Consider the following 72,089-nt stretch of genomic DNA (forward strand, 5'->3'; position numbering starts at 1 on the left):
TATCACAGGTTATAAAAAAATATTAAGCAGCACAACGGTTTCCAACATTGATAATACCTGATTATCAAATCATGATATTAGAATGATTTCTGAAGGATCATGTGACACTGAAGACTGGAGTAAGGATGCTAAAAATTCAGCTTTGATCAAAGAAATAAATTATATTTTAAAGTATATTAAAATAGAAAATCATTATTTTAAATTGTAATAATATTTCACAATATTACTGTTGTTTCTGTATTTTTGATCAAATAAATGCAGCCTTCTTCCAAAATTATTAAAAATGGTAATGTGTCCAAACGTTTGACCGGTACTATATGTTTATATATGTACGGTAGCACTGTGGTCTTGTGAGGCACAACATTTAGTTCCTCCACATAGAGGAATTACAATAAAAACAGATTAAAAAACAAAACCTTTGAATGTCTTCTCATTCTCAGATTCTCCTTTCTGCCTCACAGCACCGTGATGGGGCATTAGCCATTGATGGGGCATTAGCCATTGATGGGGGCATTAGCCATTGATGGGGCATTAGCCATTGATGGGGCATTAGCCGTTGATGGGGGCATTAGCCATTGATGGGGGAGTGTCTATTGTCTCCCCTCATTCATATTCATGGCCATCAACACCCCTACGCATAAAGCAGTACTGGCACAAAAACTGACTTGCAAAGTTTAAATCATTATATTGTTGTTTTGTGAAAGAGTGATCAGAATGATTTTCACATCATTTTGTAGTAAACATTCTAGCCTACAAGAATGGTAACTCAAAAGTCTTGCGCCAAGCTATTCAGTATGAGTTATATGGGCTCATTGCAGTGACAATTTTTTTCCCAAAACTTACTAACCACGCATAATATTTTTTTTCTATAAAATGCAAACATGTAACTTCCATTTTGCTCACATATTATTGTAGCAGAGTTTGTGCAGAATACAGCAGAATTATGTGTTGGCCAAAGGTATGTTGTAAGTAGCTGAAATAAGCACAAATGTCAGGGCATGTCAAAACATCTCAAGGGCCCCAAAAACCCCTCAGACCCCAGAGGGTTAAGTTAGTTAGGGACAGAGAGACGTGTTTTCGTTTCGTAATAAAATTCCAAACGTTAATTTTATACCAGTTAGTCAAGACCGGTTAGGTGGTACATCTGATGCAGAGCAATTTTGCCGTTATTGCCAGGGGAAAGGTCATTGGAAAGGAAACTGTCCAGTGCTGAAGTCAAAGGCCAAAGCTCGTTTTTCGTTTGTGAAACCTGCTGCTTTGGCTGTGTCGCCTGTTAATTCAGATGTTGTACTTAACAAACTGAAGCCTAATTACTTTCCATTTATTCCGGATGGATTTGTTTCACTAATTGGTAATGAAGAGAAGTTTCCTGTAAAAATATTGCGTGATACAGAAGCATCAGAGTCCTTTATTTTAGAGTAGAGCCCTGCACGGGCCTCAAATCTAGGCCCTAGCCCGGCACGTGTCCGACAGCTCATCATAATTATCAGCCCGAGTTTTTTTTATACACAGCTGTAGCCTGGCCTAGGGCAAACTAGCTATTTGCAGCCATTAAACTAGGTTTGTTTTGTTAGTTATGTTTCTTTTCATTTCTTTATTAAGTTAATTTAGACAAATGTTCGGTTTCTTTTTGTTTTTTTATTGACGACCAAGCAGCCGACAGCGAGGTAAACATGTTTGATCCATTTAGCCTTTCAAATCAACACTTTACTTGGCTACAATAAAATCCATAAAACACCTTAAGCATATCACACATAGACAGTTATAGTTTAAACGTTTATTATCATTTTTAAAAAGCTGAGGCAAACTGCTGCTCACAGTCGCAACAGCGCTCGCAAACTAAATGAGCTATAGCCTACAATCTAAACAAATCAAATAAATTGCATTAAATTAAAAACAAACATGCAGATTATCTTACCTCAAAAATCAAGTCTTCAATACAGAACATGGCCATTCTTATGTCCAATAGTTTCCAACAGACTAATGAAAATAAAGTCGTTTTCAAACGAAAGCCAACAAGACAGCCCCCTAACATGGCTAAGAACAGTTTCTTACAGAGCATCGTGAAGAAAAATCACAGCATCCACAGTGGAAGGTTTTAATCCAGTCGTACTTTTTTCTTGAACTATTCCAGCTGCGCTGAATCACGCTCGCTATACTTCTGCTGCTGGCGGGGACACTAAAAACCAGAGGTGGACAGTAACAAAGTACATTTACTTGAGTACTGTACTTAAGTACACTTTTTGAGTATCTGTACTTTACTTAAGTATTATTTTTTCTGGAAACTTTTACTTTAACTTCACTACATTTGAAAGACAAATATCGTACTTTTTACTCCACTACATTTATGTCAAGGTCCTCGAGTAGAAAGTAGTAACGTCAGGGAGGATTTTGGTTGCATTTTGGTTGGAAATGAAAGTCTGGTTGACGTCAGAACTCGACTGATGTTGGTTTCTGACGTCAACCGATTTTCAACCACAATACAATGTCTGTCCAACGTTGGAGATTAACGTCACTGACATTGGATTCTGACATCAACATGATTTTAATTTTCAACTTGGGTTTGGTCTTCTAAATGTGAATTTTGTCATTGTTTTGGAACACACTAGCTTATAGATAACAAGGCTAACATATTCACACTAAAAGCCAAAAAACTGGATACAGCCATTTGGGTGTCCGAAACCATTGTGGACGTTATTAAGTACACTTATTCAATCCCACTACTGGAACTGTGCTCTAGAAATACAGTAAATGTGATATTGATATGAGGGTAGGCAGGCATAGATTCAGAGGCATAAGGTACTGTAAATTGGCTATTACATGCAACAATGCAACAATAATAAAAAAATGCATTGACATTTACTTTTATACTTAAGTACTTTTATAAATGAGTACTTCTGTACTTTTACTTAAGTAAAAATTGGTCTTTACAACTTTTACTTGTAACGGAGTAATATTTGACCAGTAGTATCTGTACTTTTACTCAAGTAAGGAAGTTGTGTACTTTGTCCACCCCTGCTAAAAACAGAGCGAGCCGGTCGCGCGAATCTTGGGTCGTGTTGCCGGGAATCGTGTGTGTGTGCGCGAGCGCGAGCAGACTGTCATGTCAGTCATATGTCAGTGTGATAGGTTTAAAACGTCTTTCTATGTTTGTTTTTCCATCGTCAACTTCTCATATTTAATTTTAATACATGTCTGAAATAGGCTATAAAAAGAAGGATAAGCCTAAAACAGGCCCGAGGCCCGGCCCGCGTGTGAACTATGACGTGAAACTTGGCCCGAAGCCCGGCCCTAGGGGCGTAAATAAGTCGGGCCCGTCGGGCTCGGGCTGAAATGCAGGGCTCTATTTTAGAGTCCATTTTGCCGTTTTCTTCTTCCTCAAGGTCCGGGAGGTCACTTTTGGTGAGAGGTATTGATCTTACTACTTTAGAAGTCCCTTTACACAAGGTTGTGCTCTACTCTGAATTGGTAGAGGGGGAGGTTGAGTTGGGGGTACGCCCTGCCCTCCCTGTTGATGGGGTGTCTGTTATATTAGGGAATAATCTTGACTCTTTCTCAAGAGGAATTAGTTAAGGAACAGCATGCAGATCAATCTTTGTCTTCGTTGTTTGAGCGAGCTGTTCCTGCTGAGTGTTTTGAGAGTGTGGCTCATGGTTATTCTGTTCTAAGTGGTTTGCTGGTGAGAAAATGGACACCCTCAACTAACATTTCACTGGGGGAACCATGGTTGCAGGTTGTTGTTCCTACCACCATTCGACAGCTGGTACTGAAGACTGCTCACGACATGTTGGGGCATTTGGGGGTGAGAAAGACATATCATCGCATTATGCGTCATTTCTATTGGCCTACATTAAAGAAAGATGTTGTGGCCTATGTTAAAACCTGCCATATATGCCAGATGACTGGAAAGCCCAATCAGATTATAAAGCCTGCACCTTTGCGTCCAATACCTGTTGTGGCTGGTCCTTTTAAACAATTACAGTTGGACTGTGTAGGGCCATTAGTTGGTGCTAAAGGTGGGTCTAAGTATTTGCTGACCGTAATGTGTCAGGTAACCCGTTATCCTGCTGCCTACCCAGTACGCTCTATTACTACTAGGTCAATTGTAAGGGCTCTATCTCAGTTTTTTTCTATATTTGGCATACCAAAGGTGGTCCAGACTGACCAAGGCTCAAATTTTATGTCCTGTGTCTTTGCTCAGGTTTTACGCCAGCTTCACATTAAACACAACAAAGCCTCTGCTTACCACCCTCAGAGCCAGGGTATCCTTGAACGTTTCCACCAGACACTGAAGTCCCTTCTCCGTGCTTACTGTATGGAGTTGGGACGTGACTGGGAGGAAGGTTTGCCATAGCTGTTGCTTGCCTCTAGTGAGGTGGTTCAGGAAAGTACAGGGTTCAGTCCTAAAGATTTGGTCTTTGGTCACTGTGCGTGGACCTTTGGCTGTCCTAAAGGATGGTTTGGACCTTAAGGAGCCACCAAAAGCCTTGTGTGATTATGTAAATGGTTTTAGGAGACGTCTTTATGAGGCGGGAAGGATGGCCCGTGAGAAGTTAACAAGCACTCAGTCTAAAATGAAGGCGGGGTTATGATAAGCGAACTCAGCGTCATGTTTTGGCAGTGGGTGATAAAGTGCTGGCTCTTCTGCCAGTTTTGTCATCTCCTTTCCAGGCAAAGTTTTCTGGCCCATACACTGTTGTCAGGAAGGTTTCAGATGTTAATTATGTATTTGCCACTCCAGACAGGAGGAAAAGTACCCAGTTGTGTCACCTTAACCTGCTTAAACCATATCACGAACGTTCAGATGCATTCAAGTGTAAAACTGCTGCACAGCCTGTAGCTCTAAGGGACGCTAGTCTGTCTCCTGGTTTTTCTGTTGTTTTCTCCGGTGGCAGCGCAGGAGCAATACTCAAATACTCCGACTCAGACCCATCTCTTAGAACATGATATAGATGTTGGTGATGTTTCCCCAATCAGGCAGCGGTTTTATCGTGTTTCTCAAGAGAAGCAGAAGCACATCGACACAGAGGTAGAGTACCTTCTCGACAATGGTCTGGCTGAACCTTCTGCATCAGCCTGGGCATCACCATGCCGTTTAGTTAACAAGCCAGATGGTAGATTTAGGATTTGCACCGACTATCGGAAACTTTATGCGGTTACAAAACCAGATAGTTTTCCGCTACCTCGTGTATAGGATTGTGTAGATCAGGTGGGTACCGCGACATTTGTTCGCAAATTCAATCTCAAGTGCCTTTGACTGACCGTGCAAGAGAGGTGTCCACTTTTATCACTTCACAGGGGTTGTTCTCCTATAAGGTAATGAGTTTTGGGTTACGAAACGCTCCTGCCACGTTCCAGCGACTGATGAACACCGTGGTCGCTGGTCTAGAGGGTTGTGCAGTGTATTTAGACGATGTGTTGGTCTTTAGTAATACTTGGGGTGGACACTTGGACTCTATTAGAGCTCTGTTTAAGCGCCTTGCCCAGGCTCAGTTAACTGTCAACCTCGCAAAGTGTAAGTTTGCGAAGATGACGGTGACCTACCTGGGAAAGGTGGTAGGCCAAGGACAAGTGTGTCCTATACGGGCTAAGACTTTGGCCGTAGACCAGTATTCGTCACCCCGAAATAAAAAGGAATTGATGAGGTTCTTAGGTGTGGTGGGTTTTTATCGTGTTACATCCAGCAATGTATGTATTTCTCCTGTTCTGTATTTCCGTGTCTTGTTGCTAGTCCTGCAGGTTCTGTGCTTAATTGATGGGATGTGCCAGCGCGCGAGGCGTGTCCCAGCCTGACGGCATAAAGAGGGTTTGAGCGGTGTGCGAGGAGAGCGGCGTGCGGGAGAGAGCGGTTTTGCTTTGTTGCTTTAAGTTGAATATCGGTTGTGTAACCTTTTGTGATCACTATATAAACGAAGATGACTTGACTTGAGGTGGTTTTTCAGGCAATTCAAAGAAGAAATATTTCGCAAAACTGCAAAGGCATCAGTTTTTGCGCATTTACAGTCACCTGACTTAGAAGGTGCGGTGTGTTCGGACAGAATACCAGACAGAGTTGTTTATTAAATTCATAAAAGACAAAATAATTACAGGAATACTGGATTCTAAACCTCAAAGAAATGCCACAATCAAGACCTCGGAGCAGAAATGAGTGAGAAACTCATATGTGCCGCTCACAGTATAAGGGTCTTTCCTTGCCATTAATGCTTGGTTAACACGCCTACGTCTCCTACCATTAATAATAATAATATCTAGTGCGGTGGCTGTGATATATAAACCAATCAACGTCCGTTGCCATGATTTTTTAAATGACTTATCGCGAGAGGAAAAAATTATGTTTATGTTTTAAAAAATTATTATTATGTTTTAGTCGCATAACATCGGTTAATGGAAACGGCATCATTAGTTTTGTATCAATATTTAGAGAAAAAAATGCAAAAGTTTTGCGCAAATCTGTAATGGAAACGCAGCTACTGAAGCAGTGTTAGAGTTAATTAGATATTCAGTGATTAACTGAGTGATGATTGTTTGATTATTGAAGACACCTGATGATAACAAGCAGAATCATTGAAGGAAAGAGAAACACAAGAACTACAACTAACTTCAACCACAGCTTTAGACGAAATCAACTGAAAAGACATTAAATCTCTCTTATTACAAACCAGACTGACTTTATTTCTGTCAATCATCTTCAGTTCTTTTTGAGAATCAACAGAGGTTTAGATGTTGATGTTTTATTGAAAATGTTTAAAGGTGTGTTTGTTAGCTTATTAGCTATCTAAATCTTTCTAGTTCTCAACATAGAAATATGAAGTCCATACCTTGCAGATATAGCATGCTGTCCATATTGTTCCTTAAACATCACTCTTTACCAATTAACCATAATAAAACACGCATTAGCCCGATCCTGTATCTTCCGGCACGGTTTGCAGTCAAAAACTTTCCTATTACCAATACACACATGTGGTCTCGTTGTTACCCAGGTGCCCTTAATATACAATATCAGAACGCCACCCAATGGACAAATATATAATTGCATGAAACTGGCTCCTACATCTACATTTTAAAGATGCATAACAGACAGTCTTAAAGTTGCAACCTTTAATTTTCTATTTTGTGAGTATGTGAGTTTATTTCACCAAAATCGTGTATTGTTCAGTCATTTCATGGTAACTTATAGGTATTGGGAGAGTTATTTGTTGTGTAAGTGTGTCCTCTATTGGAAAGAGGCTAGAGTGGTGGTCTTATACTGAATTTTGGCATTCCTTTCTCAGTCTGCATTCTACTTAACTGAGAGAGGTACTTGTTCTAGGGATGGGGAAATGAAGCCTCATAAATCACTGAGGCTTTCCCCTGACTGTTCCGGGAAAAGATTCAAAGCTTTGAGAGTGTCGAGAACAGCGCCATCTGGTGCTTATTTAAAATAAATAAGCCTCTATTAGAAGCTCTGGCAGATGAAGCAACCACAACACACTCCAAAGTTGCAATGTTATGTCTACAAATAAAAGCCTTACATGTTTGTGTTTGTTCATTTGTGTATTAAATAAATGCATTTTCTCTCCTCACAAACCCATCAACCAGACTGAGCTAACAATGACTCGTTAAATAAGATCTGGGGTTCGAGCCTTCTGACACCCAAATCGAAACACGCAAGTGATTGGACAGAAAGTGAGGCTTCATTTGTCGTCGATCACGTGACTCTAGTAAACCAATACACACCCCGATACGGGGCTTCACTAGAAATTGTGTCGCATGTGCGTATCGCACATCGAAGCTTCAGTGTCATACGTAACATCACTAACGTGTTCACATCAGTGCAATGTAAGCTTGAAAAATACCTGTTGTAACTTTAGTTTTAGTGCACATGGTAACTTGTACGTGTATTGTATGATGAGTGCACATACATCTAGTCAAGAACTTTGCTTTTTCGAGAGCTTAAGAAATTGCTAACATAGCTAACCTCGTGGTTTGTTTTGCTGTATGCTAGCGCTCCCCATTCTGTCTTCTTGTGATGCAGCCCACATGTTTCAGTTTTCCTTTTCCTTATGTTAGGCTGATTTTGATTGAAGATAGCATCCTGAACTTTTGCTCTCTTTGACATTGTACAGATATGTACTTCCAATACCAGGTTTAGAATATAATGTGTTAATTTAAAAGTTTTCTTGTATTGATTGATGTTGAAGATATAATCCTGAACTTTTGCTCTCTTTGAAATTGTACAGAATAAAGTGCCTTAAAGGGGTCATGACATGAGAAACCAAATTTGCCTTGATCTTTTGGTATATAAGAGGTCTTTGTACCATTAAAACGTCCTGCAAGTTTCATAGCTTAAGACTTCCTCCCCATTATAAACGAATCATTTATTTAATCAAGCTCTAAATACAGCTCGTTCTGGATCCATGGTAAGAAGTGACGTCACGGTACGAAGTGACGTACCCGCGTTTGCATATGACTGCCTCCGGCAAAAGACAACTACGCTTAAAGCGCAAGACAACTACGCTCATTTCGTATCGTTGTCGTGCCCGCGCGCCTCACAAGTGTTCAGTCGACGGACAGCGAGTGGGTCTGTGTACAGGGAAATGACGATGCCGCAGATGTGCTGTTCCTGGCTGTGGACAAACAACATCTTTGAATACGCTGCAAAAGATCCAGTCGTCAGGGAAAAATGGATGAACTTTATTTGTTTGCCGACGTCCCAGTCCATTTGAAGGATGACTGTATTGAGAACAAATCCCAAAATGATGCTGGCTTTGCCAGAAAACTGTTGCTCAAAGATAAGTCCGTGCCGACTATTCTGGGCTCAACAACGACGACGCAAACTGTAAGTAATGTATTTAAAACTTTAAACTACTTTTTAAATACGCTGATCCGCAAATGTTCTGGCTGGGGGCGTTAATAATTGATGCATAGGCACTGACGTTAGCCAATCATAACAGTGGGCGTTAACACTGAACTCTTAAAGGGGAAACACCCCCAAAACAGACTGTGTGAATCAGAGGATGAGAAACAGGGTGGGAAAAGGTCATAAATCACTACATTTTAAAAGTTTTTTGTAAAAAAAACTATAGTAATACTATAATTGCACCTAAGGGAACATAATAATAAAATAAAAAAAAACATGTCATGACCCCTTTAAGGAAAGGGATACTTCACCAAATAGCATTAAGCTTTGTATCAGTAGAAAACCCGGTAGTATTTTCGAATGACCGTGCTTTCCTCCCTCATGTCCTCCTGAGACGAGAGATGTATGTATTTTTTGCCTGGAAAACCCGCGTGCAGTGAAGTCTCAGGGGAGCGAGAGCAGCATCCATGCACCTCGTAATGGGCAAGGTGCTAGGGATACGTTGAATGGTAGAACTTTGTATTGATGAGCCTGCCCCTCGAAGGTGAATCTCAAGAATGGCCTGTGGCGAGGTGCTATATGGATGTGAAAAATAAGCATCTTTCAGATCCACTGAGAAAAACCAATCCCCTGGCCGAATTTGCGCGAAGATGTTTAGTTGTCAACATCCTGAACGAGCGCGTATAAGCATAAGCTTTGTTCAGATGCCTGAGATCTAGAATGGGTCTGAGACCACCATCTTTTTTGGGGACGAGGAAGTAGCGGCTGTAAAAGCCTGACTCGCTCATTGTCAAGGGAACAGTTTCTATACCCTTCAATAACAGTTTCCAAACTTCGGCGCGAAGCACGTGACTCATTCTGCTTTTCACCGATGTCTCGACCACGGCGCGAAAGCGTGGGGGTCTGCGGACAAACTGTAGCGAGTAACCTCGTTTTATTATGTTCAACACCCAATCTGAAATACCGGGGATGGCCTGCCAGGCCTCGGCCCGCATCGCGAGGGGTTGAATTATATCTGTGGTCGGGTCGCTTTGTGATTGGGACCTGGTTGCCCAGTTGTTTTGTGCTTGTGACACTGTAGGGACAGCGCTTTTAATAATAATAATAATTTGTTACATTTATATAGCGCTTTTTCTGAGACCTCAATGCTCTTTACATAGAAGGGGGAATCTACTCAACCACCACCAATGTGCAGCATCCACTTGGATGATGCGACGGCAGCCATATTGCGCCAGAACGCCCACCACACACCAGCTTACTGGTGGAGAGGAGACAGTGATTAAGCCAATCAGTGTATGGGGATGATTAGGAGACCATGATGGACAGAGGCCGAGGGGCAATTTTGGTCAGGATGCCGGGGTTACACCCCTACTCTTTTACGAAGGACATCCTGGGATCTTTAATGACCACAGAGAGTCAGGACCTCGGTTTAACGTCTCATCCGAAGGACGGCGCTCTTTGGCAGTATAGTGTCCCCGTCACTACACTGGGGCGTTAGGACCCACACAGACCACAGGGTGAGCGCCCTCTGCTGGCCTCACTAACACCTCTACCAGCAGCAACCTGGTTTTACCAGGAGTCTCCCATCCAAGTACTAACCAGGCTCAGCCCCGCTTAGCTTCAGTGGGCAACCAGTCTTGGGCTACAGGGTGATATGGCTGCTTATGTGTGGCGATGCGCACTGAATAGTGGGCGCGCGCTCTACATTCAGAGCACGCTCGACATGAGCCGGGGAGCGGGCTAATAGGGGAAAATCAGAACGATTTTGCGACGCTGTGTGAACTGTGCTTATGTGCAGGGGTGCAAACTGTGTGGTGGGCACACTGCCTACATTGGGGCGCTTGGGGATGAAATGGCGCATGGCTTGTGATGCCTTCTGTGCTTCAGTGTAGCGCTCTGCAAACTTTTCCAATGGTGGAAAAGAGTAGTAGTGTAAAAAACACACTACAATACGTAGATTCCAATTTCTCATTATTAAAATATTTAGCTCTGCTTAAAAAATTCAATACGGCCACTGACAAGTATGCATTAAAACAAAGAAAACGGCCAGCTAGTTGTAGAAACAGTGGAGTCGCAGCACCTGCCAAGATGCGATACCCCGTCGTCGCCGCCATTTTTTTCATGGGTTATGTTCTAAATCGTGGTTTTATTAAAGGTGCATAGATGTGTGGTTAGTGTGATGCATGCACACGCAAATTGATAAAAACTCCTCAGATTTGGGCTAATACCCTATATTCCACTCTACAAACTATCTCTAGTTCTATATGAACTAAACAATTGTGACAGCCCAGGCATATAGGCCTACTTGATCTGTAGTGCACAAGCACATAGTGGTGAGGTACGCTTAATAATATTTTTAAATAACTGTGCAGAAGACAGGAATTGAAGAGGCAACTAAGCATATATTATTATTTCTGTCAGGACCACTATCGTCAAATACGATTGACTATTAGTGTGACAATCAGCGTCTGGAGTGCCCGCGTGAGAAGGAAGGCACTCCTTCTTTAGTTTTCATTCCTCTTTATGTTTTACCCTGGACTGATTATGGTTGATTTTATGCACCTGTGTTTTATTATATTGTTTAGCGCACCTGTCTTAAGCCTGAGTGGCCCTTTGTACCAGTGCTCAGTATTGTATGTGTCTGACTACATTATCTAGCCTTGTTCCAGTTTCCTAGTATTCTAGTGTTTCGGTTCCCTGTTTATCTGCCTGTTCCCGGTTTCCCGTTTGCCTTATCCCTGCATGGATTTGATGTTTGTTTGGACTGCTTACCTGGTTTTGACTTCTGCCTGTTATCTCGTACCTGTTTCTGGATCTTCCTCTCAATGGCCTGCATTTGGATCACCACTGTCTGTTCCACGTGCAGTTTCGTGACAATTAGCATACAGTTTGGATTGGCATTATGGCTCCGTTCTGGGCGAGAACTCCCTGCGCATCCATGAAGCCTAGCATGGATAAGAGCAGGGAGAGCAGCAATAACCCCCCTTTGGGGTAAACAGAACAGAACCAACATGAATGTATGCAAATATATTTAATTCAAGATTTTAAAGTACAACATAATTTGAGGATTTATTCTGATTCAAGGGGAATGTGGATCAGCTGAGAGTCACTAACGTGACCTGCCAGATCTAACGCTACACTATCATTATAGTGTATGAATACTGTGATTTTAACTGTGATGAGTCGAGTGGCACCTAGCCGGGTTGGGTCGAATGGCGAGTCTCACTGGCAGCTGCCCCTGCCACGGAAAGATCTGACCCCTCTTAAGACTTTAGCAGTGTCACATTTGTGTCAAAAGAAGTCTGTTTCAGAAGTGTCGAGAAATAAAGAAAATGTCCCATAATAAATAAAGTGAGAGGAACATGTTATAAGACAACAAACCTGATTAAACAGCGAATCACACGAGAGGTTTGAAGCCTATATGAAAAGCGTGCGTAACCAGCGGCAGCATCTCAAGTCTCCATCAGTAATAAACTTCAAACACCGCTGAATAAACAGCGGCTCATGCGCTGTTCTCCGTCCATTCACGTGAGATCCTGTTCACCTCCTTACAGCTCCAACAACATACAATGGCCAGGAATGTAATTTAAATAATAAAACAATTCAATGTACAATATATAGGTATTGCAATAAAAATAGTGAAAGTGAATACATAGAAAATTGTCATTGATTTCAATTATACTTGTGGGTTGTGTGAATGTAAATTTTACATTTATTTACTTATTTTCATTACATTTATTACAATCTCTGTTTGTTGACAATACACAAGATGTTTTATAGTTCTTAGATATGTTAATAACAGTAACAGAGAAGCAAGCAGAAGTCCTTTAAGAGTCTTTATATTGTAAACACATAATTATGAAGAAATATCCGCCAATGTATTTAGAATCAGATTCATTGTCTTCAATGAATGTGAATTTAGTGAATTGAAGAAAGTGTTGATTTCCAGAGTGTTAATTTCCTTTACCACAACGACCTGTATATAAAACATTTGCTTATTACATCTCTTACCAATTTAATAATCAGTCCTATTTGTGCAGATTATTTTATAAGTTATTATAAGACTCACGTTTAGCATCGTTCACCTTCTGGATCACCGGTTCAGGAGTTTGAGACCATCGCAGTGTCACATTTGTGAATCCTCTATCAGCGAGAGCAGATCCCAGCTGAAAATAACATTCATACTAAAATTATTAGAACAGTGGCCAGTTGCATAAACCGCTTAGATTAATCTTACAAGTTAGTCATTCATTTTTTTCTTCAAGACTGTTAGCTACATTTGGCCTCAGAATATGAGGATATATGCTCAAATCTCAAAGAAATGCCTCAAACTTTATCACATCACTTGAATTCCATTCAACCTTCATGATTACTGTAAAATACCAGTAGCTCTTTAAGGTTGAATGTGTTTCTTTCTCTCACCTGTTTCAGAACATGTTCTCTCATTGAAGGGTCAGTCAAATCCTTGCTGGAGTTAAACTGCATTTTTACAAATGATCTTTTTAAAGCGGGACCTGAACAAAGATACATAGTTAACTTTGTGTTCCTTAAAACTCCTCACCATGTCTTGCAGACAAAAATATGATGTTGTTTTACCTTCTCCATAAACCTCCACCTCACAGAGAGTGAGTGTCTTCATGTCTCCAGGAATGATCAGATTCACATAACGTCCATCCATCCCATCACATAAGTAGTTGTAGGACCCTCCAGCTGGAATAGCAGGAATAACAGCACATCTACAGACAGAGAGAGAAACAGAAGAAGGAGATAGTGTGTTGAATCTTTGCATTTCTCTCATGTTCTTTCAACCTCAAGAGTCTCACATGGGATTGTTGGTGCCGTTGTTCTCCAAAGAGTTCCCGATGCGAATCTCCGCTCCGTTTATTTGCTCTGCACAGCAGTCGTTTCTGTTAGTGACGACCACTCTACTAACTCTGTAAATATGACGCAGATCCAGCCTCCACCACGGGTTAGTCTCATTAAGTGTTGAGGAGCATCCCATGTACAACTGCTGGAGACCTCGATTACCATCAATGGCCTTTTCAGCTAACCAGTTCCCAGATGTTGAAGACTGTGTAGCGGCACCATCTACTGCCAGATTTCCTGGGAAAATAATAAAGTTCTGACACGTCTTGACACTCAAAGTTTGAACATGCACTTGTGTGAATGAGATTTGAGAGCTACAGGATTATTGATGAACAACAACTTGAGGTGAATTGGGTAATTTCCACACCAACTTTTTTGTACTTCCCATGTTAACATTTTCCCCACTTCCTGTAGTTAGAATTAAACAAACACTGACCTTTCCTCACAACAGGGACACATGCATTTATCTGAATAATCTGACTGTAAGATGCCAATAGAGTTTGAATATTGTCATACTGGTTTGGAAGTATATGAATAAAGTGTAACAATTTTCAGTTTTGTATGGCACGATATATTGAAAAGTGTTCTTAAACAATGAAATACCTGCTAAATACCCATAGACTTCAACCTCACAGAAAGTAACAATCTTCTGATCTCCAGGAATATGGACAATCACATAACGTCCCTCCATCCCACCGCATGAGAAAGTGGCCTTGGCTCCAGATGCAATAGTAGAAATGACAGCACATCTATAGACAGAGAGATAATCTGTCATCAGTTTCTGTTCATCTGCAGCAACATTAATGAACAGTCAAAGAAAGCCTCACATGGGGTTGCTGTAAACGTTCAGAAAGTTCCCGACGCGAATCACTGCCCCGTTTATCCTGTAATAATAATAGCTGGTCAGTTTGTTAGTGATGGCTACTCTGTTCACTCTGTATACTTTCACCAGATCCACTCTCCACCACGGGTCGGTCTGAGTGCCAGTGTGGGAAAAGCTGTCAACTACACCATCGACTGCATATCCGGCATATCCGGTCCCGTATATGGATGACTGGGTGCATGTTTGCCTTAATGCTACGTTCTCTGAAAGAAGACCAGTAAAAAGACAGTTTTTATTAACTCTTGTTGAACATTAGGAAAGTGGGTCTTTAAAAGCATTTCTTTGAAATAAAATGCCTTAGTGTGTTTATCCGTTATCCATATCTGGGGTTCCCTTTCAGTCCCTCACGTTCGACGTAGTCGACTTGTAACAGTGTTAGCTGTTACTCTAGTATTTTTGTCATACTCACCAATAGGGGGTCCATGAGTGTTAGAACCTCTTGTATTTAAACGGGTAGTAGTGTCACAGGTCGGGGGGGCCAAAACCAGGCTGCACCCTCCCCTGAAACCCAGGACCACCCCGAGGAGCGTACCAGAAGGAACCAGACCGACAAAGGGATAAAAGTTGAACAAGTTTTATTAAGTAAAATCAGTCTAAAAGGAAAGTCTCAAGAGTTTCTTCTGTGTTCCCCCCACCAGGACGGGACCGGGCCCTGGACACCCAGGAAGGCGTGGAGTACTCTTCGGGCCGCACGGGCCGTGTCGCAAGATGAGGAGCCAATCAACGGTCCTCCTAGGTGGGTGCGTATTCCGCTAAGTAATACTTTCCCAAGGTTCCAGTAGAACTGGATTCTGTCGAGGGGCCGGAGGGACGCAGCACTGTGCGGACGGGCTGTTGGCCCGGGCGGGACCTTCTACCAGGAAGGTAGGTATACTCCACGCAGGTAGGAGGGGCTTACGACTGAGAGGGAGGCTTCAGTGGACCCGATGAAAGATGCTGCTAACGTCCCCTTTCTCCTCCGTAGGCGTCCCAGGAAGTCTCAGCAGAGAGATCAGTTGTCTATAGGACAAAGAGAATGATCAAGACAGGTACGTACTCTTTATCCGTTGGTGGGGGCTTACGGCTGAGAGGGAGGCTTCGGTGGAACCGATGAAAGATGCGGCTAATGTCCCCTTCTTCCTCCACAGGCGTCACCAGAAGTCTCCGCAGAGGGATCCGTCCTCTGTACAACAGGGTGATTCAACACAACATGCACAGCTCTCCAAGTTATAACAATAAATCTTCTCACTGGGCTCCGGGTTGTTAATTTAAAGACAGTGGTAGGCTTTCGGAATGGTGAGTGTACGGCGAATTAAGGTAATGAAACTTTCAATCCACTCTATCACCCCACTTCAAGCAATCATCGTGTAAACTCTCCACTTCAGGCACTGCATAACCACACTCGGTGAATTAAGGCCAGCACTCACCCCACGATCGCCAGCTCCAATGTCGAGCTGGATCAGGTCACACCCAGTAGCGAGGCGGTCAGGGTACTCTGTCACTAGCACGGGGAATCAGCACTTCCTCACCCACACTCAGAAGAGAAAGACAGGAGTTCAATGAATCACGCAATACACGCTCTCCCAAGCGGCGCGACACTCGTGCTTAGTTCGCTTTACAATTAATGTTCAATCTCGGTGCGGGTGCATGTATGCAAACAATATTCAGATCTTAGTACTTATCGGTCCTCCAAGGATAAAGCGCGGCTTGATCTTCACTGACTCTCTCGCAACAACATCTCATTCCTTCTCCCACATCCCTATTCAGGGCTATTTAATCGTGACTAGATCCATTCCACAGCCGAACAGCCAACCCCACAATAATCCTCAGTTACCTTCACACATCAGCCCAGTAGCAAGGGAAAATCCACTTCTCTCGAGGAACACGTCCAAAGGAAAGCACATCCGAAGAAGACAAACATCCGAGGGGTAGAACAGCACCCGAAGAAGAACCACATCCGAGGGAAGAACGCACAGGAGGAATCCACCACACTCCGAGGGAAGAACACACAGGAAGAATCGACAACACTGCCATGGCCTCTGTACTTCCTTTTTATAGGGTTGCCCCGCCTCCATAATCCTCTCGCAGATCGCCACATCAAACCCTCCGCACCAGATGTCAATCGGTCAATTAGTGTTGTTATTGTGACATACCGCGCAACCCGGAAGTGGGCCGGTGTTACAGCGACACCGTTCCGGGCGGAACACAATTCCAGCGGGAACTCAGTTCCGCTTCTCTTTCGTCACCTCGTGACAGTAGTATAGAAGAAGTCCGTTTGTTGGGAAGAGGGAAGCATGGTTTTATCTAGAACCTTTATTTAGAACCTTCAGGGAACGAGGGTTACATACGTAACCCAGCATCATCCTTAACTAAAACCTTTTTTAATTTTTTTATTATTACTTGAAAAGAAATAACCCAGACACCAAGCCAACATGGAATAAACATTGTTTTTCCATCTGAATCATCATTATGGTTGATGTTGAAATTGCAATGCAAAATAAATGTTGAATCACCATTACCATATCGATGAAAACCTGATGTTATTAATGTTGATGGCAACAATATTGGAACAACATTGATATATAGTTATCTTTAAAATTGATTAAGCATTGATATTTGGTTTACCGGGCAATCGCTGAATGTGTTGAAAAGTCATTGATTTATAGTTGACCGGGAAACGACGCTGTTGTTGAAGATTCATCGGCATAGTTGTGCGGGAAATATGGTTGAAAATGCATCGATATATAGTTGACCGGGAAATATGGTTGAAAATGCATCGATATATAGTTGACCGGGAAATATGATTGAAAATCCATCGATTTTTGGTTGACCGGGAGATCAACACTCAACGTAGCTACTGCACGTCTGCACCGGACACAGCTCATTTCTGGACCTTGGCACACACGTACAGGTAAGCTTGCTGTTCGATATGAATGAATTGTACCAAATCAAATACTGTTAGGTTGATCGTTAACATGATGGTTAATGTAGTAACGTTAACCGACGGAGTGCTGCAGTCACTGAAATAGATTTTTGTTTTACCAATGTGTCAAAATCTGCCAAAAGTACTTGATCTCTTCTAGGTTATAAAGTTAGCAAAACCTCATTGGTCCAGTAACGTTACGTCTATTTTTGTGACAGCTAGCTCAAAATACATGTCTGTACCCATTGCTAGTGTCGTGAAATCTATTAACACAGCAGCACCGCTATTTCTTCTGACCGCCGGAGAACACCGGCGAAACCAACGCTAGCATAGTGCTCTATCTAGCGCTAGCGCTACCCACAGCAGTGACCGCGGCGGGCCAGAATTACACAAATAGCCTTATTATTAGCCTGTTTTTGCGGTGAGATTTATGCATATTCATCCATTCCTCCATAGGCAAGACACGGCAGGCAAAAACATCGTTTTTTTTCACTGGTCAATTTTGAGATTTTGGGATAGGCCTATATTTGTCTTCAATAACATGTCTCCTTTCAGACTTGTGGTAAAAAAAAGTCCAAAATACACATTTAGGTCTTTATTTTATTACACTTTGTCTATTTGCGTCTGTAGATTTCTCAGAAATTCAACAAAAGTTGGCAATCAACGCGCTGCTCCGTGATCTCTGTGTTCTTCCTTTAATCTCACACACCGTTAGCGCTCTCTCCTGTACAATGCTGTCGGATCCAAATATGGTCATTTCCTTTTAATCAGCAACCAATCGTGAACGTATAATGGGCATTTAACCTTAAAAGCGAAATTTCATTGGCTGATGTCAATGTCTGACAGCGTGATTGGTCCAGATGCATCACGTGACGCGCTCTGACATTTAGATGTGTGTTTCTGACCGTTTTTCTGCTCAGTTAAAGGCCATAAATGCTGTGTTTATAAGTTTTGATGTGATTTAGGTGGTTTGTATTGTTGTTGCTAATGATTTGATAAGATATTGTGTCCAAGTGATCTGAGGGCGCGAGCGCATCCTGGTGTGTGACGTGTGCGCAGACTGGTGCATAGATGTATACACTAGATGTCGCCTTGGCTACGGCAGTTCATTGCAACGAATGTCTTTAATGCGACTTCTAGTGTATATATATCTATGCACCAGTCTGCGCACACGTCACACAGAAGGAAGCGCCCGCGCCCTCAGAGTACTTGGACATGGCTGTGTTACAAGAGGTAAAAACGATATAAATACCGTTCGTTTTCTCACACAAACCGCTCGTTTCGTGTCTTAGGCCATCAATGTGTACTTACATTTACGAGTCATTAAATCATGTTTAATTTGGACTTCTCTGTGTGCATGCTCTTTGAGGTGGACCCATAGACATCATATAGATAGACGCCCTATCGACCGCGACTGCCTATTAGCGCGGTCGAGCCGTGGGGCCGCCATCTTACACCGGTCACCCGCTCCACTCAGTGTAATCTGTATGGCCGGTGCAATGAGCTGTCAGCGCATTTAATTAATCATACCTCACTGAATACCCAACTGATTTTCACGCGGGGTTTTTTTCTGCAAATGTCATTCATGTAGCTATGATACAGGACACATGGTTCGGCATATTTTAATATTCATAGTAGGCTTAACATAATATTCTGATATCAGATATAAAGTGACCAGACGTCCAAAATCTAAATATGTGATGTAGGATATAAGGTATTTTATAAATCATACACTGTAAATATGATAAAGAAGCAGAAACAGATAGTTTCAGTAAAGTAAGATATTTTAATAAGTTGAAGAAACAATAATGATGTGACACACACATACACATACACATACACTTACTCTCTCTCACACACTCACACACACTCGATTTGCGCATCGCCGTCATGTGTGTATTAAAGTTAACGTTACACAGGTAAGTTAAAGTTATTAACTTACATAGATTGCTTCCTGATATCACGTGCGCAAACACAAATAACCTATATGTATATATGTATACTACAGGGCCGTTGAATGCTTGTATCTGATAACCGAGAAGCTCTTATAATTATTACTTTACCCAACCTCTCCATGCGAGTGATGCAGTAAACACAGCCTAGCTAACGTTAGCTGGCTACGATTTCTGTACAGTAATATCGAAGATCCTTGCTCCTTCTCAATTATCTGGTAATATTCTATTCACAAAATACAACCAAAAGTACGGTAATGTTAAAAATTACTTGTGAAAAGTTATCCCGGGCCCTATATTGCGATGGTCCGCCGATTAGAACAGGAAAATGCTCCACAGTGCTCTGGAATCTGACTGCTGCTAAGCAACGAAACTAGGAGTACGACCGGTTTAAGATGGCCGCCGTATTTCTCGGTGCCCAGCGGCCAATAGGGCATCTAGTCTCTATATAATATCTATGGGTGGACCCCATAGACCTGCATGATATGACTGTCAGACAACAACACTGTGGAAACATAGACACCTACATCTTGGATGCCTTTGAGGTAAGCTAAAACATATCAAAAATTAATTTCAAAGTGAACTATCCCTTTAACTCCAGGTATCGAAATCTGGAACCGAACAACATGTCATTTTTCGATACTCGATAGTATCAAGGCAATTCGGTCGGTACTTAAAAAGTATCGAGACTCGGTACCCAGCCCTAAACGTGATTCAGAGAGAGAGTGGTGCGTGGGCCAATGCGTGACATCATTTGTCCAGCTGAAGGCATGAGCGGAAAATACATGGGCGCGCACAAATTAGTCAAGTCAATTGGGCTATTAAGACTTGGGTGTGAGGCGTTTTGAGGGAAGGATATGCCACACACACTTTTTTTCTACATTTCTAGGCTACATGGCTAGGTTATCAAGTTTAGCCTATATCATTCACAGGCATAGGCTAATGTTAAACTGAAATGTACTGGTGCCATGCACTACGGCTCTGACGCTGATGCATGCTGGGATTCTGGGAGAACTTTGGGGTTGTTTCGTGTGTGTTATGCCTCATTTACTGTTGTACGTGTTTTAGTGTAGCAGCGTGATTACCCTTTTAATTCTACCCCGTGTGTGACCCTTCGTGTTTGGGTGGCTGCGTCCACCCCTGTGTGTGTGTGTGTGTGTGTGTGTGTGTGTATTTGACTTTCCTGCTATGTGTAGGCTACTGTGTTCGTGCCATGTTCTGCTCGAACAAAAACTGATTGAACAAATCATTGAATAAATCACAGTAACATACTTTTACTTGTATTCTAGATGCCTTGACTCAACGTCTTACAACGGCAAACAACTATGACTTTGCTCAAGCTGTCCAGAAGTGGCTGCGCTACGCCCCAGACCGAGCGGGAGGAGCTGGAAGACAGACGCAGCAGGAGTAGCACGTTAAAAAAAAATTTTTAATAATACAATAAAAAAAAATTTATTTTTAAAGAATGCGTGGGGTGTCATTTGTGCTAGTCTAGGTTATAGCCTAAAGGTATAGTTTCTATTTTCTATATTTTGCTAGCCCATCCTGGCTGTCGATAAAGCAGGATTATAGCCTAATAATAATGTTTTTAATATTATATTAAAATTACAGACCTTCAGATTAAACCTGTGGTGTACTAAAACACCATTGAAGTTTTGTTGATATGCTGGGATTTCAACATTGTTTCAATATCCATTGTAATCGAAATACCATTGAAATTCTGTTGATCTCTAGGTATGATTTAAACGTTGTTTCAATGATAATAGAGGGTGCAACATGATGAAGAATCAACATCAGAGTTCGACGTTGATTCAATTACTTTATCGTTGACAGCGGGATGTTGATTTAACATCGTTTCAATTACTATTTGCTATCTGGGAAACAACTGAATAGTGGAAGTAATAAAATAACTCAAACTTAAAAACTATACAGACATATATAAATAAATAAAAATGACAAAACCAACAAAATTACTAAAACTTTTAAAATTAGAGTGAAAACAAAAAATATAATAATACTGGTGTTTTATGTGGTTTGGGAAGAAAAAGTCCCTGAAAAAGATAAAAATGCCCCTGGAAATTAAATCCAAATGGCATACTAAAATCTGGCATATTACAGTAATATCTGGCAGTTCAGACAAAAAGAAGAGAATAAAGATAAAAACCTATTTGAAACCAAATAGATGCTTACCTTCTGCTCCATTCACCATTTCTTGAATCAATAAAAGCCCTGAGTAAAAAACAGATTCAAATGAGTTCACATAACCAGGTTCTGCAGCGTTTTGAATTCAAGTAAAACAGGTGTATGTTTGTTGAGTAATTTACAACGCCTTCAAACGCGGCTCAACCAATCAGAATCAAGGACTGGAACTAACCGTTTTATAATGTAATATAGTCACTAATAAAGCGCAGATCATCTGAATGATAATGGAATTGTAAAACATAGATCTGTGTATTAATGGCCAAGCTGGAGGAAATTAACAATAATCTGCAGCGTGCACAATACTGTCACTGAAGCGGGACCCAAAGATGCTCCTGTGAATCACGACTTTCTTGAGGAATCATTTGCATAGACAAATGAGCACTGATTTCAAGATTTGTTTTGTAAAGCAGACCTAGAATAACATTCCAGAGATCCAGGGATAAAGTGAATTTACAATGTATACATTGAGAGACGTATTTCATGCAAACCATGATAAAAGTAACATGCTTGGAAAGAAAATGTGCAGTAAATCCACAGCAGAGAGCGAGATGAGTGCAAACTATTCTAGAAACATAAGACAAAATGATTGTTAGACAAAAAAAATATATATATTTTACATTTTCAAATCGATTTTTTTGACATTAGACAAAAAAAAATGTCCAGGGTGCTCAGGGAGTTCAATAAAAAGTGTTTGAAGGTGCTCTTTGGGGTCGGGAATTCAAATAAAATGTAGAAAAGAGAAGATCCAAGGCAATCTTCTTCAAAATTATTTTAAAAGCCTTTATTTAACTGGCTATATCATAGTAGAAAATGTAAAAGACATTGGGGAAAAGCAACCCACGCGTAGCGGCGCAAACAGTCTTCCTCGGGGTGTGCTTTCCAAACCAACAATTTCCTCTTTTATACTAGAAACATAGTTTGAAAACATTACTGAACGAAAGGGAAGATTACAGTGTTACTATTAGTGTGAATGTAATAAAATAGCAGATGCATGTATGTTGTACGTTACCCAGTAAGATCCACAGGGACTTGAAGAGCTTCTTCATGTTGGATTAAAGGCGTTTGTCTTTCTTTAGTGATGGAGAGTGTGTGTGAGTTATATATGTTTTATGGAGGATGAGCCATTTAAATGTGCATCACATGATCAACCTTGTCTCTCCTCCCTTCTGTCTATATCACTCACCTACCTCTCTCTCTCTCTCTTCCCCACACACACAACGTAGAACATATAGGAGTTTTCCGTTAAAATTTAGTTAATCTATGGTACACAATTTGATTTATGGACCAAAAAGAGCAAAAATGGTCCAAAATACATACAGACTAAATAACAGAATAAATGAATCGCATCCCTCAATGGATATAATAGCTATCAGGAGCAGGAGTAATCAAATAATTACAAAGAGAAATGTAAAAAATATATAACAGCAAGCTATATTTTATAGGGTTTGATCAAAATGTATGTGTTGACTCCTATCCAACATTTCAATGTAGTTTAAACCAAGAATTTTGATTCTGCACTCGGTTGCGGAGTTATTTGCTAAAATGTAAAGATTCTTATTAGTGCCAACTTGAAGCAGATTTTCACAAAATTTGGTACATTTGTTCATCTACACCTATTTTTTTTTATAAAGGTAGGCCATTCAGATATGGACGCTCCACTGAAATTGTATTGGCTGCTGGAAGTCATATTAGAGAATATGTTAGGACGTCCGCCAAATATGGCAAAGTATGCACATTTCCAACTTCATTGATCATACGGTTGCAGAGTTATAATGATTTTTCAGTTGTAAAGCCCCCTAGTGGCAGAATTGTACAGAACTTGGTGTGTATCCTCAGAATGTCCTGTTGTATATGTGTGCCAAGTTTCGTTAAGCTTGGACATTGTGTTCAGTAGCTTTAGGTCAACATGTAAAAAATTGGCGTTGCCTGACCGATTTATTAACTTATAACTTTGCAATGCGTCGACAAATCAAACCAATATTCACTGGACGTTTAGGACTGCTCAGGATTTCATGGAAATCTTGTGTATCTTTGGCTTAATGCTTGTCTTCATCGTCTGAATAAATGAAAGGTAAATGTTCTCTCAAGTATCATGTGCCTGTAATCTAAGCCATTCTCTTCTCTTTTTTAAACCAACTTGCTTGGTCTAGATCTACAATCTCTCTCCATTTGCACTGGACTAATTTAACTGCACTCTAAACAAGGACGGATTAGGAACTGAGAGTTTGCAGACTTAACTGCTAGACGGCCAAAAGTTGCACACTGAATCTTTTAGCAAAACCTGGAAAGACTCAAACCGTTTCAGTGGAGAAGATCTAAGTTGTAGATCATAGCTGGGGAGTGGATCATAATACTTGAGGTGACTTGTTTCTACATCTCCTTTGACTATTCCCTCATGTGTAATTCAGACTTGAAGTAAAGGGCACAATGCAAATCAGTTTGTGTAAGCGAATTCCTGTACAACCAGAGCAGAGATACTCAAATGATGAAGCAGAGCTGGATAGTGAATAAAGAAGAGTTAATCCCACTCAATTTACAATCAGTTTTAAATTATGCAGCAAACCACAACTACAGCTCTATATGTATAAAAATACCAGATTTCTTTTATTTTCATCACATCGTCTATCAAAATGGTTAGATTATGAAACCAACAGTAGATGTGAAAATCATGCTTATTGTTGAATCACGGAAGCTATACCAGATATTTTGCCAAGATATTTCTATGTATTATACATGTCAGACAGAGAGAAACATGCATTTAATAATGGCTATAGGTGAGGTGGTCTCCATTCCAGATTTCTCTATTTCCCATTTCTCTATCCTCTCACCCCATCATCTCTATGTTTCCTCCTTCCTCACCCCATCATATGCCATCTGTAAATGGTTTCTTGGTGTTTTTCCTTCCTCACCCCATCATCATGCCTTTATGTTTCTCTGAGGAGGTACTGTACGATTGAGCTTATATACAACACAGAGCGACTTTCAACTTCCTTGTAAGGTAGCAAAACATGTTGCTTATGTTTAAAAATGGAACGTATACCTCATGCTTACACATGGTACAATCCACTATCCCTCTGTGTTTACGTCAGTGGTACATTTGCATCAGTTGAAACCATCCTTTCCTTGTAAAGAACATGTACACATTTGATGTATGATCATCACTGGAACATCTCTGCTCAGTTGCACACATACCTCATCCCAGACCTCTGCTCACACATGTACAAACATACTCTGACTTCACAAAATACATTATGAAATTATTATGGAAATGAATAAAGAAACATAATATAAAAAAATAACATTAAACAGTAAAATTTCAGTCTTTGACAACAATGTGAATTCAACATGTCAATTCATTAATACAATTTCCAGTATATCTCAACTACCTTTAAATCACATGTAAATATCTTCTATATGTTTTACGTTAAGTCTGGTAAAGTTGTTAAGAATGGTAAAGTTGTTAAGAATGGTAAAGTTAAGATTGGTGATCTACAGTTTTTGTTAAATAAAGAACTTCATTAATGATAAATGGCGAATGTGGCAAGCATGTCAGAAGGCTGCAGTTTTGCTCCTCGTTTGTATCCATCTCTAGAGAGAGACAGAGAGATAGACAGATAGTTAAAGACAGTCAGTGTGATTTTAGTAGACATGGAAATCTCTACTGAAATAGTTTGAATGTAATTTTCAATGTAAAACAAGTGTCAACACGGCCGCGTCACTATCAAGCTTTAACAGGGCAGCACAGACTCATGAAACAAGCTTTACAAAGTGAAATAATTCCACCGCCTTTCTTGAAACAGCAGAAGTTGTGCATCAGTGATCATCTGTAGGCTTCATCATGAAGACTGTTTCCATCTTTGTGCTGTTAGCAGGTGAGTTTCACTGAATTTGGAAATGATCAGTTTCCCCCAAATGTTAAAAATGGGAGCATTTATCAGACATTATCATATTATTGTAAAATATTATTAACGATATTGCATAATTATTAGATGCATAGCCATTGCGAGGGCCATCGACCACACAAGGCCTCGCGCCAAAATAAAGTGACAAGTGACGATGTAGATGCAAAAGTTTTTAACTTTATATGTTTGTCCTTTGAAAGCCGATAACCAGAGCTAATAGTGAGACTGTATCATGATGCTGTATTATTCTGCTTGTAAAAAAATTGATTATGCAGTACAACCGCTACTTTTCAGGAAATGGAAAAACACTTTAAAATACTTAATGTGTTGTCAAAGTTGATATTGTGGCTTTATATATAGTCAGACACTTGCATTTGTCATTATATTATGAAGATTTCACCAAAATCAAGTGAAGTTACAAAGTTTGTGACCATCGGACATCTGAGGCACTAAGTGTGTCGCATTAATTTCATCCATTTGCAGATTATAACGTTTATTGAAGCAATGTGGGTGCTCAGTTTTTTCTGTCATTTGGCCAAAATCTCATGTTAATAAAGATGGAGTGAGACACACAGGCTATTTAAGAATATTCAGTACTTGCTGTGACTCAATGATAAATGCTAAACTCTCCGCTCCTCAAATACACAAAATTAGGTTTGAACAGTGACGGTTTTATTTGAACATTGGTTATTTATTTTTGCATATGGACGATGAGAGTTACGTTGCACTTTTGCTATCAAAACTAATACGTGTCTGTAGATTTGAATTACAAAACATATCTTTAAAGGCTGAGTTTTTTCTCCACTTCAGAAACACTTACATACAGCAGAATTTACAGGTTTATTCATATCTATATTCTGACGGTTTTTACTGAGGGGTTTGTTCATATATCATTTGTTTGATTTTATACAACATTTTATGCCTATAAACATGGTGAAATATATATTTTTTCTGACTGTTGGCAGTATTTCCTGATTTATGAAGCGATAAATATAGTTCCATTCTATAAAAACCATTAACTCTAATATTGACCTTGGCTTTATCCAATGTTCAGATTTATGTTCTGGAAATTTATGGAAAGTAGTGCATATTTAATTAGATAATTTATTAGAAACTTTCCAGGAAACTTGTTATACAAATTATATATTTATATATATATTCTTAATCAACTGGGTAAGTATGGTGATATCTATTAGTATTTAATTTTTTTACCCTGTTCACCTGAGGCGTCCTGCCTTAAAATACTTGACCTGAATTTGACATTTTGGATTTAAAAAGTAAATGTCTTTAAAACAAATGAATATTTCTCCACAGCTCTGAGCGCCTCGTGTGTTTTACTTTTATCCTGGAAACGTGACCTGGCCCGAGGCTCAGAAATACTGCAGACAGAATCACACAGATCTCGCCACCTTTGACGACCAGACGGATTATGATCAACTCTTAAAAACTGTACCCGCAGATTTTAAAGGAGAAATGTGGATCGGACTCTATCGTACGAATGTGAACGCTCCCTGGATCTGGTCCGATCAGAGCAAATCCACGTTCAGATTGTGGGGTCTCGGACAGCCAGTTGGCGTGTCCAACTCAAACTGCTTTTATCTGCTACACTGGTGAGGTTTCTTTATAAGGCACATTTTTAAAAAAAATTAAATGTCTGGATTTGTTTATTATTTACCAAAATGTGCTTATTATAGCAGCACCTATAGAGGGATGGGAGTGTGTGTGAATGTCTGTGTGTGGAATTAGTGACAGTTTTAGATCATCATCCATGAACCCCTAAACATAAAATATTCAGAAAGGCTTCAAAATCTCACAAACATCACAAAAAACTGGTCCAGCTCAGCCTGGACCTTTGCTCTTTAAAAATCTTTTAAGATCCTGTAACTGAGATTATACACACAATACTGCAGGTTGCAATATAAACATGAATACATTACGTGATTGTATTTTCCTCAGAGTATTCTGTATGTGTGAAGAAGAGAATCATTGCAAGACTGGAGGTGAAATCAAATCAACATGTGAATGATCCTTCGGTGAAGGCAGATATTCTGGTGAAGGTGAGTTCATAATGTACAGTTTGTTGAAAGTACACTGATAGCGGAAGAACTTGCCAAGAGTTTCGAGTCATAAAAGTGTGTTTGTGTTCTTCAGATAAAGCAGACACTGAAGGAGAAGGGACTGACAGAAGATGCAAAACTGTTGTGGAAAAATCAGTCAGATGGAAATGTCTTACAGAAGAACCGGAAGAGTGACGCCACTCAACAGACTTGCCTTTGAAAAGTGACGAAATAAAACTTTATTTAGAAAATAACTATAGTATATTATCATAAAAAATTATTTGACAATTACTCACTAATTTGAGCTGATTATGTGAATGATTGTGCAATGTTTGAAAGTGTATTACCACATCTTTAAGTAACCATAACAATGCAACATTAATAGTAATATAATTTATAATAATAATATTACAAAATCCATCAAATTATGCCATATGCCATTTTTCAGTAGATCTGGTCTTAAATAGATATTAATATTGGTTAAAAAAAAGAAAAAACTATCCATACAGCCAAGCCAGGACAGACAACACGATCTCATGAAAGTGTGAATCTACCACGACCGAAGCTCCAAACAAAACCATATCTCAAACATCTGACCATCAAATACGACTGACGACTCGACGCCTGTGAAGAGACGACCCAACGCCTGTGAAGAGACGACCCAACGCCTGTGAAGAGACGACCCAACGCCTGTGAAGAGACGACCCAACGCCGGCGATATGTTATGCCCTAAATTAATACATGAATAACTAACTGTATTTTTCTATGTACATTTCTGAAATGCATTTTCTGTAAAGCTGCTTTGAAACAATATGTATTGTGAAAAGCGCTATACAAATAAATTTGAATTGAATTGAAATACTTCTGATCAACACCAATGCTCATTATAGTTCCCTTTAAAACATGCCACACATTTGGCTTCACAATGAGTAGAAGACTGCAATTTCTACAGAGACAATGCACCCTTAATGGTACAGCGATTAACTTTCACTGTAATGGAGGATAGTGAGAGTGCGAGGGCTTTAGATACGGCTCTGTGTGTGACCAGTGGAGGAAAAGAGTGAAAAGTCTATTAAGAATTTTCCCAAACACTCTTTGTTTTCTTGACAAAATGGCACTCAAACCAATCAATTAATCTGAACTGTTTTATGATTAAACAAAGCATAGTATGTGAATAGTAAAGATTATTAGTTTTTTTGGTAACACTTTATAATAACTGCACGCTATTAATCATTAGTTAAGCATTAGTAAACAGTAAATTCATAATTTATAAAGCATTAATATACATTTAAAAGCAGTTTATAAATACAGCTATAAATGCTTTATTCTTGATTTATAAGCATATCTATTTGTAATTTCAAAATGAAGTATAGCATTATTTACAAACCAGTTATTTAAGAGTTGTCAGTGATTCATAAGATCACTTAGAAAGTTTAAGTAAATCTAGTAAATGCCGGTAGTTATAAAGCATTTAGTAGTGGTGAGTTAACTATTTTTGTGAGCTCATCTACAGTGAGGACTATTCATGTCTTGTAGAGCATTTATAAAGGAGATTTAAAGGCTCATTTGTCTTCTAAACAGAAAAAAAGACACAAACACAACACAGTGATACAGAACATAGAAATATTAACAGCCTTTAAATCTCCTTTATAAATGCTTTACGAGGAATAAATAGTCCTCTCTTTAGATGAGCTCACAAAAATAGTGAACTGACCACTACTAAATGCTTTATAACTACCTGCATTAACCATGAATTACAGTAGAAATTCATGTTAATAAAGCATTTATTAACACACTAAGTAACTATTACTATATGACTGAATAATAAGATGTATGAATGTACATTTAAATAGTTTATTAATCATTTACTTATACTTTCTAAGTAATATTATGAACCACTGACAACTCTTAAATAACTGGTTTGTAAATAATGCAGTACATAATTTAGAAATGTTAAATTGATCATTAATAACATATGAAAATATAATTATTAAACACATTATAGATATGCTTTTAAATCAAGAATAAAGCATTTTTAACTGTATTTATAAACTGCTTATAATTGTCTATTAATGCTTTAAAAATGACTAATTAACGGTTTACTCATGCTTAACTAATGATTAATAGTGTGCAGTTATTATAAAGTGTTACCGTTTTTTTTACAATTAAGACAAAGTAAAGTTAACTAAAAAGTGTTATCTAGAATCACTGTAGGAATAAGTAACAGTGAAGTAGTAAATAATACATTTATTTCTCTCAACATGGGGACAGGAGAGCTGTCAGTCAATAAATGTGAAAAAGTAATATAGCGTTACTTATTTGAAAAAATAACGTAGATATTTTGTTGTAAATTGAAAAAAAAATACATTACTTTACTAATTACTTGAAAAAGTAATCTGATTACTTAACTCAAGTTACTTGTAATGAGTTACTGGCTCCAAACTGTGAGGTCGTGAGGTTTGACTGACCGTTTGAAGAGGCAATGGACAGATTTGGTCAAAAGATTTTTGTTTATACTTCTAAATGGTTAAATATTTGCAAAACTATAGACAAACGTAAAGGGTGAAAGGATTTTAAATTGTATTCATTTATAAAGTAATTGTCTTACATAGTTTTAGCATTAGAGTGAAATAGTAAAATTAATAATTAAAACATATTATTTTCCCCATATGATTTACTCCCCCTGGCTTTTAACACTTGTTTCACTAGTTATTTGAGTAACTTAAAACACTTACATTAATAAACGTATTCATCGGCCCCAACAGAAGAATATCGTCCTGTCTTCACCGGCGCAGGGTCGGCTAGAGAAGGATCCACTCGTTCTGTCCTTCACGGCCCGGGGAAGTGGATGCAGACCCTGAAATGGGACACAGCTTTATAATATATAGAATAATCTTAGCTCTTAATTCCAGCGCACACTAAACACTTCTCCCTGTTTTATCTCTTTATACATTAACACAAATGTGCTGCTGTTCTTATGATTCTGATGTGTTGACTGAGTCCTGACCTGCAGATGGCGCTCATGCAACATGAATGAACTATTGTGGAGTTAAATTCAGTGAATATGAAGCCAGCGTCACTGGTTGCTGTGTTTAGATGAAGCGTTCTTCTCAATCGTCAGGCTTCATATCTCAGCTTCATCGTCGCCAAGATCCGGCGGCGGACGCCTCAATGTAAAGATCCTGTCTTCGTTTCGCGTCTTTCATTCGGTCGCTTTTGAAGGATGCATCGAGTCTATCCCCCGTGTCCTCCAGTCACCCATAATCCTTTGCACACATTCCAATGCACACACACACAAATATCAATGCAGTAAAAATGTAGAAAAAAAAGTAAGATAATATAAAGTCTTAAAAAAAAAAAAACTTCTTTTTTTTTTTGTTGTTGGTTGCAATGAGTGAATCTGAGTGTGTGTGTGTGTGTGTGTGTGTGTGTGTGTTCTCTTATTTCACATTCACTGTTGTTGTTTTTGACTAAAACTAATGAAAAACTGAATGAGAGTTTATGGTCTCAACATTGAAGGCATAAAATCATATGAAAAACATTAATAATTACTAGACATTATTGTTCATAAAGGATTAACATTAGAGTTTGTAGCTCTGTATTTTAGGTTTGAAATGCTTGCACAAATATCATAACCTGACACACAAGTTATGAGGTTCCTGCTGATAACCTTTATGACCTGATGTCCATCGCAAGGGACATTAAAGCTAAACATATTCACACTCCGTGTAACTCAGTGTCCCAGTTTCACAAACAGAGTTTAGATTAAACCAGGACTGGGACATTTAAGTAGCTTTTATAAACATGCCTTAAAAAAAATATCTGCGGTTTCGGAGTAAGATATCTGTGGTTCTGGAGTAAGATATCTGCGGTTCTGGAGTAAGATATCTGCGGTTCCGGAGTAAGATATCTGTGGTTCTGGAGTAAGATATCTGTGGTTCCGGAGTAAGATATCTGCGGTTCTGGAGTAAGATATCTGTGGTTCCGGAGTAAGATATCTGCGGTTCTGGAGTAAGATATCTGCGGTTCCGGAGTAAGATATCTGTGGTTCCGGAGTAAGATATCTGTGGTTCTGGAGTAAGATATCTGCGGTTCTGGAGTAAGATATCTGCGGTTCTGGAGTAAGATATCTGTGGTTCCGGAGTAAGATATCTGTGGTTCTGGAGTAAGATATCTGCGGTTCCGGAGTAAGATATCTGTGGTTCCGGAGTAAGATATCTGCGGTTCTGGAGTAAGATATCTGCGGTTCCGGAGTAAGATATCTGTGGTTCCGGAGTAAGATATCTGTGGTTCCGGAGTAAGATATCTGCGGTTCCGGAGTAAGATATCTGCGGTTCTGGAGTAAGATATCTGCGGTTCCGGAGTAAGATATCTGTGGTTCCGGAGTAAGATATCTGCGGTTCCGGAGTAAGATATCTGCGGTTCCGGAGTAAGATATCTGCGGTTCTGGAGTAAGATATCTGCGGTTCTGGAGTAAGATATCTGCGGAGATATCTGCGGTTCTGGAGTAAGATATCTGCGGTTCTGGAGTAAGATATCTGCGGTTCTGGAGTAAGATATCTGCGGTTCCGGAGTAAGATATCTCCACTCAAGGAATAGAGAATACCCATAATGCACTGTGAGGGTCGTACCGCATGAATTCCCGTGTCTCACCAGAGGAGGGCGCTCACATCCAAACCTCTACAGCGTAATATTATACAGGTATTAATTACTTTTGAATTGATTATTAAATTGTTTGATTAAGGTTTATACATGACAAATCTTTTCATCACTATTGAAGCTATACTTTAAATGTTTTGCATGTGTTAGTAATTGTCACAAAATCACCATATTAAGTCCTACTAAAGTTCACCCAAAAAAAAAAAATGTTGTCAGCACATACTCACCTCATATCGGTCCGAACCTGTAGAACTTTCTTTATCCTGTGGAGCACAGAAGTATAAAGGTTTAGTTTGTTGTTCATTTAGCATCTACAGCTTTAGCATCCAGACTCTAGTTATACACCTAATTAAACATCTAATTAAACATCTAATCAAGCTCCTCAGACTCAGGAAACGTCCAGGCTGGTGTGATGGAGTTAGACTGCAGGAGATTGAACAGTAATGACCTGACATGACGGACGACTCTCTGTCCAGCAGACGGCGCTCGTTTGACATGTGAATCAACAGCCGGACGCAAACATATATATTTTATTTTAATATGCAGGTTTCCAGCTATCGAAATCCTGGCCAAATCATGGCTGCAGGAATATTTAATATAGCTTTCAAATGAACACTGAAGATGAAATATGAATGGCATGATAGTGTTCATCCCTAAATATTGACAAATTAAATGCAATTGAAGAGATGGTAACACTTTATATTACGACCCGCAAACAACTGCGTAAGTAAACATAAATTACGGCGTACGTTTCTGTAATTATAGTGTACTTCCGTGTAGGTATAAGGGAACAATGTGTTACGTTTTGGGTAATAAATGGGTACAACCAGATATACAAGCAAATTATTTATAATGTAATTATTTTAAAACAGGTACCTATTCTGTTAATATATTGCAGGCAAAAATTGTACATCTGTTGTATATAAAAGTTATCATCACATTTCTGGCAAAATATGTTCTTGTGCAATGTAGTTACAGGGTAAATTAAACTTATATATATATATATATATATATATATATGGCTATATTTAAATTTATTGGCTTTTCTTACTAAGCCAAAAAAAAAATGGTTTCTGCTATGATTTTAATTTAGAACGTACCATGTAGTACTTACTTACCTTATCACATTGTATTGCAATGACACTTATATGTCACGAGAAATATACTGTGTAATTAAAACGTTATTTTATTTTCTTAATAAGAGTAGGCTACTTTTCTCTGAAATTGCTGTGCAAATAGTGTTGTTTCGTATTGTAAGTAGTATTTGTTACCCGTGGTAAGTTATAAGTTATATATATAAGTTTAATTTACAATCCACAGATGTCAAAATTACCCTGTAACTACATTGCACAAGAACATATTTTACCAGAAATGTGATAAAAACTTTTGTATATAAAAGTTATCATCACATTTCTGGTAAAATATGTTCTACAACAGACCTACAATTTTTGCCTGGAATATATTAACAGAATAGGTACCTGTTAGTTTTAAAATAATTACATTATAAATAATTTGCTTCTATATCTGCTTGTTACCCCTTTATTACCAAAACTTAACATATTGTTCCCTTATTATACCTACACGGAAGTAGACTATAAACGTACGCCGTAATTTCGGTTTACTTACGCAGTTGTTTGCGGGTCGTAATATAAAGTTTTACCGAAGAGATTTATAAATACATTTTTTAGAAAATGATTTGTGCTCAAGCCTAATAAATGTGAGTTTTAGTAAGTTTCCTTGCTTTGTGGTTTAACAAACAAACTACAGCTGGTCCAAAACGCAGCAGCTCGACTTCTTACCAGAACCAGGAAGGAAGTATGACCATATTAGCCGGTTCTGGCAACACTGCATTGGCTATTAAACATCGTAATATTTTTTAATATTACTGATTACTTACAGAGCACTAAATGGTTTAGCTCCGCAGGACTTGAGCGATTTGTTTGCAACAAATTATGTTTTTCAGTTAACTCTGTTACAAAAACCACAAACTGACACAAAAAACAGTCAAACTGTCCTAACTAAATGAAACACAGATCATAATAAGGGTGACCAACAATTTTCAATAAAACACCAACATCTAAACATCTGCTGGAGTAAAAAACTGTCCGAGATCCATGTCGTGTTTGTTTACCATTAACAATTAAAAACAGAGATGTGATTTGCGTTCAAACACAACCCGAATGTGGATTACACAAGATGCTTAGGAAATTAGTTTTGTTGTAGTTAATTATGGCACAAAAATGATAACGGATTATTTTACTTTATTTAATGGAAGAGAGAATATCTGTTGCTGATAATTCATGGTGTTTTTATTTAGTATTTCTCCTTGTGGTTTAATTCTGTATTGTCTTCATATGTTAGGATTGATAAACACATTTAGCTGAACAAGAAATCTGCACCCCGACAAGTAAAGTATTGGTGTTACGGAATTATGTAACTCCGTATACTGTTTTGATTGTATATTGTTTGTATTCTTTGTTGTGTTTTTTTGTCTCTTTTGTTTTTCTTTTATTTGTTTATAATCCTGATCAGCTGTGAGGTGGCTCCACCCTTTGGTTAACGCGGGCTTAAAAGAATGCTTCCGGTTTCTGAAGGCGAGCTGTCCCGACTCCGGGCCGGGCGCACTTCTCCTGTCTCCTCTCCAGCCGTCAGATCAGTTTTCCTGAGTTAGCTTATGTTATGTGTCTGTTATTTTCAGTGATGGTGTTTTTGTAGGGTTGACCTGCCCTTTTCTTTGAAATTCCGTTCGTTCTGTTTTGTTTGTGTATTTAGCGAAATTCGTTGGATTTTGATTTTGGATACTTTGAGGGAAGTTAGTTTTGATATTTTGTTTATTATCTGTTTTGTTTGTTATTTTGGGCCTTGGGTCTTCCTGAAGATTTTACACCCACTGGTTTGTTACTTTGGAGATATTTACATTTTACGTGTGTTTATTTTTTTATTTATTTTTTCGGTAAGAAAAACGATAAACGTTTTATTAAAAAAACAAAAATATGAAGAAAAAAATAAACACACGTAAAATGTAAATATCTCCAAAGTATTTGTGACGACTGGGAGTGGGAGTCATGTCTATTATTCTTTTTACAATTTAACCTAGACAGATCGTAATAAATGGGGGCTCGTCCGCTGCTTTTGATTCATTTTTTTTGTTTGTTCTTTAGGCCATATTTTGTTCGCTCATTTTATGTTTTCTTTTTTTTTTCGTCTCCGGGGAAAATTTGTTAGGATATCTTGCTGGTGAGTACACTAAATGCATTTATTGTTGTTTCTGATTGGCAGTTTTTACTTGTGTAAAGGGGTTGGAAAAAGTTATATAATGGAGTTTAGCATTGAATCCTTTAGACTTTCATACTTTCGAAGCATTGGAGAAATGTCGTAAAGCTGACTTGTTTTTGGTGGCTGATTTTTTTAATATACCTATTCAAAGAGCTGGGACAAAGGAGGTTATTCGAGAAGCGTTGCGTGAAAAATTATTGAGGATTGGAATTTTATAAGGAGTTGAATCCAGTCCAGAGTTACGAAATACCGAAACTTCGGACTCACTGGTTTCTTTTGGTCTGACGACTGGGAGTGGGAGTCATGTCTATTATTCTTTTTACGATTTAACCTAGACAGATCGCAATAAATGGTTTGAAGTAGACACTTTGCATTTAGTGGATACATTCAAATGGACTTAAGTAAATGAGACCGTTATTGAGACTCAATTTATCATTTTGATTCTTTTGTTGCAAGAATCCAGAATCCACTAATAAATAAAGTGTGACACGTAAAGCATGTACACTAAAAACACACCGATGTTTAAGAAGCTGTGGATGTTTGTGGCCTTTTCGGTAACACTTTACAATAAGGGTGCACTAATCAGCATTAATTCATGCTTAACTAATGCACAGATAATACTGGATTAATGTATTACTAATGATTATCTAAACTATTCATTAATGATTGCCTCATTAGCAACTAATGAAGAGTCTGTCTGGTTAATATATTAGTTCATATATGAATTGCTATTAATTAAATATGTAAGTGTGTATTATAATACCTTATTTTATTAACTAATCGTGTTCATTAATTTGTTAATTACCACAATGAGCCAAAGCCTTATATTTCAACTTCCAGATAATACAGGAAAACTAATATGCATTAATACATTATTAATTACAGCATTAGTAGTGTGTCAATTACTACAATGTTTTTGGAAACGAGTGTTTAATAAACAGCTTTTATAAACTCTAGTGATGGTCATTAATGATTAATTAATCATTAGCTAACGATCATTATGTTGTGACTTTACTTGTTGAGGACATCATTATTAACTCATCATCTAGTAATTGTAGTAATTGACACACTACTAATGCTGTAATTAATAATGTATTAATGCATATTAGGCTCATTGTGGTAATTAACAAATTAATGAACACTATTAGTTAATAAAATAAGTGATTATGGAATTAATCCACACTTACATATTTAATGAATAATAATTAATATATGAACTAATATATTAACCAGACAGACTATTCATTAGTTGCTAATGAGGCAATCATTAATGAATAGCAGATAATCATTAGTAATACATTAATTCAGTATTATCTGTGCATTAGTTATTAGTGCACCCTTATTGTAAAGTGATACCGACTTTTCTTTTTTTGCCTTCATTCAGATTTGCTGAAATATCCAACACCAGCATAATCTTGCACATGCTCAAAACTGTCTTCTGTGTGCATGCTGCATGTCTTCTTGTGGCCGATAGAAGAAATGCACGAACCGTATAAATGGATTAGAAAGAACACAAATATGAGCACTACTGTGCCGGCTTTCCACTGAGCCTCTGGCATTGGTAACCTGAGTGAGTTATTGATGCGTACAAACTCCATGAACACAGATGTAAGATGCAAACAGTGTCTTTCTTTATTGTGCTTCAGTTAATAAACATTTTAGCCAATTAGCTTCCTGTGGTGTTTAAATCTTTCTAGTTCAGAACATAGAAATATGAAGTCCATACCTTGCAGATATAGCACACACTGTCCATATTGTTCCTTAACATCACTCTTTACAGTTAACCATAATAAAACACACATTATCCAGATCCTGTACCTTCCGGCACGCTCTTGCAGTCAAAAACTTTCCTATTACCAATACACACATGTGGTCTCGTTGTTACCCAGGTGCCCTTAATATACAATATCAGAACGCCAGCCAATGGACAAATATATAATTGCATTAAAATGGCTCCTACAACTACATTTTAAAGATGCATAACAGCCAGTCTTAAAGTCCCCCTGTTGTCAATCATTTTATCCCTTAAAACTCATCTGTGATCACCAAAATTACATTTCCTTAAAATATCTTGAATGTAACTCGAAACCCTCGCCTCATTTAGTATGCGCGGTCCTATGAATATGCAAATGAGCCCCGCCTCCACTCACTCACTCACTCAGCTCCACTGGCTGACGATCACACGTTGATCTGATTGGTTATAAGGTAGTTTGAATAAAAATAAAGTTTGTATTATATAGTTATATAATTAACATTATGTAAAATATAGTTTTTATAAAGTTTAAATGCTAAATTAATGTGACCACTCAAAAGAAGTGATTTGTTCACGCAAACAACAAATAAAAGCTTTACAAACGTGTAATGCCTGATGAAGATTCATCAAAACTGATTCTACTGTGTGTACGTTAACATGTAAGGAACTGAAGCAAAGTCTGAACTGATGATTGTGGAAAATATTTATGTTAATATTGTTATTGTCATATAGTTTTGCATAATTGTGCAACTCAGTAAAAACATGTTTTGTTTCATGCAGGTGTTAACATGTCCTGCTTTCCCATTCACATTTATTTAGTAGTTTGTTTGTTTGTTTGTTTGTTTGAGGTCAGAACAAGACTCAACTAACAATGCAAACGCATTCAAAGTGTGTCTAACCCATCAGTGTAAGATGTAAGGATGATTTATTTTTATTCAAAACATACAAATCCTAGTTTTGCAGCGTTACAGAAGTGCACATATGACAGTGAGCAGCGTTAAAACACCTGCCAAGAACGTTCTGTTAATGCAAGCTAAACAACTAAAGAAAATTAAGTTATAAAAATATCCAGTTTTAAAATGTTTTAAAAGCGATTTTTGTTGGTTACGCGGGCATTCGATTTCATTATAATGCAAACAGGAACCTTACTTTCAAATGTTCTGTGGAAATAAATAAATAAAATGGATTTAAAAAATGATACTAAACGTTTAAATTATGTTTTTGTGCTAACGTTGTGAGAACATTATAAAAGACCAGATAAGTTTGAACACACTTTCTGTTAGCGTTACTGGAAGAAGGTTTGTTCATAACTTCCCCAGCCAGAACTTTCCCTGTTAGCTGGATATAGAAGTACACAAGATTATGAGTCGGTCAGTTCCGGATTCTTCTGCAGGACGTCTTAGAAACTTCATTCTTCTGGTACCACATTCTCTGAAAGACTTTCTCTCCAGAAACCAGTTTCCACGACAGCTTGGCTTCTTCTGGCAGTCCTTTCTCTTTCAGAATCTGCTCTATCTGAACAACACAGACCTTTATTATCACGCAAGTCATCAATACAGTCATGTTCAATGTTCAGTATATTGAACTAACCTTCATTAAAATCTCTTTCTTCACTTCAGGATCATTCAAATTCAAATTTTGACTAGATTTCACCTCCAATCTCACGGTCTGTCTCTTCATCTCTGTGGCTAATAAAGACGTTACAATAAGTGACAATGACAAGCAGATGTCCAATAAAAATTTAATTTCCTTAAAACACTTTACAGTAAGGTCTCATTTGTTCAGATTTTAACTGTATTACTTCACCGGAACTAACTGAGCATTACTTGTAGAGCATTTATCATGTTCATTTCTAACATTTACTAATAAGGCACAAATCTGCTAACATAAGTTAATGCAGTGTTTCCTTGTTATTTTCCTCATGATCATTGTGCCATGGAGAATTATCAAATACCGAAAAAAGAATACAATAAATAAAAATAAATGCTACAAATATATCGTTCCTGTCAGGCGGAAACCTTGTCTCTCATTTTTGTTTTATTTTATTTTGAAAAATCAATCCGATGAGCAGTTAAGTTATATTGCAAACGACTCACCATAGCAGATAAATGCCTTTTTTTCCAGACACTCCCAGTCGTTCCAGTGTCCATCAGGACTTGTGTACACACAGAACTGGTTGCCACCAGAGTTGTTCGGCTGTCCGCTAGCCCAAAATCTGAATCCGGATTTGCTCTGATCGGACCAGATCCAGGGAGAACTCCCTGACTCCCGATAGAGTCCGATCCACATTTCTTCTTGAAACTCGGAGAAGGTTTTCCTCAGCTCAGCGAGATCCGCCTGGTCGTCCACAGTGGCGAGATCAGTGTGTTTCTGTCTGCAGAACGCCTGTGCGTCCGACCAGCTCATTCTCTCACGAATAATGTAAAACACACGGGAGTTCACACCGGAGCTCAGAGCTGTGGAGAGACATGGACCCGTCACACCGCATTCATCTCTCAAGTGAAGGTAAACCGTTGAGAAAGAAAACGCACGAGTGTATTAGATCTGTGCGGTCGGCCTTAAAGTGACAGTAGCCTAATAAACCTGCTGTCATTATTAATGCTAATCAAGGGAGAAAATGCTCTCTCACTTTTGTAACTTTAACAAGAATAAAATTTACAAACAGTGTTTTTATAAATTTGATTACGTTATACAATTTATGTAGTAGCCTACTTGTTCTATTGTAGTTTGTTTTCCTATATACTTTGTTCTTTCTTTATCACTGTTTACTTCTCTTCAGTAAGCTTTTTTTACACTTAGGCTAGTTTTTGTGATATTGAAAATGGTGATAAGAATTATGAAATTTCAATGGTTTAAAAAGTGTTGATATCATAAAAACCTTATTTAAAGCAAAAAATAACTATATTGATCGTGAAATAAAATGACTAGTATCTTGTTATAAGATTTTGTCATATCGCCCACACACACATCAAGGCCAAGGGTAAATATTTGAAGTCAAACAAAAACAAATTGGGAATCCCTGCATAACCCATTATTTCATTTCTTGAAAATCATATTCATACTCATGTAAGATGCAGATTCAATATCATAAACTCACCTGACCACAGCACAAAGATCAACTCAATCCTCATCATGACAGATGACCACACGGATGACCACACGGATGACCACACAGATGACCACACAGATGACCACACAGATGACCACACAGATGACCACACAGATGACCACACAGATGACCACACGGATGACCACACAGATGACCACACAGATGACCACACAGATGACCACACGGATGACCACACGGATGACCACACGGATGACCACACAAATGACCACACAGATAACCACACAGATAACCACGCGGATGACCACACAGATGACCACACAGATGACCACACAGATGACCACACGGATGACCACACAGATGACCACACAGATGACCACGCAGATGACCACGCAGATGACCACACAGATGACCACACAGATGACCACGCAGATGACCACACAGATGACCACACAGATGACCACGCAGATGACCACACAGATGACCACGCAGATGACCACGCAGATGACCACACAGATGACCACACAGATGACCACACAGATGACCACGCAGATGACCACACAGATGACCACGCAGATGACCACACAGATGACCACACAGATGACCACGCAGATGACCACGCAGATGACCACACAGATGACCACACAGATGACCACACAGATGACCACACAGATGACCACGCAGATGACCACACAGATGACCACGCAGATGACCACACAGATGACCACACAGATGACCACGCAGATGACCACGCAGATGACCACACAGATGACCACACAGATGACCACGCAGATGACCACACAGATGACCACGCAGATGACCACACAGATGACCACACAGATGACCACACAGATGACCACGCAGATGACCACACAGATGACCACACAGATGACCACACAGATGACCACGCAGATGACCACACAGATGACCACGCAGATGACCACACAGATGACCACACAGATGACCACGCAGATGACCACACAGATGACCACACAGATGACCACACAGATGACCACGCAGATGACCACACAGATGACCACACAGATGACCACGCAGATGACCACACAGATGACCACACAGATGACCACGCAGATGACCACACAGATGACCACACGGATGACCACACAGATGCACTGACCGGCTCTAGAAAGGTTGTGTGGGATCCGTCCACTCTGTGAAGCCTGTGCTGCTCTGTTTGGACACTTTTTACGTGAAGCGTCTGTAGACATGCATATTTTAACATTCAAAGAGTGTCAGCAGAGATTTCCATGACACCCGAGCTTCTCCTATGTCTGGCTAATGTTAACAGATGCACTTTTTCCAGACAACTAATAACCCTTCAGCCACCAAATGCAAAATATGGTCAAAACAGCCCAGCTAACGACATGTGTGCTTAATTGACCGACTAGTTGTGCGAACATTAGGGAAACATTTCCTTTTGTCATTTTCCAAACAATATAGGAATGTTACTTTTAAATGTTCTCTGAAGCAAGCAAGTGAACATCCAAAAAAAAAATTCCCACGAACGATGTATAAATGACGTTTGACATTTGAGAGAACCATGCCAGAACTTTAGCCAAACTTCTGAGAATGCACCTTTTTAGAAGGTTATTTCACCAAAAATGTTTCTTTATCCCATACTCACCTTCAAGCCACCCTAGGTCTATATGACTACTTCTTTCAGCTGAACACAATCAGTTATATTTAAAAAACGTCATGCGTCGGGTCAGAGGTCATCAACTCTACCCTGAGATTACGCTACTCCTACATCCTACGACATGTGTCGGGTCAGAGGTCATCTACTCTCACCTGAGATTACGCTACTCCTACATCCTACGACATGTGTCGGGTCAGAGGTCATCTACTCTCACCTGAGATTACGCTACTCCTACATCCTACGACATGTGTCGGGTCAGAGGTCATCTACTCTCACCTGAGCTTACGCTACTCCTACGTCATGTGTCGGGTCAGAGGTCATCAACTCTCACCTGAGATTACGCTACTCCTACATCCTACGACATGTGTCGGGTCAGAGGTCATCTACTCTCACCTGAGCTTATGCTACTCCTACATCCTACGTCATGTGTCGGGTCAGAGGTCATCTACTCTCACCTGAGCTTATGCTACTCCTACATCCTACGACGTGTCGGGTCAGAGGTCATCTACTCTCACCTGAGATTACGCTACTCCTACATCCTACGTCATGTGTCGGGTCAGAGGTCATCTACTCTCACCTGAGATTACGCTACTCCTACATCCTACGACATGTGTCGGGTCAGAGGTCATCTACTCTCACCTGAGCTTACGCTACTCCAACATCCTACGTCATGTGTCGGGTCAGAGGTCATCTACTCTCACCTGAGCTTACGCTACTCCTACATCCTACGTCATGTGTCGGGTCAGAGGTCATCTACTCTCACCTGAGCTTACGCTACTCCTACATCCTACGTCATGTGTTGGGTCAGAGGTCATCTACTCTCATGTGAGATTACGCTACTCCTACATCTTACGTCATGTGTCGGGTCAGAGGTCATCTACTCTCACCTGAGATTACGCTACTCCTACATCCTACGTCATGTGTCGGGTCAGAGGTCATCTACTCTCACCTGAGACTACGCTACTCCTACATCCTACGTCATGTGTCGGGTCAGAGGTCATCTACTCTCACCTGAGATTACGCTACTCCAACATCCTACGTCATGCGTCGGGTCAGAGGTCATCTACTCTCACCTGAGATTACGCTACTCCTACATCCTACGACATGTGTCGGGTCAGAGGTCATCTACTCTCACCTGAGATTACGCTACTCCTACATCCTACGTCATGCGTCGGGTCAGAGGTCATCTACTCTCACCTGAGCTTACGCTACTCCTACATCCTACGTCATGCGTCGGGTCAGAGGTCATCTACTCTCACCTGAGCTTACGCTACTCCTACATCCTACGTCATGCGTCGGGTCAGAGGTCATCTACTCTCAACTGAGCTTAGGCTACTCCTACATCCTACGTCGGGTCAGAGGTCATCTACTCTCACCTGAGATTACGCTACTCCAACATCCTACGTTATGTGTCGGGTCAGAGGTCATCTACGCTCACCTGAGATTACGCTACTCCTACATCCTACGTCATGCGTCGGGTCAGAGGTCATCTACTCTCACCTGAGATTACGCTACTCCTACATCATGTGTCGGGTCAGAGGTCATCTACTCTCACCTGAGATTACGCTACTCCAACATCCTACGTCATGCGTCGGGTCAGAGGTCATCTACTCTCACCTGAGCTTACGCTACTCCTACATCCTACGTCATGCGTCGGGTCAGAGGTCATTAATCTCACCTGAGATTACGCTACTCCTACATCCTATGTCATGTGTCGGGTCAGAGGTCATCTACTCTCACCTGAGCTTATGCTACTCCTACATCCTACGTCATGTGTCGGGTCAGAGGTCATCTACTCTCACCTGAGCTTATGCTACTCCTACATCCTACGACGTGTCGGGTCAGAGGTCATCTACTCTCACCTGAGATTACGCTACTCCTACATCCTACGTCATGTGTCGGGTCAGAGGTCATCTACTCTCACCTGAGATTACGCTACTCCTACATCCTACGACATGTGTCGGGTCAGAGGTCATCTACTCTCACCTGAGCTTACGCTACTCCAACATCCTACGTCATGTGTCGGGTCAGAGGTCATCTACTCTCACCTGAGCTTACGCTACTCCTACATCCTACGTCATGTGTCGGGTCAGAGGTCATCTACTCTCACCTGAGCTTACGCTACTCCTACATCCTACGTCATGTGTTGGGTCAGAGGTCATCTACTCTCATGTGAGATTACGCTACTCCTACATCTTACGTCATGTGTCGGGTCAGAGGTCATCTACTCTCACCTGAGATTACGCTACTCCTACATCCTACGTCATGTGTCGGGTCAGAGGTCATCTACTCTCACCTGAGACTACGCTACTCCTACATCCTACGTCATGCGTCGGGTCAGAGGTCATCTACTCTCACCTGAGATTACGCTACTCCTACATCCTACGTCATGTGTCGGGTCAGAGGTCATCTACTCTCACCTGATCTTACGCTACTCCTACATCCTACGACATGTGTCGGGTCAGAGGTCATCTACTCTCACCTGAGCTTACGCTACTCCAACATCCTACGACATGTGTCGGGTCAGAGGTCATCTACTCTCACCTGAGATTACGCTACTCCTACATCCTACGTCATGTGTCGGGTCAGAGGTCATCTACTCTCACCTGATCTTACGCTACTCCTACATCCTACGACATGTGTCGGGTCAGAGGTCATCTACTCTCACCTGAGTTTACGCTACTCCAACATCCTACGACATGTGTCGGGTCAGAGGTCATCTACTCTCACCTGAGATTATGCTACTCCTACATCCTACGTCATGTGTTGGGTCAGAGGTCATCTACTCTCACCTGAGCTTACGCTACTCCTACATCCTACGACATGTGTCGGGTCAGAGGTCATCTACTCTCACCTGAGATTACGCTACTCCTACATCCAACGTCATGCGTCGGGTCAGAGGTCATGAACTCTACCCTGAGATTACGCCACTCCTACGTCATGCGTCGGGTCAGAGGTAATCTAATCTCACCTGAGATTACGCTACTCCAACATCCAACGTCATGCGTCGGGTCAGAGGTCATGAACTCTACCCTGAGATTACGCCACTCCTACGTCATGTGTCGGGTCAGAGGTCATCAACTCTACCCTGAGATTTTGCTACTCCTACGTCATGCGTCGGGTCAGAGGTCATCTACTCTCACCTGAGCTTACGCTACTCCTACATCCTACGTCATGCGTCGGGTCAGAGGTCATCTACTCTCACCTGAGATTACGCTACTCCTACATCCTACGTCATGCGTCGGGTCAGAGGTCATCTACTCTCACCTGAGCTTACGCTACTCCTACATCCTACGTCATGCGTCGGGTCAGAGGTCATCTACTCTCACCTGAGATTACACTACTCTTACATCCAACGTCATGCGTCGGGTCAGAGGTCATCAACTCTACCCTGAGATTCGCTACTCCTACATCCTACGTCATGTGTCGGGTCAGAGGTCATCTACTCTCACCTGAGGTTACGCTACTCCTACATCCTATGTCATGCGTTGGGTCAGAGGTCATCAACTCTACCCTGAGGTTACGCTACTCCTACATCCTACGTCATGCGTCGGGTCAGAGGTCATCTACTCTCACCTGAGATTACACTACTCCTACATCCAACGTCATGCGTCGGGTCAGAGGTCATCAACTCTACCCTGAGATTCGCTACTCCTACATCCTACGTCATGTGTCGGGTCAGAGGTCATCTACTCTCACCTGAGATTACGCTACTCCTACATCCTACGTCATGTGTCGGGTCAAAGGTCATCTACTCTCACCTGAGATTACGCTACTCCTACATCCTACGACATGTGTCGGGTCAGAGGTCATTACTCTCACCTGAGCTTACGCTACTCCAACATCCTACGTCATGTGTCGGGTCAGAGGTCATCTACTCTCACCTGAGCTTACGCTACTCCTACATCCTACGTCATGTGTCGGGTCAGAGGTCATCTACTCTCACCTGAGCTTACGCTACTCCTACATCCTACGTCATGTGTCGGGTCAGAGGTCATCTACTCTCATGTGAGATTACGCTACTCCTACATCTTACGTCATGTGTCGGGTCAGAGGTCATCTACTCTCACCTGAGATTACGCTACTCCTACATCCTACGACATGTGTCGGGTCAGAGGTCATCTACTCTCACCTGAGACTACGCTACTCCTACATCCTACGACATGTGTCGGGTCAGAGGTCATCTACTCTCACCTGAGATTACGCTACTCCTACATCCTACGTCATGTGTCGGGTCAGAGGTCATCTACTCTCACCTGATCTTACGCTACTCCTACATCCCACGACATGTGTCGGGTCAGAGGTCATCTACTCTCACCTGAGCTTACGCTACTCCAACATCCTACGACATGTGTCGGGTCAGAGGTCATCTACTCTCACCTGAGATTATGCTACTCCTACATCCTACGTCATGTGTCGGGTCAGAGGTCATCTACTCTCACCTAAGCTTACGCTACTCCTACATCCTACGACATGTGTCGGGTCAGAGGTCATCTACTCTCACCTGAGATTACGCTACTCCTACATCCAACGTCATGCGTCGGGTCAGAGGTCATGAACTCTACCCTGAGATTACGCCACTCCTACGTCATGCGTCGGGTCAGAGGTAATCTAATCTCACCTGAGATTACGCTACTCCAACATCCAACGTCATGCGTCGGGTCAGAGGTCATGAACTCTACCCTGAGATTACGCCACTCCTACGTCATGTGTCGGGTCAGAGGTCATGAACTCTACCCTGAGATTACGCCACTCCTACGTCATGTGTCGGGTCAGAGGTCATCAACTCTACCCTGAGATTACGCTACTCCTACGTCAGGTGTCGGGTCAGAGGTCATCAACTCTACCCTGAGATTTTGCTACTCCTACGTCATGCGTCGGGTCAGAGGTCATCTACTCTCACCTGAGCTTACGCTACTCCTACATCCTACGTCATGCGTCGGGTCAGAGGTCATCTACTCTCACCTGAGATTACACTACTCTTACATCCAACGTCATGCGTCGGGTCAGAGGTCATCTACTCTCACCTGAGATTACGCTACTCCTACATCCTACGTCATGTGTCGGGTCAGAGGTCATCTACTCTCACCTGAGCTTACGCTACTCCTACATCCTACGACATGTGTCGGGTCAGAGGTCATCTACTCTCACCTGAGCTTACGCTACTCCTACATCCTACGACATGTGTCGGGTCAGAGGTCATCTACTCTCACCTGAGATTATGCTACTCCTACATCCTACGTCATGTGTCGGGTCAGAGGTCATCTACTCTCACCTGAGCTTACGCTACTCCTACATCCTACGACATGTGTCGGGTCAGAAGTCATCTACTCTCACCTGAGATTAGGCTACTCCTACATCCAACGTCATGCGTCGGGTCAGAGGTCATGAATTCTACCCTGAGATTACGCCACTCCTACGTCATAATTCGGGTCAGAGGTAATCTAATCTCACCTGAGATTACGCTACTCCAACATCCAATGTCATGCGTCGGGTCAGAGGTCATGAACTCTACCCTGAGATTACGCCACTCCTACGTCATGTGTCGGGTCAGAGGTCATCAACTCTACCCTGAGATTACGCTACTCCTACGTCATGTGTCGGGTCAGAGGTCATCAACTCTACCCTGAGATTTTGCTACTCCTACGTCATGCGTCGGGTCAGAGGTCATCTACTCTCACCTGAGCTTACGCTACTCCTACATCCTACGTCATGCGTCGGGTCAGAGGTCATCTACTCTCACCTGAGATTACACTACTCTTACATCCAACGTCATGCGTCGGGTCAGAGGTCATCAACTCTACCCTGAGATTCGCTACTCCTACATCCTACGTCATGTGTCGGGTCAGAGGTCATCTACTCTCACCTGAGATTATGCTACTCCTACATCCTATGTCATGCGTTGGGTCAGAGGTCATCAACTCTACCCTGAGGTTACGCTACTCCTACATCCTACGTCATGCGTCGGGTCAGAGGTCATCTACTCTCACCTGAGATTACACTACTCCTACATCCAACGTCATGCGTCGGGTCAGAGGTCATCAACTCTACCCTGAGATTCGCTACTCCTACATCCTACGTCATGTGTCGGGTGATAGGTCATCTACTCTCACCTGGGGTTACGCTACTCCTACATCCTAATTCATGCGTTGGGTCAGAGGTCATCAACTCTACCCTGAGGTTACGCTACTCCTACATCCTACGTCATGTGTCGGGTCAGAGGTCATCTACTCTCACCTGAGGTTACGCTACTCCTACATCCTACGTCATGTGTCGGGTCAGAGGTCATCTACTCTCACCTGAGGTTACGCTACTCCTACATCCAACGTCATGTGTCGGGTCAGAGGTCATCAACTCTACCCTGAGATTCGCTACTCCTACATCCTACGTCATGTGTCGGGTCAGAGGTCATCTACTCTCACCTGAGGTTACGCTACTCCTACATCCTATGTCATGCGTTGGGTCAGAGGTCATCTACTCTCACCTGAGGTTACGCTACTCCTACATCCTACGTCATGCGTCGGGTCAGAGGTCATCAACTCTCACCTGAGGTTACGCTACTCCTACATCCTATGTCATGCGTCGGGTCAGAGGTCATCAACTCTACCCTGAGATTCGCTACTCCTACATCCTACGTCATGTGTCGGGTCAGAGGTCATCTACTCTCACCTGAGGTTACGCTACTCCTACATCCTATGTCATGCGTTGGGTCAGAGGTCATCAACTCTACCCTGAGGTTACGCTACTCCTACATCCTACGTCATGTGTCGGGTCAGAGGTCATCTACTCTCACCTGAGGTTACGCTACTCCTACATCCTACGTCATGAGTCGGGTCAGAGATCATCTACTCTCACCTGAGTCAGTGATTATAGCTTATAAAGTCATAAATATTCATATTTTTCTTCACTTCAGAAGGCCTCTGTTAACACTTGGAGCCGTATGGATTACTGTTACGCAGTTAGATGTTGTGGGAAGAAGGAGGCGGGAGCCAACGAACATTCAATATCTTTTAATCAAATAAATAAACAAATACAAAACTAAAGTAAAGTAAAGTAAAGGCAGAAGTCCCTCAAGGACGACTGCTGCCACATATAATAAAACAGAAACAAAACAAAGTTCAGGCCTGTCCTCTCATCCTTCACTGTCGTCGCTCCTCCTTTTAGATACCTGGCCGCAGGTATAGGTTACCGATGTGTAGAAAGGCCAAGTTTAGCAAGAGTTTTGTTCCTGTATCTATACGAGCTCTAAATACATAAGAAATCGGCCATTGATACGTCAGGTATGCTCTCTTGTTTTTTGTATATGTTTATATAGTCATGTTTTCAATGTGCTATGTGTGTTTGTATTATGTACGCATCTATGGTGGAAACAAATTTCCTCTCGAGGACAAATAAAAATCTATCTATCTATCTATCTTTTATGCTTCCGCTCCTCCGTGAGATCACGGCACCGGCCTCGCACCGTTCTCTAGCGGCCCTCGGCCTGCGCGCCACTATTACTTTTATGATGGATGGACCTTTTGGGGCTTCAAAATCTAAGGTACCATGCACTCCCATTATAAAGCTTCGAAGAGGATTCATTTAAGGGTGAACTAACCCACTAACAGGGACAATGTAAAAGGATGTTAAATATAAAAACTCACTTGGATGTTACTGTACCTGATTTTAGAAATGTTTTTATATATATCTGACAGAAAAAATATTAAGAGACACTTCAGTAAAACCTTAGGGGCGTATTTTAAAACCAGGGAGCAGTCAGACTGTTATTGGCAATGGCTACTGAATTTTTTATTTGTTTTTAAAGGTTTATTTACTATTGGTTTGCGATTTGAGTATCCCTGCCCTGACAGCAATTCGTTTGCAAACACTGATTTGCATTTTGACATATAAGCTTTAATTTTGAATTACAGATGAGCCTTTGACAGGCTAGTCAAAGCAGGCAGTGAAGCAGGTGATGTAAGGACAGGACCAAAACAAGAAACCTTAATAAACATTATCCACTCATCGGCCTCAGGTTAAAGTGTGTATAGGGACAGAAAACACTGGCCGAAACGCAACGCACTCTACTATTTTTCCTGTTGAAAGAAACTTATTGTGAAAGGAGAACTTTTCAATATAGGACATAAACTGGATCACTTCTGAATAGACCCTTTTCACATTTCTGGGTTTCTCAAAAGCGGAAGTTTAGTTTATTATTTTGTTGGTCCCTCAACAGACATTCTACTGACTATAATTAAAGGAAGGTTGTGCACTTTACAAAATGTATTTAGATTTAGTTTACTTATAATAATTGTGTTTGTTGACTTGAAATATTTTTTTCTATTAAGGTCCACATAATTATGTCTCAACTTAACAGTACAAAATCCTAACATGTTGTCTAAACACAAACCATTTATGTTAAGTAAAAAAATCTCACATCCAGAGGGTGGCGGTATAGCGCGACGCCAGCTGCCATTTTGCCCTAACTTAATTTGATTGTGTTCAATCTGCTTAAATGTAAAATTGAAGTTTACTTAATCCGTTTGTGTTGGATTACATTAATTATTTTTGTTGCATTAACTGAAACTGGGCGGCGCTTGTTAGTTCCCAGCATGCTTTGCATATGGTTGAATTAAGAGAGAATAAATGTTAAAATAGTGTTCTTTTATGTTTGTTTTTGAGAAAATGAGAAAAGGGGAAGACTTGATAGTGTGTAATTGTGTTTAATGTTCAATTACATTGGAATTATTAGAACCATTAAAATTACAGTGGGTTTCCATTGTGGAGAAGAGTGGAGCGTTGTGATTGGCTGTGGACTGAATTGGTTACTTCTAACTGCTTTAGTTGAAGGAGCATGTAAATATTAGCCTTTAAGATGCTAATATGTGCTACTGCTAGCAAATAGCTAGCTATAGTCTAACAATTTAATTATGTCACTTAAATAAATGAAATATTAATGGATCAATGAAAATAAAAAACACCTGAATCATGTCAGGAAACCTTACATTTAGTTGGGCAGACACTATTAAATTAAGCTGTGCCTAATCATAGTAAATAAGTTGAATCAACCTTAATACATTAAGTTGACCCAACGTAAGTACATTAACTTGGAATAACAGAATTGCATAATGCTGAAATAAAGCAAGTTAATCATGTGGAAATCCTTTCCATGGTTTTTTTATGTTCATTCAAAGAGTTATTTATTTTTTAGTGTGGCAACTACAAGTCAACTTATTCTCCCAACCCCAACACCTAACCACAACCTTACAGTCTACTGACAGTCTACTAATACTCTAATGAGAGTTAGTTGACATGTAGTAGAAAAGTTACTTAGTTAGTAGAATGTCTAAAGTGGACTTTTCTAAATAAAGTGTAATCGAATAGTTTATGAGAGCTCAATTATAAGCATATGAGGCAGTAAAAGCTGACTGAGTTTACCTGTTCGGCGTGAAGACGTTTAATCTCCGACAGCCTCTGTAGTCCCATTTAGCCACTAGCTACAAGTTTGGTAATATTGATGTATTTTATGTTGTATAATAAAATGTGAACCAAAACCCCCTTCACAAAACCCATTGACTTCAGGATGATGGAGCCTGGTGTCTTTCGGTCGAGGCTTGATGAAGTTACGCAAGCAGATACAGAATTTCCAGAGTATTTACGTAGTTTATATTAAGCGAGTACAATTAAAATGTTTAGTCTAAATATAAAAACTGTTTCCTATGTCCCTAATACTTCATTGGTATTTTCTATTTAAAGGTGCCATTGAATGCATTGAAACAATATTTTAAATTGTTCTCTGATATCTACATAGACGGTATGTGGCTTAGGTACGGGCAGAAATTCTCCAGATACGGTTTTACATGTCCATTTATAACCCTAGGATTTGTCCCTAGAATGAAGTGGGCTCTTATTACCTTATTTGGAAGGGTCATGAATAATAATGTTGAGCTCTGCTCTGATTGGCTGTTTCCCAGATTTGTACGCAGGAGCTGTGATTTACTCTGAAATACAAACGCGCGAAATAATCATACTTCAGTTCTCAAACAACAACAAAATTATTTTAACAAATTCACTAGATGCATTGTCAAATGACAATCGTTTCAACTTAAGTGGTGGAGAAGGTCACGTTAGCTAGAAGGAGCGAGTGAGCTATCTGTAAGCAACCAAACTAACCTAGTTAGTTATGTGTTGTTGATGAAATGTAGGCTAAATTATAATACTACCCGACAAAAGGGATTGACATAGATGTATCTACAGTTGTATTTTGTAGATTTATATGACAACACAGGCCGGAAATAATATTAACCGCCATCTAAATAGGTCGTCATACTATTTAGATATCTATGCTTGTTACTTGGAGCTTGCTAGTTAGCTAAGGTTAATGTTACTGTACTAGCATCTTGCGTTCGATTTCGACAACAAAGGGTAAATTATAATTAATGTGGTTAGCTCACTAAGAAACTTTTGATTTAAAAAGAAATGGCTTCAACAGTCAAGAAGTGGATAAAATCACTAACGTTACTTACTGCTTGCTGTAGGGGTTGTAATGGCAAGATAGTTGGAATCGCCCCCTTCTTCAGTATCAAACGCTGAGCGAAGTCTGCTTGATATTGTCCCAGTTTAGAAAAACTGTCAGTGGTGAAATGGGCAGAGCAAACTAACAACTTAGAATTAAAATGGTGCGGTATCCTGTTGTAGATAAACATCAACCACGCCTGTTGACAGGTCTGTTCTGTGGGAAGGGTATGAAAAGTGCTCACAACCTGGAACATAACATTTATATTTATATTTATGATTTTCGCTACTGTCCTTGCTTGCTTCTTCACAGTACCAGCTGCAGAACTTCTGATGATTCGGCTATGTAGGTCTGCGTTAATACTCCCTGGGCTAGAACATGAGCTGGTATATGCAAATTACGGGGCATAAATATTAATGATCCCGCATCCCGTGAGGATGGACCAATCACAGTCGTTCCCTTTCGAAACGTTTACTTATATTGCGTCGCTCACAGATCTGTGCTTCTCAGCCATTTGAAATGCCTAGGACTCCGACTCAACCAAGCCAAGAGCTCACTGTCTCCCAGCTATAAACCCTCTTTCCTGGGGGCAGTTCTAGACTCTAGAGTTCTAGAAACCCCAGGTGCCAACCCACGCCTGGCGATCAGCTCACCTTCGCGTCAAGGTGGACCAAGGCTGCATCAGAGCCTTGGCCCCTTGGAAGTACCCCAATCATTATCACCAGGGAGAAGCGACCTTCTGGAAGGGGCAAAGAGGCTCAACATGCCTCGTCCTCTTACTGTACCCTCTCGGGATCTATCAACAGTCCTTAGGGCCCTCCATTCGAGCCGCTACAGTTGGCCGAGATGCGCTTAAGACCACACTACTGCTAGCATTAGCATCGGTCAAGCAAGTGGGCGACCTGCAAGCGCTCTCCATCAACGAATCCTCAAGTTCGGGTCTAACGATTTCGAGGTTGTCCTCAAGCCGAGGCATGGCTACCTGCCCAAAGTGCTCTCTATGGCTACGCCATTCAGAGTGCAAGTTAGCACACTGACTACGTTTACAAGCTGTCAATATTCGGGTTATGGTCGGGATAAAGTGACTATTTGGGTTTTTAAAACATTCGGAATAGCCCGTTTACATGCGTGAGCAGAGAGAGTTACTCCTGTATACATGGAATTTGTAATCAATTGGCAATATCCCGATGAAAAGGCGACGCACGGTTAGCGTCTGGACGTACGGACAACATTAAGACGCAATATGCATCATTTCCGATTCTTCTTCCTGTATCCAAAGACAACAGCAGCAGCAGCACGCGGATAATGAATAGTTCGGGGCAGATAGCGATCGCCTTTGTTTGCGCTTTGGTGCTGGTACTGACCCGCCAGCAGCACTGACACTACTGTGCTGCGTCTCACCGTGTTGACCTCTACTTCTGGTTTACTCCCGGTATACTGCACGCGGGTTTTTGTATGCGCCGTCTAAGTTCCTCTACTCAAAAGACCAAGATTCCTTGCGAATAGAACATGCGCAGAACACAAATCAATGTTCCTTTTGGGAACTTCCGGGTTATTGCTAATATTCCGGTTTTGAACGGGTTATTGGCTGCTTGTAAACGTAGTCAGTGTCCGTCTTCCCGATTTGGAAGACGAGTGTCAACTTCACTTACTCTGCCCTGTTTGGGCTTGAAGAGTATACATACAGCGCTCTGCCCATCTTCGACGGCCGCACCAAGGGCTTCCGGTCACGAAGCAGAGACTATCCCGCTGGATAGAGGACGCTATCGTGTTGGCTGATGCTTCGGTGGGCCTTCAATGCCCCATCGACTTCAGTTACCAAGACATTTGTGTACTAGTACATGACATTAAGAAAATGACATTAGCACAATGCTCAATAATCGGATGATACCCTGATTGTCAATATTACGTCACATTTATTTTAAGAAGGAAATTGTTAACTCTAGCATTAAATACATTTAATAGTTCATTGTTTGCCTATGGAAGCATCTGCCACAAAAAAATAAAATAATAATAATTCATGCTTTAGTAAATCTTAAGATATATTAAGTCATATGCATTTAATAATGACTTTTATGTCAACAATTTCAACTTTTTATGTCAGTGAATTGATCAATTACAACAGATTAGAGATTATTACAAGAGATTAATAAATGCAGAAACAATATCCAGCATTAAATAAACATCCATACCAAGAACCTGAAACACAAATGCAACATCCCTAAACAAAAGATGTGGAAATAGTGATAGACTTCAGCAACCCTTTCTGCATTTGCTCTGTAAACCGCTACAATGAGAGAGTATTGATACACATCCATGTTCAGTTATTGTTTGATCGTAATAATTAGTGTTTTTCTGTAAAACGTTTAATTTTTTTTTGCTTTTTTTTTTTATTAGGACATTAGGAATTACTGTAATTTGTCATTCATGGAATAATATTTAAAATAACAGCAGAGTTGTTAATTTTACAGATATTGTTTGTAATTTAAAGTTTTGAGTATGTTATGGAAATTTTCAGTATTACTCTGTATTTCAGTGATTTTTAATGAAGGCCCATCTGGCTTTCTCACTTGCAGTGAGAAGGGGCTTTGTGTAATAATTTGCTGTGTTGGGGAGTCAGTGAGGATAAGGGAAGGCACATGGTCAAAGGGTCATCTTGAGTGCATTTGTACTTTATAGCCTAAAGGTTAAGAGGGCATTTACCCCTCGTGAGCCAGTTAAAGAATAAGGAAGACAGACTGGTATCTGTCTCTCTCGGAGGGGAGGGAAATAAGTGAAGGCCATGGAGGGAATAAGATATAAAACAGACAGAGACTGCTTTTCCCTTATCGCTCCTCACTGACTCGCTTAGGTGTATTGGTGACGAGGATCGCTCTTGCAAGAGGAATAAATACTTTATAACTTTTTATGAAGATTCTAAGTGTCCCTTATTCAGTGATGATGTTTGTTTGAAGTTTTGCCACAACAACTTGGTGTCAGAAAGTGGGATTCCTTGGACGTGATTCCGGGACTGACGGACGGGCGGCGGCTGATCACCTTGGTACTGAAAAGTTCCAACCCTACCTCGAGAAAAGAATTGAGAGACGAGGGACCGTTTCCGCCGTTAGGACCGGATCCGGCCACTGGAATCAAAGAACTCAGGTGGCTCCAAACAGCATCTCTGGGTAAGGTATAATTAAATTAAGTTTAATTGGGGGAAAAAAAAAAAAAAAAAAAAGTGAAATTGAACCATATTGGCTCGGAACTGTTTTCTGTGGTAATGATCTGAAATTAATTGAGGTCTGTGACAGAACAAGATATTTCAAGCAGATAAATAATCTGGAATTAATTGAGAACTGTGGCAGACCAAGACATTTCAGAGAGATAGGTACCTGAAAATTGATTGTTCCACCACGGAGCAGGTTATTTTTGGGTGCTGAGACTAATTGGGGGAGCCAAGGAAATCGTAACAGATTTTTGGTAAACCATAATTAGGAGAGCACTTAATAGTGCAAACCCAACCGACTTGGGTTTAAAGAAAAGATCGGGTTTGTTCAGAGACGTCTGACAAATAAAGAGAACGCGCGCAGAGGAAAATCCACAGAGAACAGAGAGCAGCCAATATGGGAATGTCTCAGAGCAAGATTATGAAATATGATACACCGGTGTACTACCAAATGAGAAAACATTATGGTCAGAAATGCATGCAAGATATTGAGAAATTAATCAAGCATCATGATTTTCCCGAAGAGGGAACATTGAGCCTCACGAGGCTGAAAGTGGTGAGAGACTCAGTGGAAAAGAGTAGTGAGAAACAACCGGGTTGTTGTTGTAAATGTGTTAGGCATGTATGCAAAAAATGTGAAAACACAGTAGATTGCTGGCTTGAAGAAGCAGATAAAAGACAAAGAAGACAAATGCAAAAAGAATTAGCAGGAAGAAAGAATGAAAAGTGTGAAAGTCTGCCTGTATGTGTGTCTGCTCCACCAGAACCGACTAACCCAAAGTATGTTTGTGTTTCTCCACATGAAATGACGGTGAGACCGGCACCGCCGGAGTACAAAACACACTACCCAGGAGCCGGATTGACTGCACTGAAGTTCGACCCCGACCTTGACTGTTCTCCATCGAGACCCATCCAGCCGCGAGCACCAGCCGGACCGCAACTCGATGCACAAGGAGAAGAGAGAGAGAGACAAGCACAAGCCGCGCTGGCAGCGCGTGAAGCGCAGGAAGCGGAAGAGGAGCGAAAGGACAGAGAAGCAAGAGCTGCAGCGCAAGAAGCGCAGCGAGAGCAGGAGGCGATAGAAGCCGCACGAGCAGAAGCACAACGACAGCAAGAAGCGGTGGTGGCACTGGCAATCCAACAGCTAGCGGTGCAAACGGCACAAGCAGTGCACAAAGACCTTGCAGCGCAACAAGCGGCCAGGCGCGTGGCCCAGGGCGAGGAGGACGAAATCACGGAGATCACGGACGAACAGAGAGGAGCCAAGCCGAAGAAGGTCGTCACAAGATCACAGGTCAGAGATGAAACAGTTAACATCACAGCCCCGATGGTGGAAGTGGCGGGACCGGACGGCTCGGTGATGGTCTACAGACCGTGGACTGTGACAGACATGAAAGAAGCGATGGCTCATCTGCCGAGCCCGGACGACGCAGGTGACAGATTTTCAAGCGAACTAGTCACTTTCTGTCAGGAGTTCAGCCCCACCACACAAGAACTGAAACGACTGTTAGCCGTAAAACTGGGGGCCACGGGCTGGCACAAAGTGAGTTGCCACATGCCGAAAACAGAACACCGAAGAGTGCATGGAGACTGGGAGCATGGAACCAACGCACAATATGTAGGGGCAGTGAAGAAACTCGCAGAAGAATTAAAAAAGGCTTTCCCAGCACGAGTGGACACAGAAAAGATCAACAGCTGTCGCCAGGTGAGAGAAGAGTCCGTTCGTGACTATTATGCCAGACTTTTTGATGCATTTCAGAAACACAGCGGTATGACAGAGCCGGCGGACAGGGGAGTGCAGCCCAGCACATGGGAGTGCCATCTGCAGAGCCGCTTCCTGGACGGACTGAGACCTGAAATCTCACAAGCGGTGAAAGCGAGCTACATCGAGTGGCAGAACGGGCGACTTACGACCGCTTTAGCGCACGCTATGCACGCCGAAGAACAGCTGTTGACAAAGAGGGACAAAGCTGTGAAACTGAAGGCGGACAGAGAGTTGCAGCTGGCCGCTGTACAGATCAAAGCTAGCACGAGTGCACCACCAGCGAGACAAAACTGGGCCAACAAGAAGAAGAAAGTGTATCAAGGAAAGTGGAAATGTGGACTTTGCGAAAGCAATGAACATGACTTTTTCAAATGCTCAAAGTGCCGAGTGTGCAAGGAAGAGGGACATTGGGCTAAGGATTGCCCGGAGGCGAGGAAGGCGGATTGACTGGAGAGGAACGGAGAACAGGAGAGGGGAGGGCGAGCGACAGGCATTCAACCGGCTGCGAGAAAGGGAAGTGAAATTTTTTTAACACACACGCACAACACGCACAAATACACTGATTCACGTAATGCTCTCTGCAATGAAGAAAATGCTTGCAAACCTTTATGTGTGACTGATGAAAATTTGAATAATGCTGTGTCTGCTGAATGTTTGAGAATGTACAAAGGTGCAGGGTTTTTAAGACTACCGAGATATCCCATGTTAGTTGATGGTACAATGGTAGATTTTCTTGTGGATTCGGGAGCAGCCCGATCCACAATAAGGCCATATGACTTGCCATGCAAACCAAGATTGACAGATGTAGTGTTTGAAAGCACGTCAGCGTCAGGGCATGATATTTCAGACAATTTCACTGTGCCGTTAGAATGCGAGACGGAGAGGGGCAGAACATTAAAACATGCGTTTTTGTGTTCTGCATCCTGTCCAGCTCCATTATTAGCAAGAGATCTGATGTGCGAGTTAAATTTGAAACTCACTGCTGGCCCGATGGGTATTGTAATTGAGGAAGAACAGCAGATGTGTTGTGCAAAGTTTGAGCCACAGTGGGCTTACGAGTGGCAGATTAAAGATTCTGATTGGGCACAAATGATTTTGAAATTGGCAAAGGATCGCACAGTATCAGATAACAGAGAAATTATGATGCCTGACAAATTGCATTGCACGTCACATGTTGTTATTGAGCGTGAACCACAGTTTGAGGAAGAGTGGTTTAACGGGACAGAAAATGAGAAAATGCGGTTTGATAAACTTTTTTGGAATGAGAATGTGTGTGCGCTCTCAGCTTGCCTGTCAGAAAAACAAATGCAGCTGTATTTGATAGCAGGAGTGTCTGCGCCACACTTGTCAGTGACCAAGGGCAGAGCGCAGAAATGGGAGGAGTTGGGCCCTTTTGTGAGAAAATGCATGACAGCCAGAGATTGGGCTGAAAGGGGAGACGGGGTGAAACACAGTGAAAGTGCAGGGGCATCTATGCTAAGCTGTGATTTTGAGGTTGATGTACAGAGAACTGTGACTGCTATTGCAAAGACTGTAATGGAGAAACATGATCACGGAGCTATTTCTGCCACAGACATTCATCCTGTTCTGGCAGAAATACCTTCCACTTTGTGGGCAAAACACAAATATGATGTTGGGTTGATTAAAGGTTGTGAACCAGTGGTAATCACTCCAAAGTCTGATTACAGGCCGTGTCAACAACAATATCCCCTGAAAAAGGAAGCTTTGTTGGGGATCCGGCCAGTTTTTGAATCTCTTTTAAAAGAGAAAGTCATCATCCCGTGTCATGATTCTCCAGTACGAACACCTATTTTCCCAGTAAAAAAGGCAACAGCTAATAAGAATGACACCGTTCAGTGGCGCTTCGTGCAAGATCTCATTTCGGTTAATTCAGCCGTTATTGCGAGAGCTGCGCGCGTACCGAACCCGTACACCATTTTGTCACAAATTCCGAAAGATGCAATGTATTTCACTGTGGTTGATTTGGCCAACGCTTTCTTTAGCGTTCCAGTGGATAAGGATAGTCAGTTCTGGTTTGCGTTTGATTTTGACAACAAAGGGTACACTTTTACTCGTTTGTGTCAGGGGTACTGCGAGTCTCCGACGATTTACAATGAAGCGCTCAGACGGAGTCTCGAACCGTTAATTTTATCGAACGGAACGGCCTTGGTCCAATATGTCGACGACATACTTCTCTGCGCGCGAGATAAGGCTACCTGTGTGGCTGACAGTGTGACTCTCCTGAAACATTTGGAAAGGGAGGGGCACAAAGTCAGCCTGACAAAGCTGCAGTTTGTGAAGCAGGAAATAACCTTTTTGGGTCACACAATCACACCAAACAGTAAAGCTCTCTCTAAGAAACGAGTTACAGCGATTGCAGATGTACCAAGACCGATAACAAAGAAACAATTGTTGTCGTTCTTGGGAATGTGTGCATATTGTCGAACGTTTATTCCAAATTATGCACTGCTTGAAAAGCCCTTGAGAGCCCTCACAGCAGGGAAAGGCTTGAGATCATGTGACAAGATTGATTGGCCCACAGAGGCACAGGAAGCTTTTGAAACCTTGAAGCTGCAACTGACTCGGGCTCCAGCGTTGGGCCTGCCAGCAGTTGACAAACCATTCACACAAATGGTAGACGAGAAAAAAGGCTTTATGAGTTCAGTGCTTTTGCAAACCCATGGTGACAGACTGAGACCAGTAGCGTATTTTTCAACGAAGCTTGATGCAGTCGCAGCAGGTCTGCCACTCTGCCTGAGGGCTGTGGCGGCTGCTGAGCTGGCTGTGCTGGCTTCGAGGGAATTTGTGGGGTATTCTGATTTGACTTTGATGGTCCCACACGCAGTCTCCATGATTTTGCAGGAGCAGAGAACATCACATTTGTCTACGGCCAGATGGCTGAGGTATCACACGATTTTGCTTGACATGCCGAACATAACTGTGAAAAGATGCACAACTTTGAACCCTGCCACACTTCTGCCAACAGAAGATGATGGAGAGGAGCATCATTGTTGTCTATCAGCATTGGAACAGGTGTGTACACCACGTCCAGACCTGTTGGACACACCTTTGGAGAATTGTGACAATGTCCTCTTTGTGGATGGATCAGCTTCGAAAGATCCACAAACAGGTTTGAATAAGGTTGGTTTCGCGGTTACTACTGAATTTGACGTGTTGAAATCTGGCAAATTGCCATCGAATTATTCGGCTCAGGCAGCTGAATTGGTTGCTCTGACAGAAGCGTGTAAATTAATGACTGACAAATGTGTGACGATTTACACAGACTCGCGTTACGCATTCGGGATTACGCATGACTTTGGGGCAATTTGGGCCCACAGGAATTTTTTGAAATCGGATGGACATCCGATATTGAACGCCTCACTTGTGGCTGAGCTTTTGGATGCCATTCTTTTGCCAGACAAGGTTGCAATCTGTAAATGCGCAGCGCACTCTAACGATAAAAGCTTTATCTCCACAGGAAACGCGAGAGCCGACGCGGCGGCGAAGGCCGCGGCAACGAAGGAGACAAAAGAAACGTCTTGTGCTTTGGTATCTGTGACTAACCCTGACATTTCTCTTTGTTTAGAAAGTATGCAGACTTTCTCCACAGGAGCAGAAAAACAGAAATGGAGGTCGTCTGGCTGCGGCCTCCAGGGGGGTGTGTGGATGAGTGATGATGGCATTCCTTGTTTACCCAAGCACTTCTTTCAGCATTACGCTAAGTTGACACATGGTTTTGACCACGTGTCGAAGGGAGGAATGGTAATGCAGATGAAAGATTTATGGTTCACTAAGGGGTTCACAGTGTTTGCTGAAAATTTTTGCAAAAGATGTGTCATTTGCAACACGCACAATGTGGCAAGAGGCATAAAAACACCCTTAGCATCTCAACCAGCGCCAGCAGGTCCGTTTGAATATCTAATGATGGATTTCATCGAGTTAACCCCGTGTGGGAGACTGAAACACTGTCTGGTGATGGTTGACATGTGGTCAAAATGGGTTGAGGTTTTCCCAACCTCGCAACAAGATTCGGCAGCAGTGGCAAAGGCCCTGTTAACCGAGATTGTTCCGAGATGGGGAATTCCAAGAAAAATCAGCTCTGACAATGGCAGACATTTTGTAAATGCTGCAATAAAGCAGGTAGGAGAGTTCTTGGGCATTGATATGAGAACGCACTGCAGTTACGCGCCCTCATCAGGAGGAGCAGTAGAGAGATCGAACCAGACAATCAAGAACAAATTGGCAAAATGTTGCGAAGAGACAGGTCTGTCTTGGGTTAAGGCCCTACCAATTGTACTGATGTACATGAGGATGAGAAAAAGAGTGAAAACAAACTTGAGCCCATTTGAAATTTTGTTTGGCAGACCACCATTCATGGGAATAGAGGGGGGTAAGCAAAGACTGCCATCAACGGATGTGTGTGAGAGTGACATGTTGAATTACTGCAAAGGAATGTCGTGTCTGTTATCAAACATTTCTGTGCAGGTGAAAGCTACCCAGGGGAGAGTTGCTGAGACGTTTTTACACGACGTCAGGCCTGGCGATTTCGTGGTGATTCGTGATCACAGGAGAAAGAGCTGGAAGGCGAAAAGGTGGCTTGGACCTTTCCAGGTGCTTCTGGTGACGCACACGGCGGTGAAGGTCGCGGAGAGGGCCACGTGGGTCCACGCAAACCATTGCAGGAAGGTGCCGCCCATTGCGGAGGCGGAGCAGTCGCAGGGGGAGGGTCAACCAGACCATTGCAGGAAGGTGCCGCCCATTGCGGAGGCGGAGCAATCGCAGGGGGAGGGTCAACGCCAATGACCGTCAAGATCCAGCTTTGAACAGCAAGTACCATTATCTGCACAAAAGCAAGGCCATGCAAAAGACACAACAGAGCCTGAAGACAGAGAAAAACAATTGTGTGGCGTGAAAAGGTACAGACTGAAAAACAAACAAGATTAAAATTCTTAGCGCCAGACTGCAAACGAAATCCGGCTGAAAACCGGTGACAACAGAACAGATAAGACTTTTGGTGCTTTAAAGACTGTATTTCTCTAACACTTTCTGGTCATACAGCTGAACTTTTGATCAGAGTGACTGAGAACATGGAGCGTACGAGACCGTGGCATCCATTCAGAGTGCCAGGAATGTGTGGCCTGTTTAAGACCACATTCATAATGACTGTGTTATCAGTGACAATTTGCTTGCTAATACTGCACTTCACAGAAGGTTTGAAAGTGTTATCAACAGGAGATCAAACCAACAGGACTGCAACAACAGAGAGGAACAACGCAACTCGACAACGTGCTAGGAGAGACGCCTTCGAAGCGGTGGAACCAGCGAGGGGTCTCGAGAGGAGCACGGTGACAGTTCATGAGGGATCAAATGTGAGTTTCAGTTGCAACCCCTATCAAAAGAACTGTCCAGGCTGTGAGGGACGCAGCGAGGAGTACGCAGGCTTCTATTTCTGCGAACACCCATGTAAGTGGGGCGACGTGAAAGCGTACGCAGCCAACTTCAAGTGGGGCAAAGACAAAAGATTCAAGGTATTTGCAAAACACAGACTAAGCAATAACAGGTACGGGATGACGGTCGAGCTAACACAAGTAAGACTGTCAGACCAAGGCAAGTACTATTGTGGACTAGATTTAGAGGGAACGGACTGGTATGAAGAAATTGACATTATTGTAAATGAGGCAGTCCCAACTTTAAAACCTTGTGTAACACCTGAGGTCGAACGAGAAACAAGGGACGAGCTGGCATGGATGGAGAACGGAAACATGGGAAAGGGTCAAGGAAATCCTGAAGTGCAGAAAGCCATGATGAAATGTCAAGGTAACAAGGCCTGTGCTCTGGCTATGCTGCAGAAAGAGGAATTAGAGATAACGACGAGCTGCTGGCTTTGTTTGCAAATGTCACACGCGTGGAAGGCTGTCCCACTGACTGTAGCAACAGCTAATGTAACAAAGTGTCTGATTCCACAGCAAATGACTGATGTGCTTTTAGCAGCAGCTGAGCTGGAGAAAGGAGAGACACCAACGAAACAACCTGAGGACAGCTGTGACAACATTCGACGATATAACAACACTGATATAGCAATTCCACCACTTAGAGTAACACATGAGAAAGGTGATGTGTGCGTTTGTTCAGATGCACAGAGACTTTTCACAACAGGATGGTCTGACTGCAGGGTCAGAATCAACATGAAAGGCGGGACAGTGAACAATTGCACAGCGACACTCAGCGGCAAAGAAATTAGTTTCACATGTCCATTTGGTAAACTGTATGAGACTTCACCAGCAGCAGTGTGGGTTTGTGGTAACAGAGCATTTCACAGGATGCCTAAACACGGGTGGTCAGGGTGCTGTTATCCAGCTTTGATAAATGTGGGAACATCTGTGTATTTGCCGAACAAAACGCCGAGGGTAAGAGAGAAAAGAAGTGTTAAGATTTTGCCTGGGGTTTTGCCAAGCCATTATTCGGGGTACACATTATCTGATCCATGGACGACACCTGGGGCAAATGTTGGGTGGTCTATTTTCCTAGGGGTGGGAACGACAGTAACGATAAACAAGGTAAATGGGTTAGCGTGGTCTGTACTAGCAATAGCAAATGCTACTGAAAATGCTATAAACATGATAAATGATGAGATGAGACATTTAAGAGAGGCAGTGATCCAGAATCGTTTAGCCTTAGATTTGATTACAGCAGAACGAGGAGGAGTTTGTAAAATGCTAGGTGTGTCTTGTTGTTTCAATATTCCAGATTACAGTGACAACATAACAGATGTAATTGAGCACATGAGAAGGGCAGTGCAGGAGCCTGAGCCAGTGAATGAAAACTGGCTGACCTGGATAATGCATCTGGGGGATGGCTGGGGATTTTGGTTGATTCAAACTGTGTTGCCAATTTTAGTTATAATATTACTGATTTTGTTATGCATACCATGTTTTATACAAGGGGTGACTATGTTAGTGCGAAAACTGGTTAAAGTGGGAATGTCTGTTCAATTGGTGAAAATGACAGTCTATCCAAACGATGATGATATTGATGAACACCAGTATGATGACACCAGTAGCGGAAGTTACAGTGAAACGTGTTAATTGAGTTAAAATGTTTTTTCCCTGGTCTGAGAACGGGTGATATGCCATGAGAGGGCGGAAAAGGACAGGGTTTGAAACTGAGGTTTTATTACAATTTTATGATTTGAATTTGAATGTTTGTTTTTTCCTACTGTGCTATAATCTTTTTCCTTACTAGTGTGACTGCGGTAGTGAGCCCGGCATTAGTAAACCTATTTACATGCTTGCTAAAATATTATGGGGACTTTCCCCCACAAAAACAGCCTTATGCTTTTTTCATTCTAAACTTTTTCATCACAGGTTCAAGGAGGGGGTGATTTTTATGATGTAATGACTTGAACTTGCATTATTATTATTGCATTTATTATTTACCATTATTATTTTACTACTATTATTACAGTGTTTGATTAATCAAGTTATCAGTGTATGATAAACAGAGAGGAATGTTATGGAAATTTTCAGTATTACTCTGTATTTCAGTGATTTTTAATGAAGGCCCATCTGGCTTTCTCACTTGCAGTGAGAAGGGGCTTTGTGTAATAATTTGCTGTGTTGGGGAGTCAGTGAGGATAAGGGAAGGCACATGGTCAAAGGGTCATCTTGAGTGCATTTGTACTTTATAGCCTAAAGGTTAAGAGGGCATTTACCCCTCGTGAGCCAGTTAAAGAATAAGGAAGACAGACTGGTATCTGTCTCTCTCGGAGGGGAGGGAAATAAGTGAAGGCCATGGAGGGAATATAAGATATAAAACAGACAGAGACTGCTTTTCCCTTATCGCTCCTCACTGACTCGCTTAGGTGTATTGGTGACGAGGATCGCTCTTGCAAGAGGAATAAATACTTTATAACTTTTTATGAAGATTCTAAGTGTCCCTTATTCAGTGATGATGTTTGTTTGAAGTTTTGCCACAACAAGTACAACTTAGGAAAACGACGGATACATTTTCCGTACAATTAGGAAACGCAAGTCTGTTTAGTGGCGACACTCTTCTGGTCTTTCTTTTGGAAGACGTTCCCATCGGATTGGGTTCTCCATGAAAGTTTAGCTTCTCCTGACACTCCCTTCTCCTTCAGGATCTGCTCCACCTGAAGAACACAAACACACTCCTGAACCATATTTCTGCTGTGGAATTACGGGTAAGCAGAGCGAAACTCACCTTGGCTAAAATCTTGTTCATCACTTCCAGATCATGCAGATTTAGACTTGACTTCACCTCCAGTTTCACAATCTGTCTCTTCCGATCTGTGGGACAAACACACCGATGAGAAGCTCAGTCAATACAAATCAATAATTCAGCAGAACTTCTCAAATCATCAAATGAATTCATAAATAAAATGTCTTGCTCTGTTAGACATAAATGTATATGATTTGCTCAACACGAACTAAATAAACATTTCATGTTTAATCATTATTTTCAGAGTTTTGACCAGATCTCATGATTATGATCGGATTTAAAGTTGTCCCCGCTGTGAATATGTTCTCATTAAATGTTGATTAAATATGTTCTAAATGTTGAAAAAAAGTTTTTTTCTTGGTTATGCGAACTTTAGGGGAACATTTCATTTCAGAATTTTGCAAACATTATGGGAACGTTTCAGAAGGTTTAGAGAACATTCAAAAGTAGCAAAATAAAAAAAAAGTTCAAAAGGTATTAGCCAAACCGATGAGAATTGGAATTAAATCTAAGCATGTCTAAGGCAAAACACATTCAACTAAATTAAATTCTGAGAAAACATATTTAAGATAATAACTCACCAAAATAACACGCAAAAGGATTAGAGTTTGTACACCTGCTGTCATACCAAACACCCTCATAAACTTTAGCACACAGTTGATCGCTCGGTTTTCCAGGTTTCCATTGTGTGAATGTGGAGCTACTCTGATCTGACCAGGCGTAGGGTCCGGGATATGTAGTGCGAGACAATCCCAGCCATACGTGTCCCATTCCCGCAGTTTTCAGCAGCTGATCGTGATCCTCCTGGTCATCGACGGTGGCGAGATCCGTGTAATGCTGTCTGCAGTACTTCTGCGCGTTCATCCAGTTCATGGGCTCGGACATATAGACGAACTCATGAAGCCGAGAGGTGGTCATGTGCAACAGAGCTGAAGAAAGAAGCCGTCAGCGGACATGATTCAGCCGTTAAAGGCCCGTTTACACCAAGACCGATGACTACAAATACCTATATCGTTTCTCTGTGCCGTTATCGTTATAGCTGTGCTGTGAACTCTGCTATTCTTTAACATCTTTATCGTTATCATCCTTGGTGTGAACGGGCCTTAAAATATTCGTTACAACCCTTTACTTTCCTCAGCTAACACAAATATGTCAAAGGGTCATGCTAATGTTTCGGTTCATTTTTTTTGAATGTTCAAAACATTTAAATTTAAAGGGAACATTCCATTGTATCATTCTTCAAACATTAAGTGAACGTTACTTTAGAATGTTATCTGAACATTCCAAAACAAGTACTTACAAATTTAAAAATGTTAAACCAACATTCAACCAAAATGTTTCAGAAATAAAATAAATCAATCAATGTTTCTTAATGTTAGTTAATCAAAATGTTCATGTTAGTTCACGATGCATTAACTAATATTAACAGATTTGATTTTGGAACTTAAAAATGTAAATGTTGAGATTAACATGTTAATGTATGTAAACTAATAACAAATGAAACCTTATTGTTTTCTTTTTTTTTTTTAAGATACAAATAACAATGACCGAACTTGTATTGAAGTTACTGGAAGAACGATTGTTCAAAACTTTGCCAGACCGTTCCCTGTTTTGCTACTTGGATGGAAAATCATTTAAAATATGAAATTAAGCAGAAGTGTAAAGTCCAGGTTCAGAAAGTAAAAGTCGTCCTCAGTATTTTGTTCCAATCGCCTGGATTTGCTAATTAGCAGTTGTTCAGCCAGGAGAGAGGACTAATTAGTGAAATCAACTAAGTGGAGTTCATGGGAGGAATAAACATATGGCAGGACTTTTACTTTCTGACCCCTGGACTTTACACCTCTGAAATGAACACATTTACAAAACTCAAAAACTAACCTGAGAAAAGCAGAAACTGTAAGCGGTTCCTCATGATGAGACACCTATGAGAAAAACAAACTTATTAAATTGCTCAAATGCTTGTATTAAATATCATGTTTTAATGTTTAGTGCTCAAACTGCTCTTCGATTAGTCAAAACATGTTTACTTGTAGTTTTCACTCTCCTGAACGTCCGAGATGCGAGAGATTCCTGGCGTCTCTGTGAAAGAGAATCGCAGTGCCTCAATATTTCTGTCTCAGTGTTTAATTCAATGAGATCTTCATGTTATAATCTCAGCATTATGGGAAATAAACTAAAGGTCTATTGTTAAAACAAAAGGCCAATCACAGAGATTTCATTAAAACCTTTCAAAGTGACCAAAGAGTTTTAACTTACATCCAGAAAACGCTTTCGAAGTCCAGCAGAACTGCTCGAGCGTTTCCAGGATCCTGTTAGATTCTCAGAATCAAAACTTCTTTACACAACAGTTTTAAAACACAGAGAGCTTCCTCAAATACGCATGACCATGATTTACCAGCAGCGGACAGACTGAAGGACTTTTCAGTCTCAATTTGTAAGTTATCACATATGGCCTATGCAAAAACCCGTCGTCTCAGATGCAAAATCTTTTTGAATGAAAACAGACATCGATTTACATTTCGAATTTGCCAAAGCAATTTAAATGGATTCGCATAGTGAATAGCCACTATAGCCAAATTAGGCTTATATCTTAAAGCTCGACCATTAACATTGAGTTTTGTCTGACATTTGCTGCATGTTACGGCTCCATCTGAAAGGTCGACCCGTTTAGGACGACGTTAAACCCTTTTCTCCTACAGACAGAGGCTTGCAGTTTACAACACAGAGGAAATCCAATTACACAATAGATGCAATGAAGACTGAGTGAAACACACCCAGAAGTCATCTTTTGTTGAATCATCTGACGCATACATCGCAGAGTATAGAAGGACGTAGCCGTGACTTGGCTTGAGGATGACCTTGGAGTCGTTAGCCCCAAAGTCAAGGCATGAAGCGCTGTCAGAGAGCGCCCACTCACTTTACTGATGCTAAGGCTAGCGGTCTTGAGCGAAAGTGGCCTTAGTTCGGCCGACTGCAGCGGCTCAAACGAGGGCCCTGAGGACCGTTGATAGGTCCTAGGAGGGTATGGTGAGGAGGCGATGGAGGTTGAGCCTCCTTGCTCCCTTCAGCAAGCTTACAACCAGGTCCCTTCTACCCAGTGATTGGCCGGCCACAGGAGCGTGGAATGCTGCTATGGCCACCACATATACTTTGAGCGTGGAGGGGGTACGACCCGTGTCCTGCAGCTCTTGTAGAAAAGGAAGTACCAGCGGTACTTTACATGAAGTAGGGTCTTTGCTCCGGGCTAAGCACCATTTGGAGAAAACAAACCACTTAAGGTTGTAGAGGCATCTCGTGGACGGAGCTCTAGCCTCAGATATAGTGTTTAGGACTGTCACTGGGAGGTCCGTAAGTTCCCGTTGAGGGGCCACACATTGAGGGCCCACAATTTGGGCTAGGGATGCCAGATCGTCCCGTTAGCCTGGGAAAGGTCTTTCTTCAGGGGTATTGGCCATGGGGCTGCTTCAAGCAGCTGAATCAACTCGGGAAACCAAGGCTGGGTCCACCAGAGAGAAGCCACCAGAAGAACTGCGCATCTCTCCTCTCTGATCCTTTTGATGACCTGAGGAAGGAGCGCAACTGGGGGGAAAAAGTGTAAAGGGAAAGGCTGGACCATTCGTAGGCCAGCGCATCCCTGCTCTTCAAAAAGAATATTGGCCAGTAAGAGTTGTCTTCAGAGGTGAAGAGGTCGACCTCTGGCCTGCCAGATTATTTTAACCATCTGGGGATGTAGGGCCCACTCCCTCTGGGACACGTTGTTCCGGGACAGCATGTCTCGCTCCCTGACCCTACTTCATGTGAAGTACCGCTGGTTTTTCCTTTCTACAAGAGCTGCTGGATGTGGGTCGTAGCCCCTCCACGCTCAAAGTCTATGTGGTGGCCATAGCAGCATTCCACGTTCCGGTGGCCGGCCAATCACCAGGTAGAAGTGACCTGGTTGTAAGCTTCCTGAAGGGAGCAATGAGGCTCAACCTGCCTCGCCCCCTCACCATTCCCTCTGCTTCAGTCTGCCCGGCACGTGCTGGCTAGCCTGTACAGAGGCCTGGACCTGAGTCCACCCTGGTGGTTTATGTAGGACACTACCGCCATGTTGTCCAACCGTACTAAGACGTGGTGACCTATTAGGTCTCGCAGGAAGGTTTCAAGGGCCAGAAAAACCACCATCATTTCCAGGCAGTTGATATGCAGCCGCTTTTCCGTGATCGACCAGGAGCCGAAAGTCGGTCTGCCCTCACACAGAGCTCCCCAACCTGTGTTGAGGGCCATGCTCTGTGTTGAGTATGGGTTTGGTCCTGAGAAGGAAGGAACGCCTTGTCCGTGGTGACCACTTCCCTTCTCGAGACCAACCCCCATGCTTACTCCAAACTAATAATGATTGGTGTCTTTTCAAGTGGCCTGGGCTCTGATACAGCCTTGGTCCACCTTGACGCGAAGGCGACCTGATCGCCAGGCGTGGGTTGGGGCCTGGGGTGGGTTTCAGAGCCCAGGCCACTTGAAAAGACCCCCATGCTTACTCCAAACTAATAATGATTGGGGTCTTTTCAAGTGACCTGGGCTCTGAAACCACCCCAGGCCCCAACCCACACCTGGCGATGTGCAGCAGGCCCAGCAGAAGTAGCATCCTCTGAAAAGCTCTGAGAGGGGAAAGGCCCCTGCTCTGAACGAAGTCGCGAGGCCCTAGATAGTCTGAGTGCGCTCGGGTGTCAGCCATGCTCACATTTGTTTTGAGTCTAGAACTGCTCCCAGGAAAGAGATCCTCAGGCGGGGAGACAGTGAGCTCTTGGCTAGATTGAGTCTGAGTCCTAGGCACTTCAAATGGCTGTGGAGCACAGATCTGTGAGAGATTAACTCTTCCTCCGACTGGGCCAGGATGAGCCAGTCGTCGAGGTAATTGAGGATGGGCATGCCGTCCTGTTTCAGGGGGGAAAGTGCTGCATCCACACACTTCGTAAAAGTGCGTGGTGTCAGAGACCGAATGGTAGGACTGTATACTGCTAGGTCACCCCTTCGTACGCAAATCTAAAAAACAGTCTGTGATGGGGGGCTATTTGACTTGGAATGTCACGACTTAGTCAGTTCATTGTGAACTTCGGGGAAGAATGGTGCTGATATATACAAGCTCGGTGTCCAGTCCAGCTCTGGCATCGCTCTGGTCTCTAGACGGCAAGGGAGCGGGGTCATCCACTGAGCCCGACCAGTCCTCTGCGTCAGAAGCCGCCAATGACATCATGAAGATCTTCTTCAGATCCACCGAACGAGACGAGACCGCTTGCTTCACACGAGGGGCGCTGGTCTGGACGGGGTGAAGAGCACAGGTGAAATCTCTCTCTGTGGACTAAGTGAGGCACGGGTGATCTGAGCCGGCGTGAGCTCACTTACATCCGTTCGCTCGGTCCTTTCTTGCTGTTTCTTTCTCCGAGGTTCCTGGGATATAGGAAATGGGAGAGTGCGAGGGAGAGTCATTATCTGAAAAGAAAGGTGATCCATGAGAGGAGCGATGAGAGAGACATACTCTCGCAGTGAGCGCAGCTTCTGCGTGGGATTTACCCAGACAGCAACACACTCACTGTGAATAAAAGGCTTCAATAAATCGCAGAAAAATTAGTTTACCCTATAGCATCTACCAGACGCGATACGAGTAAATGTTTTGAAAGGGAACTACTATTTGGGTGTGTCATTGTTTTGCATTGGCTTTTAATTTATTTAAGAGAAGCAACTGTTTAAATATTTAGCATTAGCCACAGCACTCATGCAAAAGAATAATCCAGAGCTCTGTACATTTGCAATATGGTGATACACAGAAAAATTATTTGATGAGCCAAAGCACTTACTATGACTCCTATTAAACTACTAGTAATGTTCTATTTTTTTTCTTTAATGTTCTTCACCTCAAGTTGTATTTAATTACTGAACAGTCAGTTAAGTTTTATTAACTGAAAAACTGCACTCTACAGAGACAGCACTTGTAAAAGTTTTAAATGATGTTTGAATGGCTACTGACTCGGGTGACTCTGTTGGATTGGTGCTTTTAGGATTAAGTGCTCATTCGATGCGGTTGACCATGATGTCCTGCTTTCTCGTCTAGAGCAAGTTGTCGGCATCAGAGGAACTGCGCTAAGTTGGTTTCAGTCATACCTAGAAAACAGAAGCTACTCGATCAATATAGGAGGATGCCATTCGGGTGTGGTCCCCCTGATTTGTGGGGTCCCCCAAGGCTCTATTTTGGCCCCTTTATTGTTTTCACTCTATGTGCTTCCTTTAGGCTATATTTTTTAAACCCATGGCTTGTATTATCATTGCTATGCAGATGATACACAACTTAATTTGCCCCTGAAGCACAAAAAAGGGTTGGACTCAGTCAGTGCCTGTCT

At 41.5% G+C, this 72,089-nt stretch overlaps 3 protein-coding genes across 4 annotated transcripts; all 3 read right to left on the bottom strand.

The window, feature by feature from the left end:
• Nucleotides 1-12,530: 12,530 nt before the first annotated feature.
• On the bottom strand, nt 12,531-22,788 carry LOC306993182 (uncharacterized protein). Its single transcript, XM_079602797.1, has 9 exons — nt 22,654-22,788; nt 21,633-21,671; nt 14,533-14,791; nt 14,309-14,454; nt 13,663-13,942; nt 13,436-13,575; nt 13,262-13,353; nt 12,909-13,005; nt 12,531-12,815 (listed from the first exon to the last, which is right to left on the bottom strand). Exons 1-9 carry the CDS (start codon nt 22,688-22,690, stop codon nt 12,793-12,795), a joined length of 1,113 nt encoding a protein of 370 aa, XP_079458923.1. The 5' UTR covers nt 22,691-22,788; the 3' UTR covers nt 12,531-12,792.
• A 15,753-nt stretch (nt 22,789-38,541) lies between these two features.
• LOC306988117 (C-type lectin BpLec-like) lies at nt 38,542-39,697 on the bottom strand (the record flags this gene model as incomplete). The annotated part of the gene is made up of 3 exons (XM_079592883.1): nt 38,542-38,806; nt 38,882-38,973; nt 39,388-39,697. 3 exons carry the CDS (start codon nt 39,695-39,697, stop codon nt 38,663-38,665), a joined length of 546 nt encoding a protein of 181 aa, XP_079449009.1. The 3' UTR covers nt 38,542-38,662.
• Nucleotides 39,698-65,463: 25,766 nt separating this feature from the next.
• Nucleotides 65,464-68,114, bottom strand: LOC306993377 (C-type lectin 1-like). Of its 2 annotated transcripts, XM_079603091.1 has the most exons (6): nt 67,975-68,114; nt 67,746-67,797; nt 67,597-67,640; nt 66,300-66,647; nt 65,701-65,786; nt 65,464-65,629 (listed from the first exon to the last, which is right to left on the bottom strand). In XM_079603091.1, the coding sequence occupies exons 3-6, from the start codon at nt 67,628-67,630 to the stop codon at nt 65,498-65,500; spliced, it is 600 nt and encodes a 199-aa protein (XP_079459217.1). In that variant the 5' UTR covers nt 67,631-67,640; nt 67,746-67,797; nt 67,975-68,114; the 3' UTR covers nt 65,464-65,497. The 2 variants fall into 2 exon arrangements, with proteins under 2 accessions (XP_079459217.1, XP_079459218.1); XM_079603092.1 differs by lacking the exon at nt 67,975-68,114 and having other exon boundaries at nt 67,746-67,851.
• Between the last annotated feature and the right edge of the window lie 3,975 nt (nt 68,115-72,089).

Source organism: Phoxinus phoxinus (assembly GCF_949152265.1).
Source record: "Phoxinus phoxinus genome assembly, chromosome: 2".
NCBI lineage: Eukaryota > Metazoa > Chordata > Actinopteri > Cypriniformes > Leuciscidae > Phoxinus > Phoxinus phoxinus.

Bases quoted from the DNA above. Each gene is read 5' to 3' on its own strand.
- LOC306993182 (XM_079602797.1), bottom strand. From the start codon at position 22,690: ATGAAGAAGCTCTTCAAGTCCCTGTGGATCTTACTGG. The intron at 14,455-14,532 runs GTGAGGCTTTCT...CTCTGTCTATAG, and splicing joins AACGTTTACAGCAACCCCAT to ATGTGCTGTCATTTCTACTA. The intron at 12,816-12,908 runs GTGAGTCTTATA...TTTTATATACAG, and splicing joins GAAGGTGAACGATGCTAAAC to GTCGTTGTGGTAAAGGAAAT.
- LOC306993377 (XM_079603091.1), bottom strand. From the start codon at position 67,630: ATGAGGAACCGCTTACAGTTTCTGCTTTTCTCAG. The intron at 65,787-66,299 runs GTGAGTTATTAT...TTTGTCCCACAG, and splicing joins TCCTTTTGCGTGTTATTTTG to ATCGGAAGAGACAGATTGTG. The intron at 65,630-65,700 runs GTGAGTTTCGCT...TGTGTTCTTCAG, and splicing joins TGAACAAGATTTTAGCCAAG to GTGGAGCAGATCCTGAAGGA.